We start from the raw sequence: 72,089 nt of genomic DNA on the forward strand, positions 1-72,089 counted from the left end.
TCTGGAAAGAGTAAAAATGCAGCTGGCTTCTTTCCTGGAAGACCCTCAATATCAAGACCAACATTCTCTACATACAGAAATCATAAAAACATTTGGAAGAGTTGGACCTAATGCTGAGCCCAGATTTAGAGATGAGTGTAAGTTGCCTCAGCAGGAAGATGCATTTTTCCTCTTTCTGTCCTAAAGATAATAGTATGCTATTTATTTTGATTTCTTGTCTTTATAAAATGTTCCATGAAAACTCTTGTTTTCAGTGCTTGATATGTCCCTATATTTAAGACTCTTAATATAATTTTCATTTTACCTAACACTAGTGTATATACAGAGCACTGGCACATGATGATTAATGATTTGAGAGCCAAAAGGGACTGATCAGTTTGCTGTGGAGCAAATCTGAAGTTGCTTTCTTTGAATTACTTGACATTTAAAATGCCTGCCTCTCCCCTCCTTCCTCCCACCCCCCTGCTGGCATTATAAGTGTCAAGTATCCCACACATCTTAAAGCACACGGAGCACCAAAGTCAGTTATTATACTAGCCTAAAGTTATTTGTAAATGAAACATGAAGGGATATCGTACCTCCAACTATAAGTATCTAGTTTAGCTGGCTAAGCTCTTCACTGACCATAGAGGAAACCTATCTGAAGTTTTCGCAAGATACGCATATCTCTCACTAATTTATGAATGGTGTTTATAAGAGAGAAACATACTTTAGAAAGCTTCAGCAGCAGTGGAGGAACAGTGTTGCAAAATATTTGCTATAAGCTGTTACTATTCCAAAAGTACTCTGATGTAGGTGAAAATGGTTTTATTTCAGATTTTAATTGATGAATTAGATAAATCTGCCAGGACAGGCCAATAAAAGCCATCATTTACAGCACTTATCCCTCATTGGTATCTGTGATGCTTCAGATGCCTGTCATTGTCACTTAATAACTGTTTAATGTTAAGCAAGCATTGAAAGCAATTTAAGATAATTCTAATACTTACTTTTACAGTTGTTATTCCACACTTACACAAGTTAGCTTTGGTCAACAACCAGCAGTCTGTGGATTCCAAGAGACTGGATATTGCTACCCACCTGTTTGAAGCCTACAGCGCTCTTTCCTGTTGTTGTATCCTTTTCTTAGGGGAAGTTTAGCTCTTAATTCCCTTAGGGGTGAAAGGATTAATATTTGAGAAATAACTAAGTTTGTCTTTGAATATGTTAGGTAAAATATGATATGCTCAGTTTAAAGAGGAGACCTTCACAGAAGGGGAAACTGATGGCTACTTTCAAAAAAAACAAAACCAAACCCTTGCTCTTAACCAGTATCTTGAAACGCTTTTAAATGCACGAAGAATTGTATGGATATATGAAATGTATGAAACTAAATATGTTTACTGCCTTCCTTTTTTTATTATTTTTGTTTCGTGAAGTGCCAAATCCTATCTGTTTTCTTGGGTTTTGCTACTGTAGCTTGTCCATGTGTTCATTATGATAAAAGTGTATAATATGAGAAGACAGTATTTATAATGCCTTGACAGCCTGGGTTTTAGTTATTTCAGAGGATTTAATGGTCAATCACTTTTTGCCTGGACTTAAGTGTTTACGAACTGACATGGAACATCTCTCACCAGAGCATGAGGTGAGTAGTTAATGTTAGCAACTGAGTATGAGGTGCAGATTGCAGCAAGAATTGAAACATAATGGTATTTAAAAACAAAAGTTAAGGAAAGCTACTCATAACTAGTCTCAAAATGATGCATTGTGGTTTTTTTGGTTAGTTGGTTGGGTTTTTTGGTAAAGAATAAGTTACACTCACATGCTTAAAAACTGAATGTACTTTAAAGATTTATTTCTAAGCAGAATACCTCTTCAGAGAAATACTTGATTATCAGAAATGCCAGTAGAAACACAGTTCCTTGGACAATAAAGAAAAAGAAAACACTTTTGCCATCTGTTTTTTCATCAAAACAACTATATACTAAAATCAATGGCTGCAATATGTCCAAGATAATGCAGGTGAATACTGGTGGAGTGCAGGAGAGAAACGATAGGCAAGCTCAAGAAAAAAAAAGAGAGGATAAGGAAAATATAGTACTGAAAGATATGGCATATATCGTAGAAAGCAGATCACGACAAGCAGACAAGATCAATATGGGAGTTATCAAGATCTCACCCGGTGGAAGGAAACCATAAAAGTAGCAAAAAAGAAGTAGCTAGACTTGAGGAGAAAATTGGAAATTATGGCCATGTTTCTATGCACTTTTTTGTAAATATTTGAAGAAGATAAACACTAAGAGATTGAAATACATAGAGATTCAGTCAGTAGTAGAGAATGGAAAAAGTAGTTTAGTTACATGTTGGGAAAAAAATCTTGACAGTATGAATGCTTCAAATGGTAGAGGAGAAAATGTAATCAAAATGTACAAAAGGAAAGCTTTTCTGCATGAATGCCTTTTTTGAAGATTAATAACACACTTCAGGGATTACTTTGTACTTGAGAAAAGTAATTACTTTTCTTTGTATATGCAGAAGTGACTTAACTGAGACTAGACTATATTCTCCAAGAGTGCTAAGTTCTTATACATAGTAACAGAATTCCTTCTTCCAGTCATATTTTTAGTCTGATAACCTGTAGTCTCATTTTTCATATTATTCCTGATCAGTAATACATTTTATTTAAGAGATGTGGAACTGGAGGTGACATTAATTTGAGGGACCTTAAAAGCATATAATCTGACTTCAGAAGCCTGAGGCAGTAGTGATTTGAGCATCAGTCATGAGCAACAGAATTGCACTTTCTTACTCCAGGCAGCACTGGAGAACATCTGGCATTGATCATACTGTATATTCAGAGTAAGCTGGGAGATGTACTGTGTATTGGGAAGTCTAAGAATATGCTTGAAAGATGCAGTCGGCAAAAGTTGAATTTAATTTACTTTCCTCTATTCTCTTATATTCATTAATGGCTTAATTGACAAGATGATTTACCTTAATACTTCATTTTTCTATAGTAGTTTGTGCAACTTGCAAGTTTTGAGGGCGTAGTGAGTTCAAAAGATGCCCTAAATTAAGACAAAAGAGCTTAGGTAGTTCAATTTGAGTCTTGTAGCAAAAGGAGTTAAAGGTTCAAATCTCCTTAAAAATAGATAAATAGTAGAGGATTGAGAGCTGTCTTTGTCACATTCTACCTCATTGTGATTGATTGTGCTCAGGCATGATGCCAAGTGCTTTAATTTTTTTCCCCAAGGGAAACAAATTTGAAAATATTTACTGCAGCTCCAGTGGCTTATAAAACTTGCAAGAGCTTTTATTGAAGAAATGGAAATCTCATCCTTAACACAGCTACTTGCTGCAACAGTATGTTTGTAGGCACCATGGCAGAACCCTCCAAGACCCAGTTAGTTCTGGTGTCTGTCTTTCAAGCTTTCTCTCTTACAAATGTATTTTCTGTAGTAGACATGATTTACTATTTCAAGCAACATTGGACATTTGGATATACAGAATTATCTTTTTGTCATTATTTTGGTCACTGTGGTGTTATCCATGATTCGAATGTATATCAGCTACAAAAATGTATTTTCTCGTTCATGAAGCCTTAGCTCTTGAGTCTATTACATCAATACAGAATTTATCATCACCCTGGAAATGTAGCATTTGTGAAATTGGCCTGTGATTCCATCAGGCAGCATTTACTACTTATTCCTCAAATTTGCTTTCCTTTCATTCTTATAAACTACAGCAAAAGTCAGGTATTTAATCCAGACCCTCCCATCTTTAAAATAAGAAAGTATATTTCAGCTTGTGCAAATATTTCAGATGTTTTGTCAGCATCTCCAGTTCCACGACAAGACCCTTTCTCCCCCATTTCCTCTTGCTCTCTTTTCCTTTTTGGAAATTTCCCGTAGACTAATTGGATTTTATAAGTTGAGTGATAGATATAATCAGTGTTGGATAAAAATATTTAGTCCATCTGCAATATTCTTTCTAATGTTTAAGCACAGGTTAGAGTAAATGTCTCTGTTAAAGATTGTCTAAATGATTTTGTAGTCAGTCCTGTGACCAAATGGAGAGAACTCATGGGAATAAGTATGAGCAGTATGTCTAACTATGGTACTATATAATTGCCATGTGATCCTGTATTTATACCTTTCCTCTGTTACACACTGAACTTTGAGACAAATTAATTTGAGGGAGAAGGGAGAATTACTCCACTTCATCAGAGAGTTAAGTAACCTTCCAAAATAGGGCTCTGCAGTGGAGGGGTTCTACAGGTATTTCAGTGATTCTGGGTCCTTCTTGAATTAGGTTCTCCTCTGGATCAAAGCTCCATGTTGTTGATATTTGGAGTGTCTAGATTCAGATAGATTTACAAAAATGTAGAATTGCTCCAATCCAGAGCTTTAAAAGCCCACTAAGGTTGCTATGCTTAGAAATGTGAGCTTTCTTTTGATCCAGAAAGAAAAATTGCTTGTGCTCTCACTGCCATTCTGAGTGCATTCCTCTTGTACATCTATGCTCATGTGTTTAAGTGCTTTTTTAATATTATATGCTAATAAAGTATAGCAAATTTGACAGTACAAGCTGTAGTCCTGTTAGACTCATATGTCAGTTTGAATTTGGTTGCTTTCTGAAACATTTCCGGATATACAACACATGCTACCCAGACTGTTTCAACTGTTGAAGTAATAGTTTTGAAGAAATATGGTGAACTACGGTCTGGTCTGCGAAACAGTGCCACTTCTTAGCAGTATAACAAACAGTTTAGCAGRGTATTTTGTGCTGCAGGTAATCCTAATAAGGATTTGGCAGAAACTAGCTTTTTGGTAAATATTTATTTTAAATAGTTGTCACTTGGTAGTAATCAGTGGCTGATCTGTGTTTTAGGGTTTGGAAGTAGAGGGGATTTTTCTTTATTGTATATAATCAGTGTTTGCAAAAACATTACTAATTCCAGTTGCTCGTAGCACTGAGATTTTAAGATAAATTCAGTATCTCAAAGTGCTTAGTTTTCTCCTAAGTTGTGAGCCAGAGAAAGTTTCCATTTAGGCAGTGGATGTGCAGGTATGTTTACAGTTTCACACTGTGCATCCTAATTGTTTTGCCTAACAGTTTCAACTGCTGTTTTTCTAATTTGTTAAAACAGGATTGCTGTGGGGGAGAGAGTTATGTCTGTCCAACAAATTGTATGATTTCTTCCAAAGCCTACTATTGGGAAGCATTCCTTTATTTTTGGTATGCTGGAGAAATGTAAGAAGTCAGGATTTGGGGGAGGGTGTTTAGTCTTAAGTATTATGCAGAAACGTTTAGTACTGGAATTGCTAAAGGAAAGAAATAAACCCTCAGTTTATAGAAACCCTGGTAGACGATAGTGATATGATATACCAAGTTTGCTATAGCACTTCATTTCCATTGATAAGCTGTCTCAGGATACCATATCACTCTTTTCTTTTCTCTTCTTTCCTTGTTTTTTCTTTCATGTGCAGTGTTGATAAAGATAAGAATTTTAAGGGGTACTTGGAAACTCTGTAAGAAAAAATAGAGGGGAGATAGAATGTATATCAAAGTTAATTGCAAATAAATAAAAGCATTGTTGAAAAAGGAAGATATTGAAATGTATGACAGAAGTGAGTCTGCTTTGACTCTATTTTAAAATAAGGGGGGGAAGGACAAGGGAGTCTTGAACTCTTGTAACTATTTCAAAAACTTTCTTCCTTAAAGTATTTTGAATGATTATGGTTTTTATAGCCAAAAGGCATTATCAGATGCAATTTAAATGCACTTGAAAAACACAGGAGAAACTCTTTAAACACTTCTGCTAATGTTGGATTTAGCTAAGGAGCAGATTTGGTACAAAGTGCTAATGTAAAAGGAAAAAAAGGTCATATACATCTCCTCTTTGTGTGTTTTAGGTTATTTTAAGCTCCATGATAAAAGAGTGTGAACAGAAAGTGGAAAACAAGACTGTCCAAGAACCGCAGGGGTAAGACTTCCACTTCTCTTTTTCTGTGTGTCCAGCCTAAAACCGTGTGGAGTGTATTCCATAATGGTGTCAAAGGCTTGTGGCCAGAAATCCTGCACTGACATACTCTGTATTTGGAAGCAGATTTTAGGAACTTTAATTCAATTTGTGGTAAAACACAGGGCAACATTTTTATTTATATCATAGCGATGAAATTGTTTTCCCATGTTAGCTTATTCTTCATTTTTGGTCCATTTAAAGCAGTAATTGAATTTCTGCCCTGAATCTGAGAATGCAGGCAGTGATCAGTGTTAAACTGATTAGGGAAATTCATGTGCCATGCACCTTGCAGCCCTCTTTCATGGGGATGGCCTGCAGGCTGAAGCAATTGTTATAATGGTGGTAAAAACTTGCTCCAGGCTTCCATCTTTCCTTGCGTATGACTAGTGCACAGGAGAGCAGTTTCTCTGGTGTGTACAGCAACTCGCCTGTGTGAATGCTCTGTTTACTGAATATGATGGTTCTGGGGAAACGCCACATATGTTGCACATTAGTAATACACCCATTCTACAAATGCAGAGTAAATCTGCTCTCCAGTAAGGCTTCAGATGCATGGGGTATATCCACCAATTTGTCTCTTATGGTAGAGATGGTATCATGCATATATATATATATATATATATATATTTATATATATATATATATATAATCATTTTGTGCTTACCATGCTTTTACTCTTTGCTATATGTCTGCTTATGGCCACTGTTGGAAGCAGGATGCTTAGGCTACATAGGTCCTTGGTCTGAACCAGTACTGTTGTTCTTATGTTAAATATACATAGTGTTGAAAGGGTAAGGATTGGCATTTCCAGTGAGAAGGTAAAGCTGATCTTTCATGAAGGTATCTGTCGTTAGAGCAGTTGCTAAAGTGTTTAACTAACGCTAATGCTGTGACTTTCAAAGGTAGTAAAAAATAACATGTACAAAAATATTTTGCAACTTTTCACTAGGACTGTATTTGAGGGCATAATCATGTAACGGTAGGTATTTGGGCTTGGTGGTGGTAGTTTTTCAGTTCTCCTTGATGGAGTGGCCTTTCATGATCTTGAAACCCCTAACATGCAAAGACAATTCTGTTATTAAACTACAGCAGTGTGTTCTCTTTCACTGTAGGCTTATGTAACTAAATTCTTGAATTTCCTAGCTCAATGTCAATTGCAGCAAGCCTTGTGAGTGAAGATACAAAGACCAAGTTTTTGAACAAAATGGGCCAGTTGACTACATCAGGTGCCATGTTGGCTAATGTGTTTCAGAGGAAGAAGTAAGATGGGAAAAGGAACTCCCAGCTAACACTAAGAAGGACCTCACAGAGACTGGTTCCTCTACTTGAAGTACTTGCCTTTTAATTTCTTCTGTCTTATGTTCTTGTAGTATAATTTTATTCTAACCTCCAAAGATATTTGCACTGCTTTTGAATATCGCTGTGTATATGTTAATTTTGGGTTAAATGTGGTTGATACAAAACTGAAATCATAGTCTGTACCAAGTCCCTGTTCTGTGTTCTTGTCTTTCCAGCATAATTTTTTTTATATAGTGGAAGATTTTTTTTTTCTTTTTCTGACAAGATATCAGCAAATATCTGTATTATACATGGAGCTATTATGACGGTACTTAAAATAATGTAAATTTGAAGTCAGTGTCATGAAGTAATAAAAGTGGAGATTACTTATGTATTTAAATTATGAGAGAGTAATGCAGATTTTTTTATTATGTTTCTAAGAAGAGGAAGAGCCGCCAGCATTTGTCTGTGCTTCTAGGATTGTTTTTGTAAGTAAGGTGCATCTTGAATCCAGAGGAATTGCAGCATCTAATGTATGAGACTGCACTGCATCAGTCTGCAGGGAATATTTATTTTTCAGATGCGTTATGCTTACATTGTAAATGCTGTACAAAATCCTTCAGATAAAATTTTCACATCTGTTGTGATTTTTGAGGGATTTTTTTGTTGGGTTTTTGTTTTATTTTAAAGCACTTTAACAACTAGTCTACATATTCTGAGGCACATCCACTAAGTAAAGGAAAAACAGATGATCAGTGGATAAACATTAACAAATGTGTAAGCTACAGCAAAGGGGTCCCAATACCTTATGCAAGAGAAAGTGGTTTCACCCTGCACACATTGTGCAGCTCTGTGTACTGTGACAGCTAAAATTAAGAGGTTTTATTGTTGTTTAGATTGAATCTCAGTTCAAATTTCATTTCAGACTATTTGAAGTTATGTTAATGGAGTTTGACATGCAGTTTCTTTAAAATGTTAAGTAGACTGCCTACCTACTTTATAAAAATAATTTTACAAAGAGTATTTTCAACAAATACCAAGTATTTTTGTTAGCAAGGAAGCATTAACAAGCCAATCCTATTATTCTTAGGGAACGCTTTTTTTTTTTCTTTCTTTTTGTCAATATAAACTTCTGAAAGTAAATTCAAGTGCAGGCATAAACTAGTAACAGGCAGTAAAATATAAAAGGTCAGGCATTCTCTGACACAGTACCATTCAGTTGGAAGTACTAACATCTTTAAGGACAGGGAAAGCAAAAGGAGTGAGGGAGAAAAGGATAAACTTCTGCAACAGAAGGTGGATAGTAGCACTTCAGATGTTTCCCTTAAGCAGAAATAATGGATATAATTTGAAGCTGCTAATTGCTTTGTGTCTTTGCCTATTGGCTGTGCATATACAGTTGCCTGTCACATTCATGTTGTGAAAGGGCCTGCTGCACACACACACACACACACACACACACTATCAGCCCCTTTACACTGCACTGAAACATGTTCCTTGAGATGGCAGACAGTTCCCTGCCTTCCTGTTGCTTGTTACCATGAAGTGACTATACTTTTAGCAGACTGACTGTGAAATGGAGACATTCCTGAGGAATGGGATGTGGTGACTTTCCTCTCTATTGTTCTGTTGTCAATAAAAAGTTTTGTATACCTGCCTCGTCTTATTCCTTCTAGTCCTCTCCAAAAAAAGAAAAAAAAAAAAATATTGCATCAAAACAGGTATTTTGGGAGAGAAGCGTAACACAAAAATTCATTAGCTGTAACTTTTTCTTGCACAGCGGATGCTATGTTTAGCTTGCTAGATTTCCCATTTCCATGTGTGTGTTTCACTCTGGCTTCTGCTTTGCTGTCATTTTCATCTGGGATCTCCTCCCCTCCAGGGCCACACATCCTTTCAGCTATATCTGTGCCAGTAGGTATCAATGCCAGAGGCAGCTCTGTAGTCCTGAGACCAAACAGTGCAAAATTACTTCTTTATGGCTGAACTCCTGCTTTCCAAAGCAGGGCAGCTACATTCAGCATGCCTGTGAGAATGGTTCCTGGCCCGCACTAACTCTTAACCTCAGTCTTGGAAAATGCTAATTAGCACAAGCCAAAAAACTGTGACAGCAGTTTGACTGTGGATGATTGTGGAATGAGACTGTCTTCAGTTTATTAGTATAAACATAGTGTCTTTGCCCAGCTAGTTCCAGATTCTTCAGCCCATTGCAAAGTTTAGCTTTTGATAGTCAGCATCTTCCTTCATACTGGTTGACCCAAGGAGGGACTTGACTAAGAACCTCTGTTCATCATAACTACTGAGCTGAGAAAATTCTGCAGAGGCAACAAACCTTATTCAGGCAGACTTCAGGAATTTCACCTCCTAAAATTCATGCCTCGGTTGCAGGTGATTTTTAAAAGTTTTATTACTTTACCAAATGTGAACAGATTTCCAAGAAGATGGCAAGAAGTTGCTTTTGGGGTTTTTTCCAAGCTATTGTACTAAAAGCATTCAGGAGTGGGATAGAAAAGAGTTGGAACCTTTTAAAGAAAAGGATTACTGGAATTTTTAAATGAACTTTTTTCCTGCTTATTATTATCCAAAACAAGTAAGCGAACCTTTGGGGAGAAAATGCTGCCTTGAAACAAGACAGTTTGATATCCATCATGGAAACCAATTCATCCCACCAAAGCTGTATACTATTGCTTATGATTTTGCCAAAATAAGAATTCTTTAGAAACATAATGTTGACTTATCAACTCTGTCTGAACTTCTATGGCTTGTTAGTTTTTAAATAGGGGACATGTTGAAGGTCTCATGCTGTTCCTAGTGAAATTTCTCAGAGTCTAGGTATCTTTATTTGAAGTATTGGCTCTTGTGCTGTTTATGTAAAGATGACCAATGGGCTGAAGATACATGGCTGCCTAGATGGAAGGGGTCATGATCTAAATATGTTTTGTGTAGCTTAAATAGTCTGACTATGCATAAATTTTGTTCTGAAAGAGATCATTTTCTAAAACTGTAAATAAGACAATTTTTTTCATATGTTCTAATCTGTGTGAATATAGTACTCTTTCCCCCCGCCCCCCCCCAAAAAACCCTGCACATTCTTCTTTCCTCATTCTCTTCCCACACCCCTTCCCATCAAGAAGAGAAAAAAATTGCTACTGCTGTAGGTAAACTATATTCTGGTTAGGAGAACTGAAAGCAGTGTTTGAATGGATTTATGGCTAGAGAAAATGACTAAATTAAAACTTTTTAAGACTGAAAGATAAAAAATATCCATGAAAAATCTGTACTGAAGAACAAGGAGGCTTTTTTGTAATACATGGAGGAAAAATAAAATCTCTAGGTTAGTTGCTACATACGGATGATAAGATTATTTAAAATGGTGCAGAAAAAGCAGAAGTGTTCAATATTTCTGTTCTCTGTTTGTATCGTGACAGTGATAATGGGATTTTCTATTCTGGGAGTAGCTGGTGTGATTAGCAGCTCTATTTATATCTTAGTACCATTTTTAAAAGTGGGTATCTTGCAGTCAAAATGTTTTGAGTAACTGTCCAAGTAAAATTCTCTGACATTTAAGCAAACCACAAACTACCAACAGTGCTTCGTTGGGTGGAAAATTATTAATATGCCAGTGTAATTGGCTGATTGGCATGGCAGTGATTCTGGGTAGGATCATTGAAATCTTGCATAGATGGAAACACTGGCAAATTACAGGATTGCGGTATAGAGCCAGGCAACAGCACTTTAAGGAAACTGGATACTGAGTGCATTAGGATAAATTTCCACTAAACACGTTCAGATCAGGAAAGGGATATGAACAGTTGGTTTGTTTTAGACTGTAAGGTTGTTGAAGAAAAGCCAGGAGGCATGCTGTCATTGGCTAATCAGCTCCTGGATTTTAATACTGTATGTTAATATATCATGTGCTAACTAATCTCAGCAAGCAACTGTGAATGAGTAATCATTATCCAAATAAGTTGTTTCTAAGGCGTTCTGCCTGTAGGTTCAGTGCTCTTCATTATAATGGGCAAGCTGTAAGAAAAGATGATATTGCTTGTAGCGTTTGTTCACACAAGTCAGTGGTAAGCAACCCGCTTCCTTGGAGACATCTGTATTACTTGCTAGGCGTGAACTTGTGAGTATTGTACTTCCAATGTAGTGAAATGCTTCCTTAGAATGAAGATGTCTAGTTTCCAGAAACTTCCAGAACGAGAAGTTCTGTTGTAGAAATCAGTGACTTACATTTTGTGGTAAGGGACCAACACAATGACAGTCATCTGCCTAGTTCCCTTCCTAGCAGCTGTATTGCATGTGCTGCCCGCTTGGGTCCCTGCTCACTCACCCCATTTCCAGTGGGTCTGTGCCCTCAGCTGCAAGGGGCAAACAGCAATGTCAGAGTCCCTAGGACAACACCTGCAGCAATTTCCATCCACTATAGGCAGATATCTTTTTATTCTGCCATTCAAATACTTAGTGCATCCAAACAAGGCTGTTTGCAATGTATTTGAATGTTAGCATTCCAAAAATGATTTTGTTGGTTGCCCTGTGCTGCTGCTCTTTGTCCTTCACTTTAATGGAGAATTTTCCCTATTCCCAAAGGCTGGGAAATCTCTTTAGCTTAGGTGGCAGTGGAGCTGGAGGCAGTGTTCCTGCCAAAATCATGGCAGTGGTAGCAACATGCGCTCCTTGCAGAGTGCTGGATGCTGATGGGCCGAGCCTGTTGCTCTTTTGCTTTAAATATGTTGGCAAAGGGATTAGGAAATAGGAACAGGGAAGAAGCGGCTGTAATTTTTAATAGGCAATAAGGTTTCATTTGAACTTGAGCCTTTGCTGGAGAATGAATGCATGCTATTGATCAAAATCTGAGTCATCTTAATATTCAGGTGAGTTTTCAAAGTTCACCGTAGTTTTAGTATGCTGTTAGATAAAATGACTGGATGACTCTGGGGAGCTGGTATGGCACTGCATCTGAAAGAAGTCAGAGGCTCAGCTTTCTTTTCAGGAGGAGGTTGCCAGCCTTTTCCCAGCCTCGAAGACATGTCTCCAGTCAGGCAAGAGGCTGAGGTGTTTTCGGGGCAGTGCAAGGAAAGCTCCCTGGCTCATGTCAGTGCTGCTCTTGTCCTGAGGATGAATAGGTGACTGCCGTCTCTGAGGTCATCAGGCTGGTATCTCTGACAAGCATGAACAAGTGCTCGAAGTTAAAAATTCACCACAAGTTTGTATTTCCTTCCAGAAGTATGTAGGTATTGTTATTGCCACAGTGGCTGGTGATAATGTATCAACTCAATGCGTGCTTGTATGTTCTTCAAATATTCTACGTGTTAGTGGCCGTTGGTAGTGAGCTTTTTTCTTTTGAATGCTGCAAACTTCAGGTTTTTGACAGGCATTTAACACTGATATTTTTGTGAGCTTGTCAAAAGTGTGTTGTATGTAAACTGCACCAAGTATTACTTTCAAGTTTGGTTATAGTTGCTCTATCCTGAAAAAACAGTGTGCATGCTCGGAAATCTCAAGGAGACTGGGCAATAGCCTGCTATGGAAATGGGCATGTCACAGGAAGAAAAACCAGTTTCAAGTTGTTGGCCTGTTTTTGCTTATGAATTTGTTTAGATAAATCATAGATTTTTAATGCATTTATTTTAATAACTAAAGACCTCAACTGAAATTGAAGCCTCCTGTGCTAAATATATGCAGACATTTTTCTGATTTTTTTTTTCCTTTAACGCAGTGTACGAAGCTGCATATATTGGATAGTATAGTGGGGAATTCCCCCTGTGGTGGGTCATGGGGCAGCATGGGGCAGTCTCTCTCCCTGGCCCTATGACAAGACTGTACTGCAGAAGCTGCACTGTGAGTCCCCTCCGAGGTGGCCCCTTATTTACAGGGCTCTTTCCTAGAGCTTTAACTTTGCATGCACTCGGGCTTTCTCACTCACCCATCCCAGCTAAGAGACGGGTGCTCGTATTTGCAAAGGCTGTACTTAGCTCAGAGTCCCAAATCCCAACCAGTATTTACTCTGTCTAGTGCGTTGATCTAGGTCCAACACAATCCCTCATCTCATGTCCCCACCCCTCTACAGCATGGGGGAGGCAGAGGAATCAAAACGTCTTCATGGTGTTTCTGCATGATGGAAAAAGGCATCCTGTGACACAAACCCATGCCCTTGTATTTTGCTGAAGCACAAAAGGTGTAAAAGACACACATGACATAAAATGTACCAAAACCAAGCTCCCAAACCCTTCCATCCTTCTCATGCAGGTAAGGGGCAGAGGAATTTAGTGGTATGATTAAAGTGAAGGGATACCTGGAGAGGGGGACTGGGGGGTTTATGTGAGCCTACAAGTGCTGTTCAGATTCCCAGTGGATTGTTCTGTCCACCAAACTGGTTTTGATCTTTGCTTTTTTGTTGAAAGTTTTTGAAAGACAGGCAGAAAATTCATTGTTTGTCTGGGAGTTAGTCACTGTTTACCAAAGCTTCTGGAAAAGGGGTATTTTTATACTGATGCTGAAGTGGTTTCAGACAGTTATAAAGCTTGTAATATTATATTGCTTGCTCTACTTCTTTTAAAATATTATTTTAATCTACAATTTCTGCTTTTCTCTCTAGGAAGGAGGTAAAAAAAGATGCATGTTGACCATAGAACTGCTAAGTTATCACATGTTCTCACAGTTTATCTTCCATGGCAGATTTCACAAAGAAAGGTATCCTCATATTAAATGAAGTATTCTGATTCTGTTGCATCGGTAAGGCTGCACATGGTCTTCCATCTCCCTTCATTAGAAAGAGCACCATAGAGGATAGTCCAGTTTAGGCATGTATGCCACAGTGAAGAACAGAAGAGCCTTCTCTGTTCTCTCCTGTAGGAGAGAGGCACCATAATACTATCATGACTTTGAAACGTTCAGGTATTCCGTTTTCAGTCAAAACAGTATTTTTGAAAAGTTAGTGGAAAGACTGGTATTCTATAACAGAAAAAAATACTTTATTTTTTCTATAACAGAAAAAGCTGTAAAAGCAATTTTGGGGTGAATTTTTATTATTTACTTAGCACTACATAGAATAACATGTGAAAAATATAAGAGCTCTTTCCTATACATTCCTTTTGTTCATATTTTCAAGTATTTGTGTTTCAGTTTCTGACAATCTGCTGCAATACATAATTAAGACTATAAAGCACCCAGTAGTGGCTTCTGTGGGTTTTGGCTCACAAACTTAAAATTTAACTCAGAAGAAAATGACTGAGCTTTCAAAAACAGGCTATTTTCACAAAGTGGAAGAAGACGAGAGAAATTTCGGCCTGAAGAATGAGTGCTTCAGATGCGATTAGGAATCAGAATGCAGAAATGACTGAGCTAATTTGCAATACTGAACTGTCTGGAGCTCCCCTGAACTGAATAGCAATTGGCTTTACTCAACACCTTCTAAGACAGAGACAATAACTTGGCTAAATGCTTATGACGTTGTGTTTGCTCCTGTAAATCTGTGGTTAGAATCAGCAGCTGGTAAACAAACACTGCTTATAGTCTTGGTATTGTGCTAAATGCAAAAAGAGGAAGAGACTTAACAGACTGTTCTGTTTAAAAAGACACATTTCCTTGTACTGTAAATATGAATGTTTTAAAACGCGCCTGCTAGCACACAGCCACGAGTTTTCAGCGCAGGGAGGACATCGCGCTCCCAGAAGGATTGCCAGCCTGCGCTCCTGCACCGTTCTGCCGGGCTTCCTCCAGCACTGACCATCAATGCACCACGATCAGCAGGCAGGCACACACATTACCAGCATTTAATGCAGTACTTTATAAAGCTCCTAGTGAAATCAGCCTTGTGCGTACTGCCTCCTGTGCAAGCTCAGTGCCTTGGCCTCCCCSCAGCCCCCAGCTCTGCTTCTGCCCTACATTAGAGCTCTTCTAGCCTGTCCAGCCCAAGTTCAGTGAGAGACTCTTTTGGCAGGTCAACAGGGCTCTGTGATTAGAGAGGGCTTTTTGGCTCCCTCAGAAAACCTCAGCAGGTCCATTGCCTGATTGTTCCTGAAGTAAATGCACAGCAGAACCAGTCACCTGGCCTGAAGCCAGGCAAATTATCCAGCACAGTTTTGCCCCTTATCCTGCTGTGGAACGTAAAGCCTGTGTCAGTGCTACTAGCACACCAACAGCGCTGGAGACCAGGCATGGGAATGGGGGCATTGAGACCTGCCGAGCTTAAACTGGGCAGGGTTGAAAGCTTCCAGAGGACGTCGAGAGCATTAAGTGTTGAAAAGGAACTTTAGGAAGGTTAAGAAGGTATGATTTTGTGAACTCCAAACATTATGCAGAAGTGAAGATCAGAGCTTTATTTTGTTGTGTAGACAAGCTCTTCTCATTAACTAGAAGAGAGAGAAATCCAGCGGCTGTTTCTGTCCTGAATTCTCACTGGCTCCAAGGATCGCTCTTCTGAGCAGAAAATGGAGCACGGCAGCACAGGTAAAGAATACTTTTTATCCCCTTTGATTTTTGTGTTCGATTTTATTTATTTATTTACAAGCATAGGATAACTTATAAATAATTTTTTTTCTGGTCAAGGGTTAAATCTAAATACACAAGTGAAAGAAAAACTTCCTTATTCATTCAAGTCAGACACATACTCCTGACCTATTTCAATGCAGCACGTAAGTATGGGAAGACAGAGAAGGTGTCACAGCAGCGCAGCTAGCCCTGCCGGATCCTCAGCCAGGGTAAATCAGCACCTTTCCACTGAAGCTCCCATACGGCGCTGTGCTCCACTGCCTCTCTGGGAATGAGACCTGCTGTTTCCAGCAGACAAGGGGTGTTGCGGGCTGTGTGCGGGTTTGCATGACGCACTGCCAGCTGGAGCGGCTCCTGCACAGAGCTAGGCAGTTGCTGCTGAGGGTATCAGGTCCTCAGTGTGTGCATTTTGGGGAGCAGGCCGCTTTGCACTAGCTCGAGTTGAGTCCTGGGGACTGACCCCATGCATGGCATGGGGTGTTTTAGGGGTGCTGCCGGAGCACTTCTTCCGCCTCTCTGTCTCCTGGAAGGAGAGGTGGGAAAGGGGGAGAATGGAATTAGAGGCCAGAAAGCATGGTAAGGTGAAGGCTCATCTCGCAAGAAGCGCGAGGATTAGAGGAGGGCAGGGCTGGACAAGGGAGGACGTCCACGGTGGGAGGCAGGTGGATGGGCCTGGAGGGCAGGAGAAGGACAGGGAAAGCAATGCCCATCGGTAGGAGGAGGGACATGGGCATAGTGACTAAACTTCTTGTAAAAGGGGGTGGAGAGAGGAAAGGGAGGGACAAGAAGAGGGGAAAAAAACCCTGCATGTCAAGTCTGAGGAAATGCTGTGGGAACTACAGCCAGGCTCTTTTTTTTTTCTTCTTCTCTCTTCTCCCCTCATGTAGCTGAGAGGAAGGAAAGGAAGAAAGAGAAGTAACTAGCTCAAATGTGCCTCACTGTTGCTGGGGCTTGGGGACTTGGTTGGAAGGATCTAGTTTCTGTTCAGTGGCAGGAAAAGGAGCAACAAGAGGAGGCAGAGGCGGACACCCAGACATGCCCGTCTCGGCAGGCTGCTGGCTTGTGCTTTGCCTTGCTGCCACTGGCAAACAGGTAAGATTGGGTTGCCAAGTCTGAGCTGGAGGAGGGGGAATGAGGATATCAAATCTCAAGCGTGGAGGTTCATTTCTTCTCTCAGAGGAGGCAGTGAGGTAGGAGGCTGTGGCATCTCGTGCCGCGGCGACTGATGGCTCAGGGTTTAGCAGCGCAGCTTCTCCTGCCTTTTTTCTCGGCTTGACTCTCTGGTTGTTTTTTTTGTGACTCGCCCTGTCTTGCAAGCTTCTCTTGCTTCTTTAAAATCAAAATACCCCAAACCCAAGGCTCTAAACAAAGCCAGAAGATCTGCAGTGAAAACAGCCTGCTCCTGCCCAGGGCAGGGTGTGAGAAACCAGAAAATATTTGCAGTTGAGGTTGTTGAGGGATATAATTTGCATGTAGTGTAAGAATAAGGCAGACTCCACCCTACCAAACAGATTTATTCAAGAGAGCATGAGCACACTTGTCTTTGGTTACGGCTGTATAGAGCTGCACCAAGCAGGCATGGGACGAGCGCATATGGTCTTTGCAGCCCAACGTGAACTTTTCCATGTCTCCCAGATGTATGCAGCCCCTATTACTCTCCGACCACCCCATAATCCTGAACGTAGCCAACCTCTCAGCAGCCTCAGCTTCGTAGACTTGAGGCCCAGCCAGATTACGTGTCTTGCTCAGAGGTTCACATGCTCTCGGTGGCAGAGCCGGGAACTGACCCCAAACCCCAGGTGAGCTGCCAAGTCACTGGGCAGCCTTTTCTTCTCAAAGGGGAAGCTCAAAGTGGGATTTGGATCTGCAGTTGTTTGCAAACAGAGCGTGCTGTTTTCACAGCTTTGTGAACTACTGGCTGGCTAATGCTCAGTGTATTTTACGGGTGTGAGTGTTGCTGGGCTTCCCGTGCTTTCATGAAGACAATCTTCCACAGCCTGCTAGAGCTGCACCCTGTGAATGGTGTACATCAGGAGATATCTTGCAGTGGCTTAAATCTGCAGAATCTCCCTTCACTTTTTCTAATTATACCACTTAAATAATTCCTCTTCCACCAAGTTCTAGACTGGTAAGTGATTCTCAAATCCCATGCTACAGCTATTTTATTTGCTCCATTAATCAATGTTTGTTAGCCTTACTACCATTTGTGTTTCTCTCATTTGAAATTCTAGTTTCTCTGTGTCGCATTATTCTTGACTGGTTGTGAGTGTTGTTTTAAGTGCTTACTTCAAGGTGGTGCTGTAATAGAGCTGCCTGGGCCATGGCTGGGTCCCCTGAGAGCAAGGTGCAGCTTTGAGGGAAAAAGATTAAGGAAAAAAAAAAAGTCTCTGCTGTCTACAGCTTACAATTTAATGTCTGACCACATAATTCTAAGAGCCCTTCCTCTGGATCTCTGTTCCTAAATGTGCTGCCTAAAACCACACAGGCCCTTTTTTCCCTCCAAAACATGTGTTTCTGTCCACTCTCACCCCTTAAGTTTTTCTTAAATTGCCGGTTTCCAGGTGTCTTCCATATGTATATGAATGAGCTTGCGTTTTTCAAAACTAACTTTTACATCAGCTTTCTGATGGTTTGTCTCGTCCCTCGGTATCCTTTGCATATATTTTTTTCCTGCCTTGGTGTTCAGAACTTTGATGGATGCAGTATGATGAGCAGACTTCAATGTTCTTCACACTTTTGCTCCAGGTCACTAACCATGACATTTGCTTTCTTCTGGAGCCATCTGGCTTTGGAGCAGTTGTTCCCTTTGGAATCTCCTCATTGCCTGGAATCTATTCAACTCTTGATCAAGCCTTGGAAGTTCAGGTTTTTATGCTATAGCTCCCAATATGTTGCAGATGCCCTGATTTGGTAGCCAGTAGGTACTCCTCATTATTTCTTGTCTCCCAATGAACAGCTTTTCAGAGGATGCAGAACAGGAAACTTGTATTTATTTGAGGCTGATGTGTAAAGTCTTTCCACTGCATTCAACACGTGCTTAATTCGGAGTCTGTTAGTGGTTACATAGGATGCAATTTTCCATGGCCAATGTTTCAGACAAGTAACAATACAAAATAGTAAGGGACCCCCAGAAAGCTGTAGTGTAAGTTTGCGTAGGAAAAGCCATACTGTGTCAAAGAGCCAGCTAACCTAATATTCTGTCTGCAACAGTGAGCAGGACCTGGAAGTCAAGAATGTAAAAGCAAGGCAAGCCTAGAGAGATACTGCACCGAGCCAACCTTTCAGGTTTCCCTAACGTTCTCCTGTGCTTAACTGATTTGAACAATGACTTTTATAATTCCATTGGAGTGGTGTTTTCTGACAGAACAAATAGTGAGAATAATAAGTGTGGTAGGGCTGAAGCTCATCTGATGCACTTGTGTTAGTTTAGAGCTAATAATATGGTGGGGTAGTGGTAGGACCGTAACATTTTCAATGCATTTCCAGGGAGAAATGAAAAAAACTTGCAAATGTAAATTTAATGAGTTCTCATAGCACTGCTGAAAATAAACATCATCATCATCATCATTTTCACCAAAGAGGAAACAGGAACAGAGAATTTGTGACTTGCTCTAGGTCATACACTGAATGTGCAGCAGAAGTGCTGGGAGCAGAACTCAGCCCTCCTGTCCCCTTGTCTTGTGCTTCGGCCACAAGATGATCTTTCCAAGTGATTTGTCTCATCCAGCTGTCAGAGCACAGGGTATTTTGCTTTCTGACATGATCAGCTCAGCTTCTTTGTGCAGAATAGCTATCCACATCCCTTTATTTGCTTAGCACTTGCAAAGAGCATAATTGCTTGTATCAGATGGAAGTTAATAGCCTGTGAGAATATGCATTTGTATAAATGTAATATAACCAATTACCTGGTTTAACCTCAAGGCCTCTTCTTTTGTGTGGCAATGGACTGGATTCTTCCACCACTCCGTCATATTTACTTTACGGGAAAAGTTTGCCCACTGCAAGCATCCAGAATTCTTCATAATTTAGAGCAGCTTTAAAATGCCCTTGGTCAAAGTGTAGATTATTTTTTAACTTCTTAAAATGCACAGTGTTTATGGTAAGAGGAAAAAAATGAGTAAAAAATTGTCCATAATGTGTTAGATCATAGGTTTTCCTGGTCCAGTATTCTGGCTGTAACCAGGTCCAAAAGAAACCATTCAGTAGAGCAAAACTCCTACAGTATCTAATCCAAAGCCCTGAATTTATTTTGGCATTAACAGCATAGGTTTAGAAGCTATTATAATTCAGTTAGTTCACTTGTCAAAATGCCCTTGCAGGAAAGGTTCCTGGGAGGGAAACTGGTAAATTTTTCTTTGCTTTGCAGTTTCCCCCGAATCACGTGAAAAATTGGCAATAACATTTTACAGCACCTCAAATAAAAGGAATAATGCATTGCATATAAAACTAAACCCATTCACAATTTAAGAAATCCCTGTTGTTTCTCTTCTCAAGGTAAGCATCATCTTCCTGATATAATTTCTTCTTCCCGCAAAATGGGACCAAAACAAACCTTCACCAGATTTCACAAGTCAGTAAAATTCAAAGCTTACCAGCATGCTAACTTTTAGGTTTAAGGCACAGGGCTTGCTTTCTTGCCAAAACAAAACAAAATGTAGGTCAAGCACAGGCTTTAAATGTGGCCATAAGGATCTGTTTCACAGAATCACAGAACAATTGCGGTTGGAAGGGACTTTTGGAGATCTAGTCCAATGCCGCTGCTCAAGCAGGGTCACCTAGAACATGGTTCTGTTGTCTTTTACTGTCATCCCACGCACCTCTAGCTCAGAAAAGCGGAAGGTAATTTGGCTGCTCTGCAAGAACTAGTGTAGATAGTAAAAAGCACACGTGCATAACTAAAGGGTAGAAAATCACAGAAACATCAAAGTGATGCCATCTTGCATTTATACCTTAACACTATTTAGAGGAATCATATTTGAGTTACATTTTTATACTTATCTATACCTTAGGAGTTCAAATGTGGAAGGCCCTACTATACTAGATACATGTACAGACACGGAACAGAAAGGTAGCCCCTCTTGCAAGGCTGTCCTCCTCTTCCTCCCTACCACCTTCATCTCTGTATGGCCAGGTCTCCAGGTGGTGTTTGCAGTGAGCAAAACCAGGACAGTTCCTGCCACCATGTGCTTGCAACACAACAACTGACTGCTGAATCCCTTTGTGCTCCGCACCCCACTCTGCAAGGGGACGCGTTACAGTTTTGCAGTGCATACACTACTGGCTGTTTGGAGGGGATGGTGTTTTGGTGTTTTTGTTTGTTTGTTTGTTTGAGATGCTTGCTTAGCTTGCTGGAAGCACTGGGGAGAAGAGGGAAACAGAAAGATGGTTGGTTCATCATGTCCTCAGCTGCAACTGTGCTTCTGGCACCCGCTGCCCTCTTCCTTTCGTTTCAAAGTCAACCTGCCAGGCAGTGCTGGGTTCTGCAGGCAGCTGCTCACCGTCTGTTTTAAGCGCACGTTGGCTGGTTTTGGTTGCACAGAGAAACAGCTGCTTCAAGAAAGGGTGGTTATTACCAATGGAAAATGCAAAGGCAAATATTTGTTTGTAATAAATGTGATTGATATAAAAATTAAGTGCTGTTTAACCAGGTTGCACTATGGACTCAGGTAGGCCTCAGTCCGTATAACACAATAACCTGCCTACAGGAACTTGCCTCTTTTTATGACTTACTCCTCTTTAAAAACGGTCCGAAGTTCAAGCAGTAGAAGAAAGACTGTTGGACTCCTATGGGATGGAGTGGAGATGGCTGAAAATTGCAGGATGGGCTGTAGGGGGGGAAGACTCCTGCTCTGCAGGCTGTGGTGGCACACAGGGCAGCCTCCTTGTTGTGTCTGCCACATGGCAGGATTTGGTGTGATGTTTCAACACCAGAGAACTGCAGGTTTCCCGATTTCTTCTTGTTTGTGCGTGGCCACGCTGTGAAATCACAGTTGTCATGCGGTGACTATTGGCAATGGCAGTTGTGCGGAGGGCTTAGCACCCCACCAGAGAAGCAACGCTAACTTACACCAGGTGCTCCATGACATACTGATTTTTGTCCCATACCTGTGGAATTACCTCGGTTGCTTCTGGCAGTCCTTCCCTTGGTTACCTTTTTGTTTGTCTTTTCAGGGTGTGAGTTCTCTAGGCTGAGGGCTTGGCTTTCTTTGGTGTTTGTACAGTGCTTAGGATGTCGTGGCTGCAAACAAAGCTGAAGAGTCATTAATCACCACAGGACAGAGCCCCATCCATTTCCCACTGAAGTCACAGGGAGGTCTGCCAGTTTGGGCCCGGGAAGGGAGCAGATACCTTCCACCCTGGCTGATTGCCATTACTCAGGCTAGAGTTTCCACCCCTCCTCGCTTTCGTTCTTCAGGTCTCCTCGTGCCCATGACCCACTCAGTGTCCCTGTGCCAAAGGCACGTTCCTACCAGCACGAGGCCAAAGGCATCGGTGATGTCTCCTCACCTCTTTCCCATGATCTCCCCATTTCTCTTGCTTGCCTTCTTCCAGCCAAGGAGCTCACGCAGACTGGCACAGAGGAGGCCTGAAAAAACATTCGCGTTCGCTCGCTGCCTGAAAAGCAGCTGCAGGTCTCTGACCTCATCTGAGAAACAAAATCAGAGGCAGGGCTGGGCAAAGAGTGACACCGCACAGGATGGTGAACTCCTGGGACAGAGCATGAACAAAACAGCGCAGGCTCCTCGGAGAGCCGGCCCCTGCTCCTCGGGGTGGCTGATGGAGCGGTTGGGGCCGTAGCTGCAGCAGAGGAGGGCAGTGGGCAGGCAGGAGGCCAAAGCCCTCTGATAGCCCTCCTCGGCAGCAGACCTCCGAGTGCTGAGCTCACGGCTCTGCTGTGGCTCTGCTGGGCTCTTGCTCCTTTTGCCTGGCAAGGAGGAGAAGCCTAGCCACGGCCCCTCTCCTCAGGGCAGCAACGTGCCCCACTGCCCTCCCTGCTGGGACCCTGCAGAGCCAGGTTGCCATTACCCCATGAAAATATAGATGGTCTAAAAGAGAGTAGGAAAGACTGTCTTTGGTAAGAATCAGGCTGGCCAGTTTAATCCACCCTGCAAGAACCAATTAACTAAGGAGGAAAAAAAAAAATGAGGTCATTCACCCTCACCGATTTGTGGCTACTCCCAAAAGAAAAAAAAAATATAGAATCTATTCAAGAATGACAAAGAACAACATTTGTGACTGCAGGTTGGTGCAGAATATATTTAGGCAGTGGTCAAAACGGAGGGAAAAGAAGAAAAAATCTTGCATGGAAAAAAAAATACTGTAGGGTCTTGTCATGCAACCCATTAATCTGGAATACAGATAGGGAAAAATGTGCTACTGGGTTCATATGAAGTCCTAAAAAGTGCTTATGTAGCACACAAGAGAATCTATTTTGAGCTTATTCTTTTGCCACAGCAAATAGTTTTGCCTCACGAGCATCATGTTCTTCAGTAACTTTTTGCTGGTCAGTAACTAGAGCAATCAGATGATTCCTTGGATCTGCTCTGAGGAAAGCAACAACAAAAATCTCCCGTGTAACACCACACGTAGTAAAGCAGGCTTATTAAGGAAACAAGCCAAAGGCGGTCAGAGTCAGGGAGGAATCTTTCCACTGACTTCCCTGGCCCAGGGTGCCCAGCAGAGCTTGTTCTTTGCGGTGATGCCCACAGAATAAATTAATCAGTTTTCAGCCCAGTCCTGAGTCCTTAAGTGAAGGCAGCATTTTGGTCATGGTGGAAAAGCTGCAGAGCCAGTCATGCAATTCACACTACAATTCGTGTCAAGGCAGAGCAATCTGCTGGTATTGCACCCATCCACTGCATACAGCCATCTTCCAAAGAAAAGGCTGCAGCCCTATAACTACTTCTGCCAGCAGAATATTGAGTATTTGTTCCACGTGGGATCCTAAAAGCTTATTCAGGAGAAGAAAAGTAAAACAGTAGCAGGCTGTGAAAGCAGGCTTCCTCTCTTCTGCACAAACTTTCTCATCCTCCCCATCAGCTCAACTAGGATCGCAGTCTCACATCAGACCGTAAGAGATTAATACATTATGCTGCATTCTGGCAGCATGCTGGGATGAAAGGATGCATAAACATACAGGTTTTTGAAGCATAGGATGTCCCCATTGTGCCCTTCTCATCTGGCTTCCAGAAACAGCACAGTCCAGGAAATCTCTCATGGTTATTTTTGCAGTAAGACTCAACTTCAGTTGATGATGTGGAAAAATAATCTGTTGAACTAAAATGCCAGAGGGGAGTGCTCCTCATAAGTGATTGTTTCTTTAGTGCCTCTTTTATTGTTGTTTCAGTTAAGCCTGAGTGAGTTGAGGGTAATGTTACTTAGTCTGCTTTGTGCATTACTTGAGGCATGGAGCGGTGCGAATGCTGAGCTTCCCTACTGAGCGCTGCTGTTGCACCTGTTTGATCTAGAACTGATTTGCCTTTGCAGGCCTTTTCACTGCAGCACAAATATTAGCTTTAGTAGTGTCACTACAGTGCATTTTTTATTTCTGCTTGTTATAGACTGTTGTCTTGCTGTCGACCTTTTTTTGTTAAATATTTTGATTAGGTTGTTTTTTTCAGATTTCATACTGTCTGATTCATCTTGAAAATATTCTGCCTAGTAACTATTAGTCTTTGAATTACTGTGGCAATGAGGACACACAAATTAAAGATTAGGTTTTGCACCAAAATACAGTCCAAGCAGGCAATTCATGCTCCTGTGCAAGTGGAACGGTATGAGGGCATGGTGGAGGAGGCTGTGCAGAGAGCTCAGATGCTGTCTGTGACTGTGGTGCAACATCCATGTTGCTTTGCTTAGTCCTGTCCCTCTTTGTGCCTTTGGTATTTGTTTGGCTTGTTCAGAGTGTAAAACTTTCAGGTTGTGCCCCATAACTTGTTACTGTCTTCCCTAGTACAAGTTGTGAATAATATTTAGATACTACAAGCAGCCCAGTCAATGAAAATGTTAGATGTATCTCTCTGCTTGTAGCATGAGGATGACTTTTCCACCGAGTGACGAATGCCACGCATGCGATGATGAGTTTTCAGTCCCCCAAAGAAAGCTGTCTGATTCACAGGTTCAGTCAGTAGCCATTTCAGCCCTGGGATCTATCACCTCTGTCAGCTCCCATCTGATACACCTAAGGTTCCTGTCTGCCTTACCCCCATCACCCCTTGGCTGTGAGTGGTCAGTGCGGCACTTCTCCTTCACGTAGTCTGCCTGCTAGAAATAGCTCCAGTGGCTTTGAGATTGATTAATGGTCCTTCCCGTTGGTGGAGGAGCACCAGTTGCGCGGGTGATCTCTCATAAGTGTGTTTGCTTTTTGCTACACGCTAAAACAGAGGCACAATTGGAACAGTCAGGATGGGGCTTTTACCACCATGTGTCCACTTCCTGGTTACAAGTTATGGATTTCTCTTAATTTCTTTATTACCTGTTTTATCCTTTATGTTCTTTCTGGACTCTTTAGGTATTCAGGCTAGTGTAGAGTTTCAAGGACCTATTTTTAACAGTGAAATAATATTTAGTTTTTAGCCTTTGCCATTTCCCGGCTATATTTTACCACGTGATGGTGGTTCTGTGATGTGGTTTACTGGTCACTGAAAAGTTGACATTACCAAAAAGCATTTAATTCACAATATAAGATTTTCATGGTGAGTTACAGACCTGCAAGTGAATAACTGGAATTGCGCGGCTATGGCTTGTGTGCTGCTTTGATTTAATTTTTATCAACAGTAGGACTCTCTATGAAGGAACTGTTGCATTTAATGTCCATATGATTATGTGTGTATCTTTTTCACATAAAACTCCTCTTCCCCTTTATAAACTCACAGTAACTCAGCTGTAAAAATTGTCAGTCGTCCATTATGCGTGTTGCTATCGTGTGCCTTAATACAGTGCCTAGGAGTGCCAGCCATGGAGCAATGACCAACTAGACCCAGATTCTATCTTTATTCTTGAGTAATTTTTAGGCAAGTCTCTGAAACTGGCAGCAAACTGAGAAAATCTGGTTTTGCTCAACAGTACTGCTGAACCAAATTAGATAGGTAGGTAGATAGCTGAAGGGCTGTAGGCACACAATTCATACACACAAGAGGAGAGGGAGTAGCTCATATCTGAATGATAAAAAGGAGCAAATGACTGCAGAGGCAGTCCTAGCTGAATACCGGGGTGCTGCGGGGCTACTTCAGATCAGATCAGAAATTGTTGGTCAAAGCTCAGTCCTTTTGATGAAGGCAAATAAAGCCCAAAGAGCAGTAGAAATATTGTAGTTCTACAGCAAGCAAAGCTAAGGCTCTCAAAAGCGAGCTGTTTGAATAAACTCAGGCTCCAGAGTTTAAAGAACAAGTGGTGTGCAAGGCAGACATAAGAGTTCACTCTCCCATAGGTACTTTAGGTCTGCAGTACTAAATGGAGAAAAAATGTGATATGCTTAGTGAGATGGTGAAAGTGGCTTGAACATTCTCCAGAAACAAATACACTGAGCAAGAAGGTGTCATCTTAAAGTAGTTACCCCTTGGCGTGTCCCATTGCATCTCAATTTTTGCAAAACTAGGATTATCGTTAATGAGCAGTCCCCACTGAGGCCTCAGGTTCTTGTTCAGAAATAACATGGGGAAAAAAAAATGTGGAAACCCCCGAGCTTGTTCTTCCAGATTTTCTCTTTTAAAGGAAAGGGGCCTGTGCAACTTTATCTTCTCTGAAATGTCTATCTGAATATTCATTTGAGCGAGAAAGTAATTTTAGCATCCATGACACACAGCTTCTGCTGCCATCAGATTGCTCAATGGCACTAAGAATAAATATTTCCTTAAGCCTGAGGACAGGAATCTGAATTCTGCTAGTTCCCCCTTCAGAAACACCTGTGTGTGTTTTTTAAAGGTCTGAGTAACACAGTTGGGCTTTGTAGCTGTGACTCATTGAAGTTCTGCGATCCTACAAGCACACTCTTGCTTAGCGTCCCTTTCGCCAAATTAACAACAACAACAAAAAAAGAAGCTGAAAAGGCTATCTGCAGTTTGATACCAAAATACAATCCTCCTGCAAACTTTGCCATGAGTGTGCTGCCTGTTTTTCTGAAGAAGTCAGTGGGACTACTCATGCACTTAAAGGTCAGCAGGTGCTGGTGTGCTTTACCAAACCAAGTCCCCGGCAAACCACGAAGCCCAGAGCAGGTTCGTCTTTGGTCCCTGGGTTCTTCCCCTGTCAGATATACCTGCTCGGAGATAATACGTAATGAAGCAGGAAAGCTTCAGGTGTACCTGGACCTTTTCAAAGCATCCAGCTGCATCTGTTTGTGGGATTTGATGAAAAGCTTCACTAGTAATGAGACTGCTAAATCAATGACCAGGCTGGGATTTTTTTCATTTTATTGCTTCAGATGGGATTGATACCTTTGCTTTCACTGGGCACCTAAAGTGTGACATGCGACCCCTTCTCTCTCCAGACAGCAGCTTGGTGATGTCAGAGTTACTCTGACCTACGCACCAGCCTTCGATGAGAGGAAGGATGTTCCAGAGGTTAAAATGCTAACTTGAGGCTTTGGAGACATGGTTCTGTTTCCTGCTTTGCCACTGATTTCCTGTTACCTTAGTAAAGTTAGTCAGTCTCTGAGCGCGAGTTCCTCATCTGTAAAATGACTCGCACTTCCCTATCTCAGAAGGACACTGTGGAGAGGAATACATTAGTGATGGTGAAGCATCAAGCCATCGTGCTGCTGCGAGTGCAAGTACTGTATTTAGGCTTCCTACCCTCTGAAAAAAACACTTATGCATAGACTGAGGATACAGTCCTCTAGCAGATGGTTAAAGAAGGAGCCCCTTGACTTTCATGGCGCTGCGTTAACAGAAGGGCCCAGGCTCACTGGATCGGCTGCCACCATAAGAAAATATGAAGTTTCTTTTGTTTTCCTTCATGTCCTCTCTTCCCAGCAGCTTTCACGCTCAGAGGATCTAACTAGTCCATTCTAGGCCAAAATTTCTCACCTTTGTGAGGAGGCTGGGCTTATATGGGGGTAGCAACTGGACACCAATAATCTTGTCTTTATTGCTTTGAATATAAATCAAAGAAGGGAATAATGCACCTTTGTAAATGTATCAGCTTGTCTCAAAAGGGGAAGGACATGGTGGCAGAAGAGAATACTTATTGACACAGAGTGTAGATTTATGCAGCTGCAGCTGTGAATATACTGTAACAATAACCCTCTTTATGCTATAAAGCAGGGAGGTATGAGATGATTTATAAAAGGTACCTGAGCGGTTAGCCTGCTCTCCCAGCCTCAACATAAGGGGATTGCTTGTTCTGTTCAAGCAAAATTTTAATTCTCAGAAATTATTCCAGACTCTTTAGCTGAATGCTTTTTAGCAGATTTGCATATCCTTCCTTAAAAAGGACGACTTTGCCCTTGTGTGACACTTCAGTAATTTTTAAGTCTTTTTTTCTAAAGAGGAACTTTCAAACTGGGGCAAACAAGGAAGAAAAGAACATTCTGTTATAAAAGCAAGTGACCTGACCTGTCATTTGTCTCGTTAGTTCTGTCGCGATTTCGGATGGCCACGAATGAGGAATCAGTTGCTCAAGACCTTCTCTCCTGCATCGTAGTCTCAATCTCAATCTGCAGTCTCTGGGAGCATCGTGTTTTAGCTCGCACCACCTGAAATGCAGGGTGAGAAAATGAGCTCCTTGGGTTTGCAGAAGTGGTTTAGGAGCTTCCCATGGGGCAGTGAGCAGTGTCACTGCTCAGCCACCCAGCTGGCCTGCCTTTCTGTTTCCTTGATTGTCTCCCACCTTGCCAGCCCTCATCCTTATCCTGAACAGCAGTACCTGAATACTGAATGTGCAGGGCAAAGAACAAGGCAACTGCTAGGAATAAGCCTGAGGGAAAACTTTCATAAGTATGTACATGTTTGTTTGCATTGTGGTAGGAATCCTAGTCCAATTCCAGGTGCCCTTTGTGTGAGGTGCTGTGCAAACACAAACAGCAATTTTTGTTCCAAAAACCTTATAATCTAATCGCAAGAAAGATACTGCTAATAAATACAACAAAAGAGACAAAAGGGAACACTGAGACAAAAGAAGTATTCTTACAAGACTGGACTCCTAATTTGCCTGGGATTGTCGTCATGATAATAAATGGCTATAAGGTGCTTATAACCTACAAACATAACCAAAAAAAAAAAAAAAAAAGACCTTTGACCTTAGGCACTTACTTTAATTCAGACACAGTTAGTGCAATGTTGACACACTGCATTTATGCACCAAACAATGACTCAAACTCCAAGCCAGAAGGAGGTGTTTTAAAGAAATATTCCAACCTCTTTGGTCATTTTTAAGTTATAAGACCCTTTCCAGCATTAGAAAGGACAAGATGCTTAGGGGAAGAGAATATAATGAGATTGCTATTGATGAAACTAGAAAAGGAAGAAAGAGGAGAGATAAAGGGGATTGGAAACCAATATCAATTTTACCCTTGCTTGCACAGCACTGTTAGATAGTGAAAGCTTCTTCTAACTAGCAGCAGAAGTTTTAATGCATCTTTTTCCAAATCAAAAGCCAGTGAATGATATTTTAACAACTGTATCCCATTAAAATGAAGTGTTCCTTGCTAAGGGCCAGATTTTGAATCATCCTATGTATCCCAAGAGGAATGGTCAGCAACTGGACGTAAGGTGTTGAGTTTGCCTGGAGGACCGCTGCCAAGAGACTCCCGGGCAGCCAAAGCAGAGGCGGTGGGGGGCTAGGAGTGATGCTTGGCTGGCTGGGACACCCCAGCGCAACCTGTGCCCTGAAGCCAGGGTGAGTGCCCTGTGCCGCAGGCAGGACTGCTGCAGGCAGCTGAGATCAGGGAGGGTTTGCAAAGGCTGGTAAGAGCTAGATGTGACACCGTAACGCCCTTTGCAGATCTCCTTTCGTGTAACAGTTTTGGCTGCTTTGTCGAGGGAGGAGTTCATTTTTGTTTTGTTCTATTTTTTAAGAAATAAAAAGGTGTCGGCTTAATTTGCATCACCTCAGTGGCTGGCTGCCTCAGTTCAATGAGATGAATGCTGCAGGACACAATAGGAGCCATAAAAAGCCATAAAATTGAAGTCCAATATTTTCTGGGGCTAGACAGGAGTGTTGTGTATCCCAGGGGGAAGCTGGGAACTTCTTCTTTTTTGAAGATATAAATCGTTCACTTCTAACTTTACTAGTTTGCTAAATGTTATACTTTAAAACTTTCAGTGGCCCAGGTCTTGGTCTGAGGTCATATCTGTGGAAGAGACTATGGTATGCCAAAATTTTTTTTTTAATAATTGTTTTGAAGTCAGAAGTTTCAAATAATACAGTATTGTAAGCAGAGGTTATATGGCAGGCCAAAAGTTCATGATAAATTTCAAGATTGTGTTATTTATTTATCACTTGGCTATATTACAAGTCCCTGTGTGTACAGCATCAAGTACATGTTATTAATTTGCCTACAAGGAGCCTTTGAAGTCATAAACATTGAGTAATGTTTTACTGCTTAGCTATCCAAAATGCTATAAAGAAGAAAAGTTTTCCTCCTCTCTATCACAATTGTGGGTAGGTAGGACTGAAGCTCAAGGTATATTGGTTCTCATGTTCTTTCTCTCCTTTCCTCCCCAGTTGTCACTACAGATCACTCCACCATGTGAAAGTGAGCAACACTATGAATACTCCGGACGGTGCTGCACAAAGTGTGAGCCAGGTATGTGAGCGTGGTGCTTGGTAATTAAAAAGCTCCTTAGAAGCAGCATTAAAGGGTCAGCAAGGCAACTTGCCCTGGTGATTCCATAAATCTTTTTGCATATACCATAACAGGTACATAATTTCAGGCCTTTGAGTACCTTTTAGTGCAGGAGTGGTCCTAGTGACCTCAGCAAAAGCCATAACACTTATTTTGTTGGGATAACACTTAGTCACTGTTGGAGACAGAAAGTAGCTTAATTCTCATGCACCTAAACAAGACGGTTCCTATGCTATAAGTTTCATGGATATTTCAATACCACCCTAGGTTAGGGCTGGACCAAGGAACTGAAAGGGTGACACAAAGAAATGATCATCCCCCAGTAGTATAGCAGTGTTGGCCTGGCCTATATTTCGCCTAAGGTCCTCCAACAGCTGACGTGCAACTTGCAAATGACCTACTTTTCATTCTCATCTTCATAGGAAAGTATATGTCTGCTAAATGCACTGGTACTTCTGATAGTGTGTGCCAGCCATGTGGCCCAAATGAGTATATGGATGTCTGGAATGAAGAAGACAAATGCTTACTGCATAAAATATGTGATCAAGGTGAGCTGTTTATACTGAGGAACCTTCTAATCTGAATTAGTGAAGTGTGAAGATGGGCAAGTGGATCTGGACATGATGCTTTGTTTAGGTACATGATAATGGAGGCTGGGCTTACAAAAGAACTTAAAAGACAGTGAGGTCCCCAGACACCAGGGAGTTTCAGTTCTTCTGTGCTCTGTTGAACACTGCAACTATAGTCTCCATGCTGCTCAACTGATTATCTTCACTTGGGCCATTGCTCCCTGTGAGTTGGATCTTAAAGGTCTGTTCTTTTGCCCAGCATATTGTGCACTCACATCCCCTAACATGGTTGCCTCAAACTTGCAAAAGCTCTTTTTATTTTCTACAGGAGCTGCAAGGAAAAGTATTGCTCAGGAGTTCAATCAGTGAGGTGCCCCATGCTAATCAAGGGTCTCCCATGCTTCTTGAAAGACAACATTTCCTCTAACAAGAATGGTTCTGCATCTGGCATTCAAGCAAAGCAAATAGGCGGAGCAGAAGGTTCATAAATCTGAGGCTTAGTATCAGAGAGGTTTTTACTCCCAGCTGCTTTCTCTTCTAGGGAAAGCGTTGAAAGAAGTGAATCCAGGAAACAGCACATTCCAGCGGCAGTGTGCTTGTACAATGGGTTACCACTGGAATGACGACTGTGACTGCTGTCAGCGCAACACCATATGTGCTCCAGGATTCGGAGTAAAGCATCCTGGTAAGATACAGAGAGGGGCCAGTACAAAGTGAAATGTCCAGGTTAGGCCTGGAGGATGAAGTCAGTGTCATGTGGGTTCTGACACTGAAGAGAGGGTACCTTAGACTCTCTGTCCACTGTGAACAGAAGATGCGTGTCTGATTATCATTGCCACTGCATGTAATTCCTCTGGATTATTTGCATTTTGAAGGCCACTTTGACAGCAAGGGGCTTGAGTCTCTGTAGTTTACACAGTATCTTGGCTGAGGTGACATTTGCAAGGTTTTGCATGGACATGGCCATAGCCGAAAGGACTGCAGTGCATTCCTAATGTTTGCTGAGGTACTTGACTCAGCAATCACTTGAACGTGCATTTCTCCAGTACTCAGAAAAATGGTCCACTGGGGGTCATTGCCCAGATCTTTGAAATCAGTTTCTGCTGAATGACTATTCTTTGCTGCATTCTATAACACTATAAGTGAGTTAAAAACGATGAACACCTTTCACATAGTGAAGGATCCTTTTTTTATATGACTTGCAATGCAAGGATTTATTACAGACATTTAATTTAGTTCTGGGTTTGATTGCAAGCAAAATGGAGACATTTTGTGGGTGGAAAATAGAGATGGTCAAATTCAGAGTTGTAATGAACACTGGGAAGATAAAGTGAGCTGTTCCAAGTACAAGGAAAAAAGCAGCACATAATGGAGTGAATTGGGCCTGAAGCACAGTGTTTTTTTCACCAAGCTGGCAAATCCTGGTACAGCACTTTGTTTGCTTCATGCAATTGACAATAACAGTTAGTGTCACAGTCGGTGGAATTGCATCAACACAAGACAGTTAATGAAAGTGGAAGGATATAATAGCTGTATATTATTTTACAATAACTGAAAATGGCTTCTGGTCATTTCCCATTTTGATCATGTAGAGAAATATGCTAGTCTTACCTGAGCTGTTTTTCCTGTTTACCTGTAACTGTCATTGCTACTCAAATATAATTTAAGATTCTTCTCTCTCCAGGGAAGCTTTTGGAAGGGGAGAGGGAGTGGAAGGATGGGGGAGCATAATCACCTCCAGTTTGAAATGAACTCACAAAAGCTCAACTATGATTTTTTTCTTCCTTTACTACACACAGTGCAACAAGACAAGGATACGATGTGTACACCATGTCCCACAGGCTACTTCTCAAAGGTTGCTTCATCCACTGATAAGTGTAAATCCTGGACCAAGTAAGTCCCTGTATCTTGTAGAAGGACCATGACAGTCACAAGGCAATGAGAAGCTTGATCAAAAGCATTTTTCAGTGGGGTGTTTCAGTCTGTCTGCAGAGTGCACAGAGCATCTCAGTTTGTGGCACAGCAATAAAGGAATTTTCAGATTGGAGCTTGAATCTTGCTGTGGGGTGGCGAAGCAAGAGAGAGCAATAACAACAGAACTGCTGATCTATTGAGCTGAAAATAATAACGATATCTGAACTTTTTAAAGATGGAGAAGCATAAGAGTAATTTACAATGGAAAGTATTACCCTGCATAAGTGTAGGAGCCATGACAGACCCCCTTGTTTGAGTATCTAGCTTCTGTGTCTTTCTTTTTTAGCTGTACAGCTCTGGGAATGGCAGAAATAGTCCCTGGGACTGACAAGTCAGATGCAGTTTGCGCAGAATGGAAGATGCCTGAACAACCAGAAGATGGTATATGTCCTCCTACAGGTTATTCATTAGAAAGTACCTATGTGTTTACTTTGTTTTTTGTCTAGTTTAACTCCATTCCCCGTGTGGATGACTCTAGGGGAAGCAGCTGTAGGCCAAGACAGAGCTCTTCAGAAAATTCAACCTTTAAAGATGACTTTAAGCCCAGCTGCTCTAGAACCCATGTCCAGYATACTAAGTAGTGCTTTATACATCCCACTGACATTGCATGGTGAGCAGCATTACTGTAATACCCATGATCTCCATCACATTTACAGCTCTTTCATTTTTCAGCCTGCTAATTTCCATACACACGTTATCTATATAAAGGCTACCAGCTTCTCTCTGTGCTTCTTCTATAGCAATGGACACAGTCTCAGCTGAATGTAGGTCCCTTATTGCCCATTGCCCTTCTCTCTCTCCAGTATGGATATGCTACCAGGGAGACTGTTTGCCTAGCACATGGCAGTCCTTCACAATCTGAGATGAAAGCCAGATTTTGCTGGCTGAAGTTTATAATCCCTATGAGCTGCATATCCCCGTTCTCCTGAGGCAGAGCAAGCACAGCCTGTGGGATGGCAGATTGCAAGGAGACTTTCAGAGCAGCCTGACTGGCTCACACCTCTCTAAGACACTGTCTAAGACTGTTTTTTACTGAGATGGCTCTGCACAAGGTGCCTTTAGTAAGGCTACTTATCACAGAACTTTACCAGTGCTAAAGCTGTTGTCCTTATTACAGAAATCTAAAATCAAATAGGAAGAAAAAAAACTCTATGGAAAAAAATRTGGAAAAGCAGGTAAAATAAGCAAGGATTGTAACACTGCTGAGTATAAGCTACTTGCTGACAGTACTATCATTTTTACACCCTACAGGAACAAACAGGATCTTGTATGTGTTGATTGTCATCTTGTTTTTTGTGGCACTAATTGGCATTGTCATCTTCATCGTATACTACAAGAATAAGGGAAAAAAGCTCACAGGTACATTATAGCTAATGGCATTTGTGAATGTGACAGCTGCATGGCTCTGTGGGTGCTCTGATATCACGGGTAACCGCCAGGTTAAGAAACTCAGGTGCCATTTTGGAAGTTCTGTGCTATCTGTATGTCTGTCCGTATGGATGTGTTTTAACTAGTGCAAAGCCAGGCTTCCCATTCTTTTCCTCTAGGGCAGGGAACATATTGCACTTATGCATAATGCATATCATCCTGGTATCCTCCTGCAGCCAGCACAGTGAGGTGACTGCCTGCAGGGTGCCCACAGCCGCAGTGTGGATGAGGGAGGGCCAGTGCTGGGGGCACGGCGGACGGCAAAGACTTACAGGTCTTTCGCCACCTCCTAGATCCTTTGCCCCACTTCCCCTCTTCCCCTGAAATCTGCATCTGGATTGGTTAAACTATACATCTCAAGACAAAAGCCTCATGTGTATTTGCAAACATGATGGAGGCAATGTTCTCAGCTGAAGGCCACAGCTCTGATGAGGTACTGCAGAAATACTAGAAGAAATAGAAGGAATAGTAAAAACAGAAAAATCAAAAAATACTAGGAAAGACATACTAGATGTTGCTGGGGCATTGAATATATTATGAATATGAGGGATATACTCACAAAAGTTACTCAACTCTGTTTTAAGCCTTGGGTCTTCACAGTTGAGGACATACTCTTATTGTTCTCTATATTTTTTGTCATCTCCCTCTAAACATGGAAAGCTTTTCCTAATGTATTTTTTGCCTCATTGCCTTTCCCAAGCCCTAGGAATTTATGAAATGTTTTGGGAGCAGTGGAAGGGAAGACAGCAACCCTCTCTTGTAAAGTATGTTTTAGCCTGTGTTTTAGAAATAGGCTGCCTCTGCCACACTAAACATTGGTTGTGCTAAATCTGGAATTCCTGGGATGGGCTGGAGGAAATGGTGACTCTCCTTGCAAACCAAATACTTGAGATGCAGAGCAGGTTTCAGGGGAATGCTCTTTATTTGACATTTCTATTGCCCTGCTGCTCTGCAGTGACAGTCTTTCATCGCCTTTGAGTGGTAAATCCTGCTAACTAGAGCCCCAGGGACCTGCAGGCTCAGGAAGAAGTCCTGCCTGCTTGGGAGCTGATGGTAAATGTGCAGACTTAACATCAGAGGAACAGACTCGTTACTGGGAACAGGCAGTGGTTAATTAGCTGATCTATCTGCAGACATACGAAACCAGCACAAGGTTAAAATGCACATGGGACCCAAGCCCTTCAAAATCTCCTGAAAGTGAAGATATAAAGCAAGAAGAATGTTTCCGTTAAGTAGCAGTCTTTACTATAAAGCATTGTTGGACTTGAAGCTTTTCCTTGGGAGATACTCTGATTAAGTGAATTTCCCAATTAAGCACATCCTGATTAAGTGGAATACGCTGTATTTGAGCCTGCCATCCCGTGGTTTTGGTGGCTTACCCTCTTCCCTCCAGGCTGCTTGCTGCTGTCTGAGAATGGTCTTTGGGACATTCATGTGACTCCTCTTGAAATAGACTGTACGGCTGTAACTGGGTCGGGATCAGGCCAGTCATAGCTTGGTGACATATGACCAGGAAAGAAACCCCATTTGATGTGGAACACAGTTTAACTGTGATCTATTTTGGGAGCTCGGAAACATTTGTTCCACAAGAATATATCCCTATTCCAGTTACAGCAAATCCTCAGCTAGATGGCCACTGGGACATTTGAACAGTCAGTAAACACAGCCTTGCTGGTTTACATTTAATATAATATTATGGATTGTGAATAACTATATGTGTTTAGGTCTGTGGCTAGCTTTAGTGCCTGCTATACATTACAGCTGCTGTTTTGTTTTCCCTACAGCAGATCTACAGAACTGGGCTAACGAAGTATGCAGCCAAATAAAAGGAACAAAGGTAAAGTCCAGGGCATTAAAATTTTCTGTTTTATGTTTTCTTTATTATATTCCTGGCACTCCCCTGGCAGTAGCCTCCACATTAACATTTGGCTGGAAAACAAGTTTTCTGTTTCTCAAAAAGCCTCATAACTTTGGCTTTTTTAGTCTGGTTCTGTGTGAATGTGCGACTTATAAAATGTCCAATAGCTTCCCTAGCTTCTGAACCACCTCTCTGGTTTCAGCCAGTTTTAACAGTCTCTGTGATGATTAAATATTTATAAGAGTAGAAAGTTCAACATGAGTCCCCCAGTTACTGAACATCTGAGACTCTACTTATGAGCGAGCCATTATGAATCCTAAGAGCCGGAAAAACTTCAGTTGGAGTTTGCACCTTTTTACATACCAGAGAAATTTGGATTTGGGGCAAAGCCAAGAACACCAGACACTCAAGGCATCAAGCACAGAGCCGTCAGTTAAAGAAAACATCCCTGAGACCCATTAATTTCAGTGCCTGCAGAAATCCTTGTTGTCCATTTGGATATGAAAGAAAGAAAGACCTTCCAAAAGGTTTTGCTTCAGAACAGCCCCAGATCCTATGGCTGAAACACTCAGTTGGAGATGCAGGTTCAAGCTCTTCTGCACTGCCTGATTCCCACCAGGGACATGGACTGCAGTGTCCCAGGTCCCCGATGCATCCTCTCCTAACCAGGCCAGTCCAGGAGCTCTGTCTAGTTGAGTGGTTGCAACACTCAAATCCCATTACTACAAAGGAAACTTCTTGAGAAGGCAGTTCCTCTTTTGTCTCATAAGCGTTCATGCACTGGCAGCAGCTCAGACTGCCAGGATGGAGGAGTGAGAACCAGCGGCAGTTAGTGGCTGGCAGCATTTACATGCTCTTCTCCATCCTGGAAGAACTGAACAGATGCTAAAAGTGAAATGTAGGTAGCAATTCCTGGCTACCCATCATTACAGCCTGACTTGCAGGTACTGAAGGGAATTCTTGAACTGCTGCCTCCAGTATTTTCCAACACTTTTTGTGGAGCTGCAACCAAAAAAGTACTGACAAAGTGACATCATGGGCTTTTGTATTTATTCTCCTAACTTACTCCAGGTTAAAGCAACCTTGTCTGTGTGTGAGGTTTTTATTCTAGCTTGTCCTGGGCCATCTGAAACAATCCAATTTTTCTTCTACATATGGCATTACCAATAATAAAGTTTCTGCTCTCAATAAGGCCTTCACAGGTCTACAGCCCTTCAAACACAGATAATTCAGGGTGTTTATAAACCTATAACAATTTAGACCTTAGTATCATTCTATTGATGGTTCATAAGGAACAGCAGAATTAAGTGACTCCTATAGATTTATTGACTCTTAAGGGCCTTTTTAAGAACTAACAATAGCCCCCTCTCAAAATTAAATGTTGCTGTCTCCCAGGCCACCAGATTTTTATCCAAATACCCACTGATCACAGCACCAGTGGTCACAGTTTTGCAACAGGATAGAATTACACTTCAAGACTCAAATACAGCTGGTGCTGCTCAAACTCAGCAGCTCCACGTCAAGGAAGAATTATGTTCTGCCTATTTCTTCTTTGTTTGGAAAATAACCTTCTGCTGATTTATTTATTAAATATGTTTTTCTTTTGGACTTCATTTAGGAGCCCCCCAGAGATGTGTTTGTTACCACAAGTATAACAAACACTGCTGCTCCCCAGATTTCTGAAGGAATGTGCCTCCTGGGTCCTGCTGGTTATTCTCCCCCTGGAAACACATGTTGCACCAGAGGTCACCCTCTGTGCATGAACGGCAGCCCAGAGACAGCTCCGTATGAGGCGGCAGGGAACCTCCAAGAGTTTTCTGTGGTATCTGAGACTGATGATGACCATTTCCCACCAGTTCCCATGGAAGATGAATATATGGATAAAGATCTCAATACCGCTGATTATTTATCTTTACTGAGTCGGCCTGACAGTAAAACTGTGTCATCATTTTCAGAACCAGTGGAGATAGGGGAGTACGATAGCTTAAATCAGTGCTTTTCAGGGATTGGGAGCACAGAGGACATATCAGTCGCTCAAGGCTCTCACCCTTCTCCCAAAATGGATGGCTCACATGCTGCTATAGACAAATATCTTCAGAAATCTTGCCAGCATGCCCACAGCTGCCCAAAGGAAATAGATAACAAAGACACAGATCGTTTTCCAGCGAACCATGACTCGGAGAAGATCTGTGTGAGGTGTGGTGTTTCATATAGGGAATCTCCCAGAAAGTGGAGCAAACCCTACTGTGCAGCAGTTGACAGTGCCTCCACCTCCCCAGAAACTGGATCTTATGCACAGTGCACTTGTGGCTTGCATTTTCTCTCTGCTGGTCAGAGCACTCTAGCAAGTGATCATGGTATGGAAGATGCATCTTCTGATGGTACTGACACAAAGTACCAGCACACAAGAAGCACTTCAGGGACAAACAGCAGCACTTCAGACCTTCCACCAGCATCTGGTAAGCCCAGTAGGCTTGACTTATACACAGTCATATAGGATTATTCTCTGTGCTAGCTCAGTATTACTGATTTAGGAGAAGGAGGGAAGAATAAAATGATGCCTTGAAACTTATTTGAAAGATGAGGATGAAATAGCAAGGCCATTTGTTTTGCAGTGAATTCTGCAAACAGTATGAGCACCATGAGGGATCATCATCCTGTGATGATCTAACCAGCAATGCAAAATCCATCTTCTGGCTGTCACTGCAGAGGCCAGGCAATTGTTACTGAAATGTTTTCATGATAGCAGTTTGTGTGTATTAGAGAGAAGTTAGGAGGAGGAGAGTACAGTGGCATAAAGGCTGAGTTGAGACGGGGTGCTCAGCTTTCAGATGGGTATTCTTCCATTAGACAGTCTGCATGTGCTTTTTTGTCCTCAACACTGAATTGTATGGTGGTCAGTGACGCTCCAGTTGGAGCTGTAACTTAGAGGCCATGGTTGGTCTAAGAGATTATGCCCAATTATCTACTTTTAGCACTTTCTCTTTGTTTTTATTTGTTAATATATAAGCATTCACCTAAAAATAATTTCATACAGACATTGCTTCTCCACACACAAGTGCTCTGTTCCCTTAACAGCTCTGAAGCACAGCTATTGGATAAATATACTTAAACAGTCAAAAGAAATCAGGAGAAAAATCACTGAAGCAAAACTAGCAGAAGGGAAGTTATGAACACTTTCTGAATGAAACCTTCCTCCCACAGACTTTTCTTCGGTATAAAAGTCTGCAATCTGCTTGTCATGTGTTATTAGTCATTTTAGATTATAATCTCTTAAAGAGAGATACTCTATTTTTATTTATGTCTGTGCAGTGACAAGCATAATGGGACCTGAGTTTTGCCTGGGACATCTAAGTATTACTGTAATACATACAGCAGTCATAAGCAGTTGCCCTTTTTTAAAACTGTATTGTGCCGTAAAGTTTCTCACGGAGATGTTGTTGTCAATCTGCCAAAGCCCAAAAGTGACACAGTCCTTTCCCTTCTAAACATACGTGTCAAGCAGGAATCTGAAAGTGCTGTAGTATTAATCTTTCTAAGAGCTGATACTCTTTCTATCGCTTCAGTTTCCTGAAATCTTGAAACAGATTTACTGCCTGATAAATAAAAATTCAACAGTAGTAAAAAGAACACAAGATTTTTTTATGGAAGATGACTCTGAGGTACAACTGAAAGTCAAGTCATATCTGGCACTGGAGAAGTACTGCTTTTTTTTTCAAATCCAACTAGAAGAGGAAGAGAAAATATGTTGGAACGGTAGGGAAAACAGGAAGGCTTGGGTTTAAGTGACATGCTGGAAAAGGCCTTCTTTAGATATGCTGCATAATTCTTCATATATGATTTTAATTGCATCTGTACCTTTAGGTATGTACATGCTACAGTGCCATCTGGTGAAATCTGAGCAGATATACAGTGTTTCTAGTTTCCCATAAGCTAAGTATGACTGCCAGGAGGTACTGTTAGAGCAGTAAATGATACAAGAGTGTCCATTAGTTAATCTGTAGTGCATATGGCTTGTTGGCAGGGTGTTTTATTCTGTCGACAGAATTGCTGTGCTCCACTGGCGACATCTGGTTGCGCGTGAACTGGGACGGGGCTTAGCAAGCAGTTTCTTACCAAATCATGCCTCAGCCCTCACTGGGGCCACATGCGGAGCTGTAACAGCATCTGTCATTTTGCTGCACCTTGTGCAGTGCCCAGCAGGAATAAGCATGCACACAAAATAACTTTTTGTAAAGCTTCTCAAAGCAACTGAAGCCACTCACCTTTGCACACAGTTGTGCTAAGACACAACTGTACAAAACGGTGGATGGAAAAATGGGAGGAGAAGCACTGGGTAATTCCATGGTATTTTTTTTAATTCCTTAACACTCAAAATGACAACTGAAGTTGCAGACTCTGCCACTATTATGACACAATCCTACAATATCAAGGTAACACTCTGGACAGGCACCACCTACAGGGGTTATCATCAGAGATGGATCTAAGCCTTCAAACAGTCTTTTGAATCCCTCCAAGCTTGGAAGCAGTCTGATCATGAAGATCTGGTTCGTGACCGCCTTGAGTCCTGACTACGACTCCAATGTTAAGCATGAGCCTAGGAAGACTTAGGTGACTCGTGAATAGGGATGGTTTTACAGAGCCTTTCACTTCTAAATCCCAAAGCAGCTTGGTTCAACAGTTCTGACCATTTAAACACTATTAGATGGCTCCGACAAAATTAATCACCTGCATTGTTCCAGTCCTTAGTGAATAATTACCACAGAAATTAGTCTATCATTGTAATTAATATCAGCAGGTAGTCTGAAGAGATCCAAAGCCTGAAAGTTTGCAGAGCATGATGCCTTTACTTATCCTCTGAAGGTGTCCCTTATATTTTCAGGTTGGAAACACATTTCTTAGTGCTATCCAGGAAGCTCTCACAACCATTTTCTGTGCTTTTGTGCTTCCAATATTCATCTCTTTCAGCATGGTGTCTTCATCTAGCAGTGAAGAATTACAGACCACATTCAACTAAACATTATAAATGTGTTTAACTCCTTTTTTTTTTCCCTTGCCACATAGATTTCTAAATTCCTGATCTCCTACTGAACACTGGTAAACTTTTGCAATACATTTTGTGAGTGGAAAGCAATCTGTATAATGGCAAACAGTTATTTTGAACCCTGATTATGTGTAACAGAGTCATGTTGATAGCAAACAACTGAACTGAATACAGGGGAAACAGCTGGCAGGAAAAAAAATCCTGCAGAGAACACTTACTCACACCTCATGATAATCAGCAGTAAACAAAGATCTAGCAATGCAGTGGTTTAGCTAAAATAAATACAATTGCTTGAGGGGGCCTATTAGAGAGATTCTTAAGTGCTACCAAGATCAAGTTATGAACATGTGCAGATCTTAGCACTACTGGAATCCAGTCATGGTATGTATGTAAACATCACCTTTGACGGCCAGAAAAATGTTTTTTGGGGCAGGGCCATGCTCAGCTGCAGTGAAAATGCCAATGTCTTAAGTAGAGAGGAAAGTATTGAGAAAATGTACAGAATTTCTAAAATGTTTAAGATCAATCCACAAGTAATGGTTACGTGGAGCACAGCAGGAAAAACACTTCTGAGGAAGAGTGTGCATAGGCTAGGAAGATGGAGCTAAATCTTTGATTTGGTTGCATTTTGTTTGTTTTGGTTAGTTTCATTTAACTTGGGGAAAGATTGTTCTTCTCCGTTATTTTCTTTCCACTTTAATGGAAGTTTATAAACCCCCAGAGCCTGATCCTGCTGTCACTTAAGTCAGTGACTCAGTCCTTAAATGACAGAAGGATTGAGTTTATACTGCAAATTCTCTAAAGGCCAGCAGACTTTCTGAAAGAGGTGTGTGTTGTAACTCTGTTAGGTCACCACAGTATAGACTCTGTTTCTTCACCGTAGTCAACATATATCCAGATAAATCCATGAGGGCATGACATGAGTACTGGAGTTTATCTACTTGGAAGATCAGGACAATATAAGATAATATTCTAAGCTCCATGTTATTTGTACACTGTGACAGTATGGCCTGACATTAATATTTTAAATCTTTCAATATTTATTCAATAAACTCGCTATCTATTCCACATGATAGGATCGATTGTTTACCAAGGGGAAAAAAGAATACAGTATCTGGGACCATAAAAAAAAAAAAAATATATATATATACATATAAATATAAGAATTGGAAATAGTAACCATTTCCTAACTAACTGTGTGTGGAGGCAGTATGGAACCAGCTTGAGTACCCTGAGGTAATGGGAGAATGAGGTTATTGTGCTCTCTCTTGAGAGCTCTCCAGGAGCTCAATTTAGAGGGAAAACTTTTCATAATGTTCCAGGCAGATTCCCCATAGATGACAGGCTTGGTCCTGTGGAGGCAAAAATGGAAATAATGAAAGAGCCCAGTGGAAGGCATTGATTATAAGAGCATCTCTATGTCACGGGTCAAAAATAATGGAACAAAAGTAAAGATATATCACACTGGATTAAATTCACTGTGGTCAACGTTCATCTCATGAGAGAAAAAATTAATCACATGTACCTTCTTTTCTCCCCCCCTTCCCCAGGAAATGTGACTGGAAACAGTAACTCCACATTTATTTCAAGTGGACAAGTAATGAACTTCAAGGGAGACATCATTGTTGTCTATGTTAGTCAAAACTCCCAAGAGGGGGCAACAGCCTCTGGAATAACTGATGAGAATGTGGGGAGCCCCGTGCAAGAGGAAAACCTGAGCCGCTGCGAGACTTTTGCTGGCAACACCCAGCAGTACAAGGAGAAGTGCGCCGAGGTGCTCGGCGTGGGCGGCAGCGGGCTGCAGAGCKCCGGCACCTACAAGCAGCGCCCTGGCGGCCCCGTGGTGCAGGAGGAGAGCCCGGCCAGCCACAGCGGCAAGCGCTGCTACAGCGAGGCCTCGCAGCCCGTGCAAGAGGAGGGGAAGCTGGGACATTTCTCGGAGAAAGCGTTGAACTGATGTGAACCGGTGTCCTTCCAAGCGTGACAGCGAGGACACGGCCGAGGGCTGAGGCCCTGAATGGCAGCCCGCGAGGGGCTGTGGTGGGACGCACGGCTGGGCCAGCTGCCAAAATCCAGGTTGTTGCAGCAGATTCATTTGTTCGGTGACTGTTGCTACCCCTGGTGTCTCCTGGGAAATTTTCCAGCTGGAAAGGACCATTCTGGTGCACATGCCTGTGATGCTGTTGCTGTGGAGGTTGCTGGTGGGAATAGACACAAGCATGAAGCCAGGTGTGCTGCTGCCATTGCAGAAGTAGCTGCATGCGTCAGGAGGACTCTGTGCCTTTCTCCTTGATGGCGCGGTGGGCTCCCCACAGGGCCCCCCGTTCCCTTGCACCTTTGCACGGGAAGTGGCAAAGGACAGTTTAGGCAATTCTTTGGGTTGGGGACTTTGCAAGGAGGGCAGCATTAGTTGCTGGGTGTACAGGGTATTCCTGGAGTATAACACTGTGGAGTAGCGTACTGAAAGTAGCCCCTCAGCACTGCCTCAGATTTTTCCCTAGATGGAAATTTTGGAACTGTTTAAGCTGCACCCTTTGGCTGGGTCTTGGGCTTCCTTGATAACTCGGGTGGTGGAAGGAAGTGATGGCCACCTTTGCTTTCAAGATTAGTGCCACTGCTGACCTTTGCCTCCTCTCAGGAATCAGATGGCTGCAGCCCTTCCCATCATTCTTCAAGAGAACAGACACTCCGGTCTTAAACCAGTACAAAAGTCAAGATCCTTGTCAGTCTGTTATTAACTTGTAGGTATGCATAGCAATAGTGCTTCCCAGAGCCCACAATAACAGGCAAAATAGAGCTGATATGCCTTAAAAGCATATCAGATGAGTTCTCAGCAAAGAACATTTATAGTTTTGGACCCTAATTCACTTCTGCATTATTGCATCTCTCCAAAGGAATTCAATCCCCTGAAGTTGAAGATAAGAGTAAACTTTGCCTGGCACCCTGTTGCATAAACAATGTCATTGAAGTTTAAGGCACAAGCTGCTAATGGGTAGAGGAGGGATCTTAGATAATCAGTTGTAGACATTTCCTGTGTGATGGGAGAGGGACTGAGTACCTGAAGATGAAGAATTTGGTCAGAGTCAAACATGCATTCCCTCATCTGCCCAAACAATTTTGTCATTCTTTCTGATATTTTCATGAGTAAGCACAGATTTATTTAGGCAGTATGGAAACAGACCCAGAGCTCGGCCTGTCTGGGCTGAAATCGGAGTCTAATCGCTCTCACACTAAGAGCTGATGAGCTACATAACCGACGGATCTGATTTAAAGAATAATAACTGCAGTTAGTAGAGAGTCTCAGCTACTCAACTGGCTTTGGTTCAGGTCCTGTATCCTTCAGTCTCCTCCATCAGCCACTGTGAGGAGAAGGGTAAAGGGAACAAAGACTTAGGGAACTCCCAACATGCAAAGATGACATTTGAATGTTTTCCTAACAAGGAGTAATTTTCTGACATTCTCCTGCACATGTGAGTGCAGCTCACACTAGGCTATCTTCAGTCTGAGCCTTCAGAAAGATCTGTCCTATGTTTCCTACTAGATAGCTAAGGGATCTTTTATCTAGTATGATCTCATCTGCCCTGACTGAAAAGACTCTTTTAGTTGAAGATCTCTGGCTAGAGAGGGTTCCTTTTCAGGAAGGTTTTAAAGGCAAGGGATTCACTGAATAACTGCTCTCTTTGCAATAGTACTGCTCTGAGGGTGAAGACCACCTATAAAGCTAACAAAGTGACCACCATGTCACGAAGAACTTCTCATCCATAACTGAAAAGCCTCCTTCACCTCTCAGGAGAATAATTCTGCATTATTTATAGATCTGGGATTTAAAGTTCAGCCCAGGCATGCAAGACTGTCTCTTGAGGACTGGGAGAAGAGGTCTTACTAGGTCTATTCTGGCAGGCATCAGGCCTTTTACAATCCTTGATGACATTTTGCTAAATATCAGATCACCGCCCCTGTGGATCGTCTGAATCTACTTCAGAAGTCTCTGAGAAATGCTGGCATCTGACAGAGTTATCTGTCAAGGCCTGTTTGACTGAATGACTATACAGCAGAAAAAACATCAGAATGGTGTATTTTTGTCTGTTTCTCAGGCCTGTCAGCATCTCCCAGGTCATTCCCAGTCCCACACTCTACTTTAGGACCTGCAAACATCTCTGCATGGCCTTGAAAAAACTAAGCCAGCCTAGCGTAGACTCAGCCAGGTGGGTAGGTTGTCCCACTGAGTGATAGCCCAAGCTATTGTAACCTCTACTCCTTTGAAGATGTGTAACTGAGGCTATCTTATCTGTGGTATTGTTTTGCCTTTCCTGCTGGCTCCTTTAACAAGGATCTGTAGCCTCTTTAGGCCTAACTCTGTATCCCCTTGCACAGGCGCAATATGGAGAAGGAAGCAAAGATGCATCAGATTCATTCAAGGTGATATGGACTTTTCCCACTTTGTCTCTTTTTTTCAGTCTTATTTTCCTGAAAACCACTTAACCCGGACACCACTCAATCAGCCCCACTTATAGGGCAGGATGGACTGATTTCTCCTGCGCAACTCTGGGTAAACTAGCTACTTGCAGGTCTCTCTCCTTCTTCTCCCTCTGTAATTTCTTTTTGTGGTGTGCAGGCACAACCACTGGAAAAGAAAGCAGATAGAGAACAGGCTCAAAAATTTAATTTCAGAGAAGACAATGGGAAATTTACTATTGATCACAGAGAGGACACATTTTCACTCTCTGAATCACAAGATCCTACTGAGCAAGATTTGAAATTAGGATGATCAGCAAGCATGAAAATGGTCATCATGATCTCAGCATTGTGGCCACTGCTTAACAGGGAAACATGATGCACCAACAGTTCCAATCCTTTTTCTTCTTCCAGTTTCTACACAAAAGTGAAGAAACCATACCACCATGCTGCATGTTCCCTGGCTCTTTACTTGGCTGCTTAGACATGAACCCAAAGGGATTTCTGTGTCCTTGTGATTTCATTTGTCATAGGTTTGGAGCAGTGGCTGATTTTTAACATCTGGTCATACAACAGGGCCTTATGCACTGGGCACTAATTTGGAGGCTTCTGGCTGCTATTGTAATACACATAATTAATGATAATAAAAGTCTTAAACATCTACTTGAGATAAAGTGAAGATTTTGTTCAACTCAGTGGAGAAAACTGAATACATTATGCCCATGCCCATTTTGACAAAAAATCAAATGTGAATATGAAAACATTAATGCTGTGGCTTTTGTAACCTTTTTTGTATGTAAAATTGTTTTAACAAAAGGCATGATCCTCCCTTTTCTAGTATGTACCACAATAATGCACAAGTGCATGCACTCGCATGCAATCAAACAGGAGCTTTCATGGATTTTAATGTGGTAATCTTTTACTGTTGAGAATCTGATATTCGGTTCTCATTTATTCTTGAAGTCTCAGCCTACACAGCATACGTTCTTACAAGTCCTTCAATCTGAGGGGTCGCAGCATACATTATCCATGATGGATATACTGGGTGCTCTTGAAATGCAGCCCCTTCAGAACTGAAGGGCAGCAGTAATTCTGCATTTAATCACGGGAAAACTAGGAGAGGTCTTTTGCCCAAGGGCGTTGGAGTAGCCCTTCTTATCCACATGAGAAACAAGATAGGGTTAGAAGGTCAATATACACAATAACTACTGTTAATCTGTATACTGTGCTACACAGTCAGAGAGTGGAAATTGCTCTGTAAGGTTTACAGCATACCTAGGAATAGCATCACTAAAATGTGGTAATTTCTATTTGTCCATTTAGGTTCCTCATCCCTTATCATCTTCATGGTACCCCAGCAACTACAGTCCTGTGCCTATTATAAGAGAGAACCACACTGAAGGATGTTTTTATGCTAATCAGCTGTTTATTAGAGTTGCAGTTATATCAGATACAGAATATTCAAATTAGATTTAACTTCCTCTCCCCCCAATCCTGTAAAAATTATCTAAAATAACTGGAGAATTCAGATCTGTCAGCACATGATGCTGGACATGGTAAAACCACTGCAGATTCCGTGTGTGGAAAAAATATTTCTGGAATATGCAATATATATTATTAGTAGACATTTAACAAAATGTCACTGAAAATTTGAAGTGCATTTGACCAAGTGGTCTGAGTTTTTTTATGAGGAAGGCAGAATCTTCCCAAAATTTATAAGCTAGTTTTCCAGACCTCCTTCCTCATCTCTAAGAACTCCACACTAGAAACTCACACTTCAGCCAACCAGGCAGTGGGTGGAGGCAGTTGCCCTTTTCAATTCATCAGTGATGCTTTTACCTGGCCTGAGAGGAACATAATAGGGCGGCCTCCTCACAGCTTGCCAGGAGAGTATCTTTGTAGCACTCTCCCTTGGAAAAGAGACCACCAGAGAGCTCCAGCTGGCAGGATTTGGCCTGTTAGGAGTCTTTCTTCCCCCACCCCCGAGCAAAGACACTAAATGCCAACAATGCAAACTGACTGGCTGAACTGCAGTGGCGTTTCTGGAAAAATCAAACTGTTAATCTTGTGACAATCTTAGTCACACCAGTCGAGGATGGTGGAGCAACAGGCATAAGATCCCAGGTGTTAATGGTAAAGAGTTCCATTTCAGACAGATTGTCTTGAAGTGTGTTTCTCCTTTCTTTCCTTTGTTTTGTGCAGTCCTAAAAATCTCAAATGAAGAGTGAATGTTTCTATACAATAAATTATTTCTCCAAGAGTTCTGCCACCCAAGTTTACTCTGTCTTTGTGCTGCGTTGTCAATCACCCTGTTAAGTGGGAAGGTTGAAGCAGAAAACACACATATGCACAGCTCCTTAAAATTCCAGTTTATTTAACCCAATTACATAGTAAAAGAGACTACTTTACATATGATTGCTGAGTCCACATTTGCAAAATGTTGCAAGAGCCAAATCAAAAAGCAGCATTCCTTCCCCAGCAAGGGGGAGGAAGAACTGCTGGTGTTTAAGTGATTGTGTTGATCAGGCACAGTGTCCTCACCTGATGGAGAGGGTGCTGGAGAAGTTCCTCTCTGTTTTTTTTTCCTGTTCTTGTAGGGACTTTCATATCTTCTTCTTCTTTCCTTTGCATTTTCATCGCATATGGGATGTTTTACTTGAACTGGATATATGTTCTTTGAAATCTTTGTGTTATGCCTTCAAACCCAATCTACCTGGCAATCCAGGCTGCAATCCTTCAGTGAACAGCAATGGGCTATATGCAGATTTTGTGCATACCTTCGATGGCCTCTACTGTCATCCAGTGCTGGGACCACTGTCGTCCAGTGCTTGTACCATAGGGTGTTACCTGCAACAGCTCCCTCCTGGACAGACCGAGGTGGACTCCAGCACTTCCCATCATCCTCACTTTGGTAATAGTGATTGTCCAGTTTTGCCCTCTGCAAGAAATCAAAGCTGGTCATTGCCACCAAGTTGTCTTCTCTGCAGCAAGGCTTCCTAGCCTGTAAGGTGAGGCTTGGTCCTCCAGCGCTTCTTGTCGTATTGTCAAACATTTGCTGTCTGTTTTTGTAAAACACCTTCATACATGACCACAAACACAGCGAAAAACACAGCATTACAATACTATGTCGCTTATGAATAAAGCAATGATAGGTTCCAGCAAAACATAAAGGAATCATGTTGCAGTAGATGAGTATCCCAGGGAAGTGTTTGATCACATGCGTTTTAAATGCTGTGGGTTTTTTTGTTTTTTTCTTCTTCTTCTTCTTTTGGCTAACTGCCTTATGGTTTCTTTACTGTGGCTGAGAATTACCACAGTCCTGGCTCATTCTTTAGCCTGCCTGACCGTTTGCTTGATCTCTAGGTGTTTGTTGCACTAGCTTTTGCAGTTGACTTGACCCTGGGCATAGCATCAGAGCTGACAGGTCTGTTGCATCACATGTTTCTACTGAGAGTGTCAGACTTCTGTACATTCTATGCAAATGATTATATACAAAATTGCACCATATATATTTTATACATTATATATACAGATATTGCATTCATATGTTAAAGCTACTACATGTTGGTTTGCTAATAGCCAGCAGAATGAAGACCCTAGACTTCATAAGTGGTGATCTCAACTTATCAGGGACCTGTTAGGAAGGTTCCCATGGAAGTCAGCTTTGGAGGGCAAAGGAGCTCACCAGCACCGGGAGACTATGGACCATCTTTACAACTGCACATAAACAAGTCAATGGGATTTGACAGGATATATCCAAGGATGCTAAGAGAGTTGGTTGACATCACTGCAAAGCCAGTCTTTAACATCTTTGACAGGTCATAACACTCAGGGGAAGTCCCAGATGACTAGAAAAGGACAAATATAACACCATCTACAAAATGGGTAAAAAGGAATATTTGGGAAACTATAGACCAGTCAGCCTCACTTCAGTCCCTGGAAAAGTCTGGAACAGGTCCTCATGCAAGCTATTTCCAGGCACAGAACGACAAGAAGGTAACTAGGAAAAGCCAGCACATAACTTGGAGCTAACCCAATCCTCTTCCTATAACCTGAACATATAACGGTTCATCATTTGCTTCATCATTGATTCCTTAGGGACTTTGCATGCTCACCTTACCCATGAAGACCAAAGTGAAGAAGTATTGACTATTTCAGGTTTTTCTGTACCATTTGTAAGTAACTTGCTAGGCCCATTCAGTTGTGGACCTAACTCTTCCTTGGTATTTCTGTTTACTAATAATGTACCTACAGTATGTTAGTACTTACAAGTTATTCTTGTATCTTTTGCCAGTTTGAGCTTCACCTGAGCTTTTGCTTTCCTATCTGCATCTCTGCATGCCTGAGCAGTATTTCTATATTCCTCTTTGGGAGCCTGTCCCCTTTACCATCTCTCATACACTTGTTTTTTGCATTTCAGCTCTCTCAGGAGCTCACCATTTAACTAGACTGGTTTCTTGCTAGGCCTGCTCCTTTTCCTGCTTAGGAGGATGGACTGCTCTTGTGCTTCCAGAAGGTTGTCTCTGAAAGTCTCCCTACACTCCTGAACTCCTTTGCCCTCCAAGGCAGAGCCTTGTGGGATTCCCCCCAAGAGCTCCCTGAGCAGGTTGAAATCTGCTCTTCTGAAGTCCAGGGTCTTTATTATGCTACTGGTTAAACAGCCAGCAAGTGATGCAGGGTTTCCATCAAAGGCCATCAGCCCTGTGTGTGTTTCTCTCCAAAAAATCTATGTATAAAAACTGAAGTGAAATCAGCCATAGGCAACCACTGAAGAGACAAATCACAAGGCAGCACATGAAGACCAGCCATTTCAAACGCCGAAACCACTGCCTTAATAGGCAGTTTCTATTGATCTTCACTGGATTTGAATGTCAGGACATTAAAAATAAGTCTCAGTTATCTGAAGCATCTTAAATGAGGACTTAGAAGGTGTTTTTCAGCATGCAGTCTTGCCATTACAGATCTCAATTACTTAGCCTTTTTGAAGCACCTTTCTTACTCTCTATGGTTTTGATCAGTTCTAACAATTATTTCTCTCTTTTAGTGTTGCAGATGCTTCTACAACACAAAAGTTCTTGCTCCCTGTGGGAAATCCAAAACACTATTTCCCCAAGGGCGTTTGTTTTTTTGCATCATTTCAGTTCCTCATCAGTTTTTTTGCAAGCTTAGCTGATGATAAATGAGCTATACAGCAGATGGTAGAGCTCATGCTATAACATGGAAAATTTTTCTTTAACAGGGGTGTCCACTTAAAAATGCAGCCGCCCGCTGATGCACGTCTAAATTTCCTTCTGAGAACACCCTTTGAATATAACAAAGATTGGGATGGATGCAACTGCCTCTACAGATCTTCTCAGCAGGAGGTTCATAAATGCTTCCTGCTATCCCTGTTCTTTTCATCCTTATCCTGTGGATCTGACTTGTCTGCTGGATGGGCAACACGTCATACGTTAGAAGCCTGTTCAGCTCATCATCTTCATTTACATGAATGCTCATTGGCCAGGTTTGCTCCCTTTGTCTGAAAGGATGCTCTAAGTAAGATGTGGAGAGGCATATAGAAAAATAAATCCACTTCAACACTTAGTTTTTTTCAGTCAGGTTGGTGTGCTATATTTAAATGTTGAGGCACTGTAAGTGTATTCTTTTAAGAGTCATGTTCTTTATTAGGTTCCATTCAGGTCTACCTAACTTTATACTTTTATTCATTCTGTAGTAAATTTTGCAGCTGGAGCTTTGTTGATGAGACATACTAGAAATTAGTTAAATATTTTTGTTATTCTTTAAGGGCAGACTGAATATGAGAAAAAAATTCTGTCCCATTAACCATTTTTAAAAGTCTTGAAGACTTGATTGGTTTTGTACCATCCATGTTTTGCTGAGATGTTACTTGGGTAGCAAGCCCTGCTCCATGCCACCATTTTGTTCCCTGACAGCATGCATTTTTTACTTGAGATGGCTGAAGGGCAGGATTGCCCTAAATTAAAGATGGATTGTATTTCTAAATAAAACTCTTATGCAGTTCCTTTACTGGATGGACATGCAAAGCTTTGCCCTGCTTTATTATTGCCAAAATATGGCTGCTGCAGGGACTCAAGTGCTGCTGACGTGAGCCCCTTGGAGTTCATGCTGGTATAGTAAACTCTGCCAATCACAGCAACAACTTCTCTAACTTGCATCTGAATAACAGCAGCTGACTACATTTCAAGCAGTAAAGACATTCCTGTTTTGTTTTTGTTTTTTTTTCTAGTTTTCTTTCCCTCTCTTAAGCTTATCATTCCTTTTTTGGTGTAAATACAAAGGTCATGGTTTTCAGTATGGTGGATGACTCATTCTCATGTTTGAGCAATGTGATCAAAATGGAAATTTAGAAGTCCCAGTGTGGTGTGTATTCCCCGCAGCCAGCATGCATGAAAAATGGCTTTGCGGATGTTAAATATTCTGAGCAGTGCCCATATCACGTATGATTGATTATGCAGTTCTGACTGTGCATTAGAACAAAGAACATGACAGTGCTGTATAGAAATAAGCAGATTACTTTTTGCCATTGGTAGGTATATGTAATGTCTTTAACATCCATGTATATGCATATACATGGGAGATTAGACCGTGACCTGCATTTAGAGAACTCCTCAAAGTTGGGATGAACCAAGTAATCCCTCCTGAACTGCTGTGGTGATACCTGCTGCCTTGGCCATCCTTGTAGTGTTTTAAGGTGCCTGCACTGACTCTTAAGGCTCAGGGGCAGAAAAGACAGTACCTTGTAGGCAGCTCATTGAATTGTAGTCTTTGCAGCCTCCTCACTCAGTTCAACATGGAATTACCCAGCTATGTAAAAATGACCTAAATCTGGAGTTGCTGTGGCCACCAGAACTGCCAGTCCAGCCCACCATCAGGCTACAAGTCTATATATATGTATATATGCAGATATATATGTATATATACTGCATCTGTGAAGTTCAGCACAGTTCTTGTGTGTTAGATATGCATACCTCAACAAATATTTCTTCACTTTGCGCTACACCTCATGCTTTATATGATTTATTAAGCAAATGCATGTTATCACACTGCCCATCTGATATCTCCCATGCTTTTTTCTAGGCATTCTGATTTAGCTGAGACCCATACCCACTAGATGGAGCCATAAGGAAACTTCTGTACCAATATTATTTCAGAATGGGTATAAAAGGATGGGGGACGACGACGTATTTTTAGTTACAAACCCCTTTCTCCAAAGACTCCCGTTCGCACAAAGCGTATAATTTTTCCTTGTCTTGAATAACATTTTTAATGTATTTGCAGTAAGCAGATGAACACAGTGACCTTTCTTTCTGTACAGAGCAAAGCAACATCCAGCCAGCTAACCACAACAGCCCCTTCTGGTGTTAAACTGTATAATCCCCCGTTTTGTCTTTAGCAATGCTCACCTCCACTTTGCCAGCAAACAACATTGTTTCTCTGCAAGCTGTACGAAACCACACAGCCACAGAGTCACAGGGGTCCTGAAGTGCCAACCTGAAAGCAGAAGTAGCTATGCCTAGGCCTAGCTAGATATAAAATACTATATAATAATTCATCTAACCTGCTCTTAAAAACCATCTGAAGACAGAAACACCACAACATTCCCAAGGCAACATAATCCTGTGTGTCACTACCTCAAACCTCTTTTCTCGTCTTTAGGCCACTAGGTACACAGATTATTCCTGTCCTCTTCAAATACATCTTTTAATTTATTTTACCCATTCACCAACTCTTAAGTGGAATGTATAAATTTTGTACCATTTTAAAGACCAAAGTAGTTGCTGTCACAGAGCTCAACAAAGATGTATAAATAGGCCAACAGAGATTCTTCAAAGAAATTGAAGGAATATAGACAAATAATGGGAAATGTATCTAAATCCCTGAGGCTACTTTGAAATCCTTAGCCAACAAGGATAAACAGCTGCAATAAATAACGTAACTAAAATTGGAGTGGGAGGAATAATAACTTATGAACAGATGCTGATGGTCTTAAAATGAGATCTTATCAGCTGCCAAAGTCAGTGGGACCTTGGGTTGCGCCCACACAATGTGCGTAATTATGTATTTTATCAAATGGATAAATTCAGGACCTTGGCAAGCTGGGCTGCAGCCAGCACTGTGTGCCATTCACAAACACACTTTACATGAACAGACATTCAATTAGCAGAAAACAAAATCAGAAAAGGAAATGATTGGTTATATCGTTCTTGTGCCAGCTGGAAATTAAGCCTTTGAAGTCAAAGACTGTTTTGTGCTAGTATTAAAGCTTTCTTATCTGACTCTTGTCATACTGGGGCAAGAGTTGCCTCCATTTGAAATTCCCTCTTTGAACCCTTCTCATTTCTGAACTGCCTTCAAGAGTGGAAATTCTGGAAAAAAAATTCTTGAAAAGGAAGGAGAATACCTGAAATTTACTGTATTGAGAACCACGATACTGAGATAGTATTTGCTTATTGAATCTAACCTGTATATACCTCTCTAAAGCAAGGACTACTTTCTGTATAACAAATGGACAAACAGGCAGAGAGGGCCTGAGGGGTTCAGTCTCTCACAGGAGGCTGGCAGGCCACAGCCATGGAGGGCTGTGGTGGAGACAGCAGGAGATACTGAGAAGACACCAAGGCAGAAGGTGAGACATCAGGCTCCTCAGAGGATGCAGAGGAAGAGATGAGGTACCTGAAGACAGATGAAATGAAAAGCTGAGGAACAGAAGCTATAAAAGGCAAAGAATTAAAGTCATCAGGAGCAAGGAGAAGCAAACAGGGAAGTAACTCGACTACAGCAAATTAGACAGTCAACCCCTGTGCAGCAGCATGCCTCAGAGTCGGAAAGAGAGACACGATCTGGCTCAGGAAGGTGGGGAGCAGGGTGGGATGACAACCAGGGCTTCCCTGCTCCCCATGAAGCTGTTGCACCATTCGGCAGTGGTTCAGGCCCCTGTTTGATATGGCCTTCAGGATCAATGTGACTGTAGACCAACATTTAGGAAGTCTGCCTGCCAAACCCTGAGAAACAACTGGGTGGGTGGAAGCGCACCCTCAGCTGCAGCAACTCAGCTGTGCCTGGAGGTGGGTCTCCAGGGGTGTCCCCCATGAGGCACAAACATGCTGGGCAGCACTTGCAAAGGTGCAACCCCGTGACACCCAACTTGTTTTCAGAGGAGATTATCCCTTCTTCTTCATTTGTATACAGCAAGCCACCTTTAAACTAACCAATATCAGCTAACTGAACCAATGGCACCTTTGCAGAGTTTTGGGCTCCTCACTCTGGCAGGGGAGGATGGGGCACATCTGCCTGGGCACTCTGAGCTACAGCAGCTCTCTTCCTCTCATTTCCAAGGCGGTTTGTTCAGAGCCCATGGAGTTACCACCACAGACCACCATGCTTCCTGGTATAAAAAGAGATGATTAGCAGTCATTTTCAGTTCTGTTTCTGGTGCCTAATAGGTAAAAAAAAATATATATATATATATATATATATATATATACACACACAGAATACTTTGTTCAAACTAGTCTCAGTAGCCAGGCCTATAAAAAAAATAGGTCCCATCACACAAAGTCTAGGCTGCTCTTTTGCCCCCGTAGTGCAAAGCAGCGCTTAAAGTCCTGAGCATCAGGGAGTTACCAAAGGTGGCTACAGTATCCAAACCACTGTGTATGGTCCCACAAAGAGGAAAAAAAAAAAAAAAAACACAAAACCCCCCACGCATCTCCAGGGTACAGCCTTACTTCGTCCTGCTCCTTGAGAGATAGCTCATACAAAGGACTTCAACCTTCGTCCCAGGAGGATATGGTCTTGTCAGTTGTTTGATAGGTTTTGAATAGACTTAGGTCTTCTTCTGTCTGTTCCCATGCTGGTTTTCATGTCAGCTGAGAAGATTTATGGCTCTTGCCACAAAAGGGATTTCAATTTTTGCTGTAGACCTCAACAGATATAAATGAAATGATTACGGCTGTCAAAGCAATTGATTCTACTTCAGGTTGTTTATTTACTATAGCTAGCTAGAGGAGAGAGCACATGACAGCAATGGTGACAATAAGCCCCACCAACACGGTCTCTGCTTATGAAATAAGAACAAGGATTTTTATGTACTTTCTTACTTCTTCCAGAATCTTCTTGACCAATCAAAGGTCACAATGAAAACCCTTTCCTTTTATGGAAATGCTACACATCCATCCCGCCTCAAGACCAGTTGGATCCGGTTATAACTGGTAGCTCTGGTTTCTGCCTACAGCTTGTCCATGAAGGGAAAGTGTCAGAACAGTTAAGAAACACCCATTAAAGAGGAGTTGGTTTTGTACAGAAGCCACTGAGGGAACAGGCCTTAGCTAAGATTGCCTTTTAAATCCCTAAACAGTGAATAAAACCTTAAAATGCATTACATAGTCTGCATATACACACAACCAGCCACTGGCTTCAATATAAAAAAATAAGCAATGTCACTTTTTGGATTAACAGTGAGAAAGACATGCATCTGCAAAGAGCAGAGTCTCGAAGGCTCTCTTTTCCCTCCCTAAACATATGTCTGCTCAAAGTCGCTTATCCCATATTTAGGTTGAAACAGTACCAAAGATGTTATGGGCTGCTCAGGGCTCCTGGATGCTGCTGCATATCTTTCACTGCATATGTTGCTTCTGCAAGCAGCCCAAATATGGCATTCCCATTGAAATTATTAGATGGTCTACACCTAACAGCACTGGTTATATGACTGGATCATGTGTGAATTTTGGCACAAATGTCCAGTAAAATGCTCTTGTAAATGTCTTATAGAATTGATGTTTGTATTTTCCTTTGTAAGCAAAAAATCATAATGATTCCTCAGCTAAAATTGCTGCTCCTTCATCAAAAACTTGTAGGGGTTCTAATATTCCTTTGCTTATAGCTCTGTTACACTGTCAGTTGGCAGTGGGAATCATGCCCTCTCCTGCCCTTTGCAGTAGCTGTAACATTAACACAGCTATTTGGTGATCGCAAGGGAATCACTTCCAACAGTTTTACAGGGAGGAAAGGTCTAAAGATGGTTTTGAGTGGTCAAAAGGGATCTGCTTCACAGGTAAAATTGCTAAATGGCTTCTGAGACATATCTGCCTGGCTTAAGTTTGCTCCTTTATTTTCTGTTTCATATCCTGTTATGCACCAGTATTCTGGTGGATTGTGTCTCCCAAAACAATTACTTTGCTCCTCTGTGGCATGTCCTCATTCTTCTACCCACCCTGTCATTTCAAATGTTGCCCACCCAGTAGGTCTAAAGAGAAGACAGTGAAGATGTGTTTGCTGCATCACTGTTGAAAGGTCCTGGCCATACATTGCCTGTTGAGGGAAAAAGTTTGTAATCTTTCCAAAGTATCTGACAAGACCATTGTGTTTTCAGAAGGTCTTGCTGCTTAGTCCATCTTATTGCAATATCTGCATCTCCATGAAAATGATATATTTTCTCTCAGTTAGTTTAGGTGAACTCTGAGGATTTTGGTTACCCACACAACTTGCAATCATGCTTGAATCTGTTTATGTTTTTGGCATTCATACTTCCTCTGTAGATTAAGGTTTTGCAGCTCTGACCTATATTCACTGAGCCAGCAGCTGCAGCTCTTTACCATGACATGTTTGTTATCACTCCTCTGTTGGTGGCTTTCAACCCCATAACACAGTAGAGCGGAGCATGTACCCCAGCTTCTAGCTGCCAGACTTCACACATGTTGCTGCATGGCCACTTGCATTGGGGTTTTAAGCTCGGGTGTCAGCCAGTGGCATGGGGTAACCAAGGAGCCAGCGCATGTTCCTTCAAGGGATTGCGCTGCAGGTGCAGGATGAGGAATGGGTGGCCAGGCAGTAACTTCCTAGACTGCCTCAACAGCAACCTCCAGGGATTTACATTGCATGGTCTGTGAAAAAGTGTTTCCTTTTGTCTGTTGAACACTCCCCATCTTTTTTATTTGCTGAATATTCCCTAGTGGTTTTACAAAGTAGGAAAAAGAATCTCCTGCTCTTCTCCACGTCATTTCTCATTTCCCATACTTGTCCTCAGGTCCTCTCCTAGTCTTCTGCTTTCTAAGGAAGAACACAGTCACACTCTTTCAAAGCTGTCTTTGTAGGAAAGGTTGCTTCCTTGCTATGTTTTATGAAATTTCTCCAAGCCCCTGTGGTACCTTTTCTGAAAGCTGGTGATCAATGAATACAAAGTATTACACCTGGGACTGCCCAGCACTTGGTCAGTTGGAATGGTATTAAAATCTTCTCTTTTTTCATCTTGCAGCCCATTCATATAGCATCTTAATATCTTCTTAGCATTTTCAATTGCACATTGAGCAACAATTTTCATTTAACTATGCATTGCCAACTGGGTCATTTTCTGAAACTGAGACAGTTAATTTAGAGCTCTTAATGTACTTGAAATGCTTTCATTACTCCTCCAGTGCATATTGCTTTACATTTACTGACACTGAATTTCATTTGCTATCACATTTTCTGTTCATCTAGCTGGTTCATGTCTCTGAAGCTATTAGCAAGGAATTCCAAGAGGGCACAATACTGGGAAAAATATGGCCTTATGTTGCCAGATAGCCTGATTAATGAGGAAAACATCCTAAGGAAAGCAGAACTGTATGCAGACTTCGCACAAGGAGCATGTTGAGGTGAAAAGGTGGGGACCTTCTATTTTAGAGAGTAAGATTTACTATGTAAGCAATATAATAAGGCAGCGTCCTTTGTGGTTGGGGAGACAATGTCTCCAGTATTAATGAATTATGACTTTCATTTGCACAATTGGTGTCTGTTAGCTAGTTTAACACTAGCTTACAGATAAATTATCTTACAGATATTTTTAATGAAATGCATCATACGGAGTGGTGGTGCTGTCTTTCTTGTATTTCCCCATGTCTGTAGTTTTGAGTCAAGTAAGAAATAGGGAATTTTTCCTAACTATGTAGAGAATTTTTTTGTGTAGGAATAATCCCTAGGTCTTTCTGACAGTGATGGCTATTCAGACAGCAAGTGGATCTGATTTTTTATGTGGATTTATTCACACAGGTTTTCCTGCAAGTGGGAAAAAAAATATGGGGAGTAAATATCTCTGGGTAAGAAAACAAATGACACCTGGGTACTTCCCAGTGAGGTCATGTCTTGATGGGAACAGCAGCACTGGTGACAATACGGGCGCAAGGAATGGTTGCTTGTTCCCACCCATACTGTATTGCATTGTCTTCCTCAGCTGTTTGCAGTGTTGCATTGCAGTCTTGGTTAAGGAAATGCTTCAGCTTTAAAATCAACTCCCACCGTTCCACCTTTTTGTTTTTGTATTTGACATTGGTCCAGGTTGGCTCATTGCTCTGGTTCCCAGCACGACCTCCCGAACAGCTGGGTTGGCACAGTGGAGGGGCAGCCCAGCATGTGGTGGGATGAATGGAGGAACAAAACAGCAGTGGTGTGAGATGGAAAGGCAGGACCTCCCTGAGGAGGCACTGCCACCACAACCAGTGTCTCTTCCAGCCACAACGCAACTCCAGCCAACTGGCTCACTTTCTTCTCCAAACAAGACCACCTCAATTTAAGTGATGGTCAAGCAGAAGTTGTTCCAGAGTCAGTCATGAGATCAAAGGGCCTCAGCTTTGTTGATACTGGACACCTGCAATCCTAACACAAAGGAGGGAACTCTTGACAGTGCAATTTCACAAGCCATTGAAGCCAGTTTGCTACCAATGAAGGTGGTCCCACTTCGTCACAGACCCTTCCCTCCCCTCCAGCAGTCACTGATCCAGCAAATAATGCATCTTTTGATTTTTGCAGGGCTGTTCAGCTGAATCAGAAGAGTTGTGACTCAGAGAAGATGGTGGGACCAGCCTTTTTGACAGAAGTGTACTTTCAGACCAGTTTAAAGCCAAAAGTGACACCACGCTCAAAGAGAGAAAGACACATTTACTGAGCCTGTGATTTATGTATAAACTGTCTTTGGAAGAGAGATTTAAATGACAGGAATTGTAACCTTAGAAAAGACAACAAGAAAAGCAGAGGAAGAAGCTGTTCAGTTTAGGGCTGAGGCTGAAGGAATAAAGGGTTGGTGAGAATTGGTGGGACTCAAGGAGAGGCCGGAGCAAAAGAGGAGAGCAAGTCCATGGTTTGGAGAAAGCGGTGAGAAAACATGAGAGTCAAGGGACACTGGAGAAGCAGAGAGAGAGAGAAATTCTTGTTGGCCTATCTGAGGATTCAAACACAGATCCACCCTTTTCTTCTTCCTTCCTGCCTGACTGCCAAGAAGGACAAATGCTTGCATCCCTGTCCTTCTGCTTTCCCCACAGCAGCTCTGGCTCCCTGGTGAACAGGGACGGGGACAGGGATGGGGATCTTTGTACCCATGTGGCAGACCAGCAGGTGGGTGGCTGTGACAGTGCAAGGACTGCATCAGGAGCTCTGAAGAAAACAGGTTGGTGTGACAGCCTTGATCAGATGAGAAGAGCTGTAAGTTGGGTGTGGGGGGAACAAACTTTAGTGGCAGAACTGGGGCTTTGGCAGAAGGTCTGGGAGAGGGAAAACCAGAGGAGGAGCCTGCAGCAGCAGTGCCAACTCTTGGGAGACTCCTGGATGAAGAGGTCTCAGGAACAAAGGCTGTAAGGGCAAACAGGGACAATGGGAAAAGAAATGGCATGTAGAAACCACAGACAAAAGCAGGGAGGGAAACATGGGGAATAAGACATGTGGATGAAGATTTTGGAGGGAAAGGTAAGGCATTCAAGTGATGGAAGAAGACAGTAAAAGCTTTTCAGTGAAGAACTGAAGTTTCCATTTTTCTGTCATCTTTTCACAACTCCATTTACAACTGGAAGTTACTGAAAAGTGGCAGGAGGATCAGAGCATTTTCCTAGTTAGAGGTAAAGGGTGAGCTCGCTGTCTGCATTGCATGGTTTACCGCCAAATCTGTGAACAGCCACTCCTCCTGCTGTCTAGAGCAAGGAGGTCCCTGGGATGTTTCAGTGCACTTTAACTACTCTTTCTCTGGGTGTGACGATCAACCCTACAGAGCCTAAAAGCTGCTCACCTTCTAATACGTTAAATAACTATTCTGAAAGGCATCAAAATAATCCCTAAACAACAATAGTGTGTCATGTTGTTATAACCATTTTGTGGCATTACATTGTCATTAAGGCACGGAGTCATTTGTGCTATTAAAGCAAGGGTATTTAGGATGCGACTGTGTTCAGGTTCACAATGATTGTTTGCCACAATTTTTTCTCTTCCTTTCCTATCTCTTTAGTTAGAAAGACAGGACAGAAAACCTGGAGCTCCTTCCTCTTCTTCTTCTTCTTCTTTTCTTTTCATTATCAAGTGTGAAAATGGCTTTGATACAAATGTTGAGCATCTCCCTTCGAGCCTCCCAGGTATTGCTAATGTGCTGTGGCCAGTAATCCTGCTGCAAACAGATGTGAAGGTTGATGCATTCAGAGGCTTACATAGCCTGTTTCTGGAGTACCCTCCGGCATGGCTACCTTTACCATTCATTGCCACACAGGACTGTTGCATGTTCTGCACCTGCCTCTACTTTACAGAAAAGCTATTTTAGAGCCTGCCAAATTCAGTAATGTTGATCTATTTCTTATCCCTCTCCCTGTAATATCTAGTTGCCGTAGTTACTTCATGTATCTAAGGCAACCAGATGTTACAGACGGAGGCACTGAAATAGCATCAACAAGTGTAAAAATTAAAAGTGTTTTAACTAGTTTGCCAGAGTTAAGCAATTCAGAGCTGTTTCCCTCTCAGCTCAGCAATTTGCCACTTCCTCTGATGAAACCTGCTGACCAGTTCCCAGCCTCCTCACCAAGCCACCTGGGTTTACCTGGCACCTGGGGAGGGAAGGAGCAATTCTCCACTTTCCTATGGCAATAGTTATGGGACCGCTTAACGATTTCAGTCAAGGACGTGCTTCTGGTGCCACAGTGTACTGAGGAGGCAGCAGTGGGGAGCAAAGGATGTTTACAGTTAGTACCAAGTTGAAAACACTGACCTGATTTTATTCAGTTTGGGAAAACCCACTTTCAGAATGAGGAGGCTTTAGCTGATTATCTGTTTTAGTCGAGCAAGAAAATGCTTGCAGTTAAGTCTCCATGTTCTAAGGAGTGACCAAAGCAGGTCGTCTAAGACATTAACAGTGGTGTTGTTTTCAGAGCTAAATTTGTCAAATTCAAAATACGAGGCAGCTAATCCCTGTTCCCACCTGATTAAGGAGCCTGCTGAGTTGGCAGAGAGAAAAGGAAAATGTTTCTTGTGTGTTGCTGTTTTTCTTTAGTAAATGGCAGCTGCTCCAAGTTGCCCATAAAGGAGGAATACTTAGATGAGTCTTCCTGCGGATGTGTTGGAGCACCGGGGAGGCAATCTAAAATGCATGAATATGAACTTCTGCAAAAAAATAAGATTGAGAGCGACTACACATATACCAAAATAACGATTCTAGGGTAATTATTCTGGATGAGCCACTAAGTAATATTTACTAGCTGTAAGCCAGTCCTGAAGAGAATTAATTTCACAGTTGTTAACACCTTTGTGCAGTTCACTCAGCCTTTACAGGTCTCAGTGCAGGCATGGCTATTTCTCCGCTCCCTGCCATGCAATGGGCTGGAGAGGCACCTGCACGCATGATCAGGGAGCAGACACATGTGCTTTGCCACTTGATGGGTGGGAGCCATGTCGCCAGCCTTCAAGGCTTCCTGGAGCGTGTGGTCCCCCCCTAAGCAATTTTCCTCCATCTGCAGGATAATCCTGGGAGCTTCCCTTCTCCCCGACCTCCTGCCCAGGAGGGCTGCTTAGCTGAGCCCCGCCGTGCCTTGCCAGTGGTACCCAGAGCGGGAGAGATGCTGCGGCGCTGCACTGGGGCCACGCGAGAGCAGGACTCCCTTGCAGACTGTGAGATGGGTACAGACTGGGTGAGCTCCGCCAGCTGTGGGCTGTGAGCACTTTTTGTGTGCCCATCCAGCCAGCACATGCAAAAAGTTGTGCAAAAGGAGTGGGTGTGCCTCCCTTCAACAGGCAAGTGAATGACTGCCTGAAGAATTTTGGTTTAAATATGAAAAAGAAAGGTCATCCAGGATAGAAAAGGAATAGCTGAGCTACAAAAAGTTTTTTTGTTGTTGTTAAATAAACTGTAATGGAAGAGGAAGGGTTAAACAGTCAGAAAACTACTCAGCTAACCATGTATGTATTATGAGGAAAAGTAAAATTAATTCTGTAAGGTGCTGTCTTTATTCCACCACCAGCTTCATTTTACAGCTGTTGTCTTTTAACTCCCTCAGCTTTTTTCAAAGGTTCCGATCTCGACGTGAGGGCCCAGGGAGAGCTCCTAAGCAATTAATTTCACGTGGTAAAAGTACCTTCCTCTCACAGTTGTAAAAGCACAAATTAGACATAACACCCTTCTAAGGAACCTTTCTCAGGATTGAAGGAAGCAGGTGTTTAGTGTTACATTAATTTTAAATCCATAATTAGTGTAACTTGAATCCTGGACCTGTTCCAGTTTAATTCATTATATTCTTCCAAAAGCAGCTCCCCTGCTGACTTCACCTGAATGCGGGAGGCCAGATCCTCCAGCTGCCTAAGCCTTTTCTTCTGCTGCTCCGGCTGCAGGAAGCGAGGAGCCATGGAGCTGCCGTAGGGGTTTCTATACGACCTCTATAACCGAGGTGTGGCTGACACATCCCCCTGGCCGGCTGCTCTTTTGCTATTAAAGCAATGTCAGTGGCCTGTAGGCAGCTGGTGCAGGAGCGAGCTGCCTTTAGCTTGTTTCATTGCTCAGTGTGCTCCAAGCTCAAAGGGTGTCAGAAGCTACTTAATGATGTTTCTGCTGCACTCCTTCCTCGCACCTGTTTTGGTGGCTTTGCTTTTGGACTACCTGAGCTCTGATAGCAGCTTTTTCATTTCCTCTCCTAGCCGGTGAGACAATGTTGCTGGGGCTCCTCCCTGCCTGGATGGGAACTGCTGTTGTTGGTACACAGAAGATATTGCAAGCAGCTTTTATTTTACCTATAAGAGGGAAATAAAACACCAGGAAGAGCATTGAATAAAGCCAATTGGGCCACTAGCTCAAATGGCATAAGGAACTGAGCTGTTTGCCCCCTTGGAAACAGAGCAAAATCATGGGGAAATATTTTATGCAGTTGGAAGATGCAAACTGCATTGGTTGTGCCTGGGATGTGATGGGAAGGGGGTGCAAGCAAACCATGCCTTGATTAGCCATTGGTAACCACAGCACTTCTGAAGGGACTGTCAATAAGCCACATTAACAGCAAGGGCTATTTTGCACCTTGTGTGTTTGTTCCATGGGAACTTGGGAGGATTTACAGGAGAGACTCTGGAAGAACTGTACCAGCTGAGACATTGAACGTGACTTTGTGGCTGTGATGCTTTGGTACAAGCTTCCAGTCCAATACCACACCTAACAAGCATAGGCCAAAACCAGCTCTGGTTTTACTGGGTTTTGCCTAAACATGGGCTGCCTGATTTAATCCTCTTTGTGAAACAGCAGTTATACAGAATGTGTTATAGAAGTGAGTAGAAGCAAAGGGGAAAAAAAAGGAGAGATGAGGAACAAGATTAGATTTTTAGCTGGGATTTGAAATAAGCTGAATACTCAGTCAAGCAGAAAGACACAAAAACGTCATTGTGCAAAGCTGGCTGCCAAACTTGCCTTTCTTTGAGGAGAAAGTCATAAAGTCAAGGTGGGAGGAGATGAAGGCCTTTAATGGGTATTGTGGAGGGAGCTCATCGTACTAGAATGATTTGCAGTGTGACACATAGTAGAATACATGAATATGAAGTACAATAACTTACTGATTACTGGGTATTTACTGAACTGGGCAGAATACACATCAGACCTGTGTGAACAATTAGTGCTGATTAGCAGTTCCCTCTACTGGCTGAGCTAATGAAGTTTTTCCTTCAGTTCTACAGCAGTTTTGATGTTGCAAGGATGCAGTTAAGTTGACCAATGTATCTCTGCATATAAATTAACAAAGACAGCTACATAAAATAGTCCCACAGGGGAACTGTACAACAAATCATAAAAATGTGGTTCAATTTAGTGCCATCAAACTCTTCTCTGGTAACAGAGAGAGCAGTGTAGCTACAGATTCTTGTTCTAGGAGTGATTCCAATATGCATTTCCCTGGATGACTCAGAGCCATTGCTAATGACACTTTGGGTTGGTTTGGTGGCTGCATCATTTTACAGGTTTGTTTGTTTGTGTACACGTGCTGTTCATTATGGGGCTTTGAGCAAGGATGCGAGTCTGCTTCTTATCCTGACAAAATATTAGTTTAAGAGAGCTCCATGCATTTTTTTTAAATGGAGCAAAGTACTTTTTTTTTTTTTTGAAGGAACAATAAAGCAGATGATTGATTTGTTTGCTACATCTCTGGATATAGCATACCCACTGGAGATGTGGTGACTTGCATAAAACAAGAGAACAAGTTATGAGCTAATTGTTATGAAACTCTGAAGGCTTAAGTCTCCCTGAAATAAGAAATGAAGGAAGCCCATTTTAAATCAGGCTGTTGGTATCCAAGCCCCATTTCCTTCCATCTGAATGTCTCTTCATGATGCAATTTCTGAAGGAAAGAGAGCTCACCGTGAATCCATTGTCTGCACATAGGCTTAAAACACTGGAGAATATCAGCTGGAAGTCACAGCTCAAACAGTGATCCTATGAAAACATTTTTGCAGACATGCCCTTTTCCTATGTTTTATGGATTTCATTAAAATCATACTTTTTAGCATGGCCTGTGACTCAAAAGCCCTGGCTTCTCTTTACATTTACACCATTTTCAGCATGTTTTTGAACATCTGTCTACCTCCCCTCTCTGTGGAAGGGGGTTAATGTTAACCCACCTTTGTAAAGCACTTTGATAYATAAACATAAAACATGTTATGAAATTGTTATGTAATTATTTTCACTTCCAGGGGAACTGGCTCAAGTCCCATACTTTAGGCTGCCTAATGCTTTCCATTACAAAAAATTCTTGTGAGTTTCTGTGAAGAGCTCTCGCACCTTCTTTTTTACAGCCCTTTGCCATTCAGCAAGCAGAAAGGCCTGAGGCTAATGAGCTACCTTCTTCCCCTTGCCGGAGAAATCCTATTCCAGTTTGGCCTAGGCTGTTGTTTAAAAATGTGCTTCCCGTGCTGTGGCTTGAGCTTCTCAGGAAAGTTTTAGCTACATCCAAAGTAATAACTGAACACAAGTGTCCTATGCTAAGACCAGGCTTACTGTGGGAAAGACTGGAAGCTGCCAGAGAAAATGGATCAGAGAGAGGCCAGGGTGGGAAAGGAGGGCAGCCAAGCTAAACATATGCAGTCTGCTTCCATTTCCTTCTTTTTGGAAGCATCGCACAGAGCCAAAGCCCTCCAACTTCTTGTGGGGAGGTGGAGAGCGGGAGGCCAAGGTGGGGACATCCCATTCATTTCCCTGTGCTGGTGACTCCCATCATGTCCCGCGGGGAGCTCTGGTGGCAGAAGCCTGTGTCGAGTCCTCGGTGTTAGACTCACCCTGAGGACATGTGATGCTTGAGCGCGCTTGACTGTATATGGCATAAATTACTTTCTTACTTGAATGTCAGGAACTGGCATACAAAAAAAAAAAAACCATTAACCCCAATTAAATGATGGTATTTAGATTGCAGGGTTAAATAATCAGAAGCACAGCCAGTCAAATAGAGAGTTGAATGTGTTTCCCATCTAAAACTGAAACATTTTGTGGTGTCATAGGAATTTTTTAGAACCTGTTTATAATAATCATATTGCTTTTCTTGCTTGTTTTCAACAGTACATTAAAATTGACTTTCTATAATGGCAGGAAGTTTAATTTCAGTAAAGTTAAAAGGTCATGCTGGTTCTTATTTTAAATATTTTTACATGTATTGAACATTATTTATAGTTGCATTATTTCACCTTTACCAAATGAAATTCTTTTGGTTTATGCTGCTAATAATATGAACTGTCCAGATGATAATGGTAATAGAGCTGCAAATGTAACCACCCTTTGAGGTCTGAGCTAGCAACTTCTTTGTGGCAAAGATTAAGTCACAGTTAATTACCCCTAAGTAATTCCTCATTTACTGAAGCACAGACAATGCTTAACACACTCATTAGTTTATATGTTGAGCTGTTTGACCTATTAAAACATAGCCCTACTGATGTAAATGTGTTAGTAGGTTTCACTACAGGGAGGAGAAAAAACAGACAAAGTGATGAAAACACACTTAGAAATAGATTCTTGATATGTACTTGCTTTCACGCGTATGCCCACACTTTATATATGTCAGTCAAACAGGAAATTCAGAAGTCCCAGTATGAAAACTCAGAAGTATCGGTATGCAAATGTAGATGCTCTAGTATATAGCATCACTGTTCTTTACATCTTAAATGAAAAGTACCAGTGTTCACACTGCAAATATGGCATACTGTTGTATGCCATATCAACCCATTTCAACCACTGACTATATGTTTGGGAGGGAAAAAAGCAGTTATGTACAGACGCATCAAATCTAGGCGTAAAAAAGCACTTTCCCTTACTAAACAATGTTTAAATCAGTTGCTCCTTGGCATTTTTACATGGATTTAACTCAAATGCTGTAATATTTTCTAATCTTCAGGATGGGACAGAGCCTACCGTGAGAAGCTCACCGTCAGAAACCAGCACGTATATGCACACAGAGGGAGAATCAGGAGGAAAAAAAACAAGGGAAATAGCAATAGGAAAACTGATTCACTGGCAGCAGCAAGGAGGAAACAGGTTGTTTTCAAGCAGCCGTTTCCCACCGTTTTTAATTTGCAGACCTGCAAAGAGCTAATGTTAGCCTACTGCTGAGAGGCCCCTCAGGAGCCATCCACAGAGGGGCCAGAAGCCTGCAGAGCCCCAGCTGAGAACTGCTGGGGGGCTGCAGTGAGGAAGGACCTCGCGGGCAAGCTCACGGCGGTCCTGCCCCCCGTATGGAGGGCAGTGGGGAGGCGACTGCACCGGCAGGCTCGGGTGAGCACGCAGGGCTGGAAACAGTGGCAGACTGGGAGAGCAAGAAGAGTCCGAAGCATCGTGTGGAGAAGGATGAGGAAGGAGTGGGCTGGGAGAAGAGGACAGTTGTGCAATACGTGAAGGTGTGACATGAAACTTGCATTGGATTGCAGAAAACACCACCTGTTGTCAATAAATCTGTAGGTCTTCAAGAGAAAAGGAACAAAAATTCATCTTCAACATCCTAAAAAGATCTTTTGGAGCAAAGCTGTATCCCATTTGGTTATAATCCTCTGTATTGAGATATATTTCAACTTGACTGAAGACTCCTGAGCACTGTTCATAGTGGAAACCTGATCATTTCTGGCAGAGGGAAGAGAAATTGTCTGTTAGAACTGAGTTCCCTCAGCTGGCACGTTTATCACCAGAGATCAATGAAAACCAAAGGATAAATAAAAGCAGATTTTGAAAATGAACAGATAGACATTCAGGCGCCAAAAATCTCCCGTTTTTCTGGGTCTCTTCTTTTGTTTTTCAGCTTTGAAGAAAATTAAATTGAACTGTATTTTATTTACAAGTCTATATCTGATTTGCAAGAATGATCACTTACAGCAGTGCATAACCTGTGTAAAAAAAAAAATCAGCAAAGCTGAGTGGTAGCAACCATTTTGTGCTCATATTGCATTGCTAAAAATGTGAGTGAATAACAGTGATTAAGACCCAACCCATCACATGTGTGACGGCATGCTAAGCTACAAAATCACTTCTATTTCCTCCATTCATTTCTATACCCCAGTCCTCTGTTTCTCCTGCTCTGTCTCACATATTTTTCACCTTTCATTCCCACAGGATATATCTACTATCTCCACCCGATTGTTCAATTTTTTTTTTTTGATGCATAATCCACGCCACTTTAGCATGCTGACTTCTGCTGCCAGCCTTGCATGCCATTTTGGTGAGCATTCCTATTTTCAAATGATTGCTCTTGAGCCCCACTGGTTTACTACTGTGTGGCAGCAGGCTAGCAGGCTCTTCCCTGCCTGCTGGCAGACAAAAATGATTGCTCCGTCAAGGATTTGATAAGTTTTACTATGTAAGTTAAAACGGAATGGATGCTGCTTAAAATGGCTATGCATTCATTGCTTACACAAATCAAATAATTCTCTTTAAGAGGAGCAGGATAATTTACCTGTGTGTTGGTGCATACAAATAGGGTACATATCTACACTCTTTGGTTAATTTCTCTACAGAAAGAGCACAAACAAAAATATTTAAAGTTCTCCAACATTTCAGTATTAGAGCTGGGACAGGATTCAGGAATGAGTCTGGATTTGCTTGTGTTTAAGCAAAGAATATGGAAAAGAGAGATAAAATAGAGATCAAGATACATGTAATAGGACATGAGGCCTGTGCCAAATAAACTGCCAGATTAAGTAAACTCAAATGTGGTATCTAATTACTTTTATGTCTGTGATGTCTGCTTGGGGGTCTATGTGAAAAATGGTTTTGCACTTGAAGAGATTCCAGGTGTACAGCTAACAACAGCTCTAAAGCAACTACCACTGCCCCTAGCCTGCAGATTTCACACGAGGCTTAGCAAACCTGCTGGGGGTATTGCCACAACATTTAAACTGGTCTGAGTCACAGCTGGAATGAGCATAGCTCCAGTCCTAGCCAGGTGCTCCTGCTTCTCACTCTGCCCCAACACCAGAGCTTATTTGATGGTAGGACAGCTTCAAAGAGCAAAATGGAAAATTAACGTAAGCAAAACTATGCTTTAATTACCAAATTAAAAAACAAAAAATCCAATAGCTTCTTGTTTACTCAGCTCCTTGAACCAATTTGCAGTGGGATCAGAGAAACACCAGCAACAATGCAAAAAAAGGAGGCAGGAAGATGTCTCCAAGAACAAGGTAAGACCACACCAAAGGTGATTTGGAGCCATTGTGAAGCTAGACCTGTGCGTAGCTGCAGCACGTGGACAAGGCAGATTTGGGAGCACTTGCTCAAGCCTCTCTCCTGACCACTAGATATTACTTGGCAGCTTTTCTTGTGCCATGCTTCCTTCTTTACCTTGCTGCCTCTTGTTCACAGCCTTTCCACCTTGTCTTCTCCCTCAGTGAAGCTGAAACCCTGGCCATTTTGCTTCATGTGCATTGTTTTACTCTGTTCTGCATAATTCTCTCCTGTAACTGATGGAGCCTCCTTTCCTTTCAGCTACTTTTCCCTCCAGACAGATCTGGGACAGTGCTTTGAAAGACTTTCCCTCGCCCTTGTGCTGATATATGTGCAAGTTATATCTGTAAAATAAACAGTATCCAGAATTTGCTACTTTTCTGGAATTACCAGAAGGTGAGAAGTTCTGATATGTCAAATAATCAGTCAAAGGATGGGAGAAGGTCTATTTCTTGCAGTGTTCTTTATTTTATTAGCTATTCCTTGATGGCACCTGTGCTGGTCTTCTTTACAGGCTTCTTGGCATAGGAAGCTGCATCTGTAATAGCAAGCAGTATCAAATACTTACACTGTAGGTGTATATAAAAGCTTAATTTGAGATGATACACCCCATGTTCTGAGCTAGTCTCATTTATACAACAGCAACTTTGTACCTTTTTAATCATGAAAATGGGCTTTAAAGAAGACATGAGTATAATTTGTAGCTAGCCTCAGGATGAGAATTTCTTCCCACGGTTTGGAAATGTGTTATCAATCTGCATTAGGTTTGGAACCCATTTTCATGCCACAGAACAGAACTGTGTTGAAGCATCTGTTGCAAGACTGAAAAATCTCAATTTTTTTTTTTTCCTGTTTGTGCCCTGGTCAGCAGTAAGGAGATAATGCCAGCTTTCAGAGACCATCAAGAATTTCATCACAACTAATGCATCCCTAGAAATCATTTCAGCTTTGACAAAACAACATTTTTCAGTGCAAATACATGTTGTTGGACATTCTGACTCATTATGATCTTTTTACTTCTATTTTAAGCTCCCTTTATATGGCTAGAGTGGAGTAAAATGGCTCTTCAGGTTGACTGCTGACATGGCCAGGCAATGCTGTTTAGGAATACAGAGCTCATAATGTAATGCTCTGTTTCTGCTGCCCACCCCACAATATGATTCAGTAGAGAATTTATTTCAAACAACATTGTTTACGAAAAGCAATACTTCTCAGGTTTGACATATCATTCTCTAATTTGCACTGAATACAATGTAGCATAATTTTGAAAAGTTTGGGGGTTTTTTTTGAATCAGAAGTTCTGACAGCTCTGATCATCTTTAAAAGGCTGGCACTGCTTGGGCGTAGATCAGTCTACTTGAGTGCCCAAGAGCACTGCCTAACATTATCTTATTGGCAAAGTTCCCTATGCTATATTTATAATCTACAATTAATTGTACACTGTGGACCAATTCTGCCAAGCTTCTCAGGCCAAGGCTTTAAGATGGCCACAAGGGAGAAAAGTCTGTGGGAAGTAAACCATTAGACCTTGCCTACTGGGTCTTACAGCCGGTAAGTAGCCCAGCACTATTGTGAATGCTTGGATGAGTGTATGTTATTGCACTGTTACRGTTGGTAGTGTAGGCATGTATTCTTTGGATGTGCTGTTGAGGTGTTTTCCACTGCAAATGAGTTTTTTGGCATAAGACAAATGAGAAAACTGAGAGTGTTAAAATGTATATGCTAAGTATATATGCTTTTGCAGTGGCCACAGTAGTCAGTGGTCTGTCAGAGTTTGGCTAACTGGCGGCAATGAGGTTCAGCGGTATTACTCTCTTCTGTCATTAAACGCTCTCCTTTTTCAGTGTTTTCACAGTGCTTTTACACCCTCCCTGGAGAATGTGGCCTGAGTATTAGGTCCACTTTACAGACAGACAGAAGAAATGAAGACAGAGGTAAGAAAGGGTTCGTGCCATGGCAACGCACGGAGTGAAGCGCAGAGCTGACACAGGCTATGTGACTCGCCCTTCATTTCTTTCAGATCACGCATTTTCTTCTGAAGCACCATCTTCACTTTCTGCGGCCCCATCAAGTCTATGGACTTTTCTTTCAGGCATTTTACAGAGCTTATAAATAACTCTTCCCACTCCTGAGTATGATTCTAATTTACATATTCTTCTTCCTTAATCTCTGTTTACTGCTAAATATATCTTCTTCTGGAAATTTCCTAATTTCTTAGTTTTTGTCCACTCCACTTCTTCCC

General features: G+C 41.9%; 2 protein-coding genes across 8 annotated transcripts in view; both read left to right on the forward strand.

The window, feature by feature from the left end:
• Positions 1-8,937, forward strand: part of RELCH (RAB11 binding and LisH domain, coiled-coil and HEAT repeat containing) — a 79,348-nt gene extending 70,411 nt beyond the window's left edge. For 4 of the 6 annotated variants that reach the window (XM_026079859.1, XM_026079860.1, XM_026079862.1 and 1 more), the window contains 5 exons: positions 1-137; positions 998-1,114; positions 1,539-1,627; positions 5,898-5,968; positions 7,151-7,666. The exon at positions 1-137 is cut by the window's left edge and continues 2 nt beyond it. In XM_026079859.1, the coding sequence (XP_025935644.1) occupies positions 1-137; positions 998-1,114; positions 1,539-1,627; positions 5,898-5,968; positions 7,151-7,271 (535 nt within the window). In that variant the 3' untranslated portion in view covers positions 7,272-7,666. Of the gene's footprint in view, positions 138-997; positions 1,115-1,538; positions 1,628-5,897; positions 5,969-7,150 lie in introns of all 6 variants that reach the window. The other 2 variants (XR_003255794.1, XM_026079857.1) reach the window with 1 other exon arrangement.
• Positions 8,938-16,778: 7,841 nt separating this feature from the next.
• Positions 16,779-43,830, forward strand: TNFRSF11A (TNF receptor superfamily member 11a). 2 transcript variants are annotated; one of them, XM_026079850.1, is made up of 10 exons: positions 16,779-16,870; positions 30,443-30,524; positions 30,986-31,111; positions 31,674-31,817; positions 32,932-33,025; positions 33,393-33,505; positions 34,358-34,465; positions 36,319-36,371; positions 38,011-38,851; positions 42,987-43,830. In XM_026079850.1, the coding sequence occupies exons 1-10, from the start codon at positions 16,814-16,816 to the stop codon at positions 43,391-43,393; spliced, it is 2,025 nt and encodes a 674-aa protein (XP_025935635.1). In that variant the 5' UTR covers positions 16,779-16,813; the 3' UTR covers positions 43,394-43,830. The 2 variants fall into 2 exon arrangements, with proteins under 2 accessions (XP_025935635.1, XP_025935636.1); XM_026079851.1 differs by having other exon boundaries at positions 33,393-33,487.
• Positions 43,831-72,089: the final 28,259 nt, after the last annotated feature.

Source organism: Apteryx rowi, unplaced genomic scaffold (assembly GCF_003343035.1).
Source record: "Apteryx rowi isolate R43461 unplaced genomic scaffold, aptRow1 scaffold_50, whole genome shotgun sequence".
Taxonomy (NCBI): domain Eukaryota; kingdom Metazoa; phylum Chordata; class Aves; order Apterygiformes; family Apterygidae; genus Apteryx; species Apteryx rowi.